Below are 69,602 nucleotides of genomic sequence, written 5' to 3'. Positions count from 1 at the left end.
AGAACAGCTGAACTGCAATGAGGCCAGCTCGCCCATGCTTCTGTGCAGCAAGACCCACATCTCAGTGACAGTAACTGCCCAGCCTACAGAGGACACACAGGCATGGGCCAGCATGGAGCTCATCTTACGCTGACAGTGCAGTTCTGTAACACAAAGCCAATGCTTGACCAGCCCGCAAATGACAAATGCAGGGATTTTAGTGGTACAGCAATCTGATGCTGCCTAAATGGCGGATCAGGTGCAGCTATCGAGGGATGCAGGAGAGGAGGAAATGGGGGGGTTCAGAGTGCAGTAAAGCCAGCATTCATACCAGGGCAGTAGTAACAGAGATCAACCCCTTTACTTTTACCTGTAGCTTCCCAACTACCCACATTTAAACTCATCCGAGTACTATCCGCGCCGGCCCTGCAGCCAATCCGGCAAAGCTAGAATTCAAGGCGTCCCCAGCTTCGTGGCAGAACAACAGGCCAATGTGAAATCGACAGGCACAGTCATGTGCAAAGTGCCAGAGAACAAGGATGGTACTGGCGTGCTAGTAATTCCCGGTTGACAGAGAAAGTTCTAGAGGCGGATCAGATTCGATCTGAGAGAAGCTCAAATACTGAAATACTAATAAATTTTGTTAAGGGTGTGTCAGCATTAGCATCAGAAGTTATTTTCTATCCATGCTGGGCATCCATGAATTTTGACCGAATTCGAGTGAAGCAAAATTTTAAACCAATCAAATACATCTAGTAGTAGCATTACAGTATCTTCAAATCCTGTGCAATTATCGGTCACTCTATACCTCCACTTTTACTGGACTTCCATCAAAAGGAAGGAATATGTACCGATTTTGGCTAGTAAGGAAGCAATGCAGTAAGTAAACACTACATATGGAGATGTGCTGCTTAAATAGAGAAGATAAAAACATTTGAAGCTTTCACTCAAAGATAAAGTTCACACAATGCATTTCCTGTAAGATATGAATATGTATACTCTACTGTGGCTCCTGGCAAAATGAAAACATACTATGCACAGGCATTTTTGCTACAAAATTCAATTCTGAAGTGAGGGTGGTAGAAACCACTTTAGTTTTTTTTTTTCCAACTCAGCGCAATGGAGAGACGATTACTAATAGAAGTACCTAGTGGCAGATTTTGAGGAATCCATCTTCAGTTCCAACCACGAACAATCTTGACAATGGAAGCACAGCAATAGTTGAAAGAACAGAAAGGTTTTTGTGTTTTATTCCTCTGTCAGCCGAATACAAATTCTGAAGTGCAAGCTGCTGATGTCCAATCTGCATAGAAGCATATGAAAATCACTTTCACAAGAGCCAAATAGATTTCCAGCTCATACCACAAGCAAATTGCTAAATAAAGGCACACTGCTATTGGAAGTAGTAAACTTTTTTTCAAGATTAAACAGTGGTACAAGTTGTGAGAAGGATAAAGTCTTACATCACTTGCTGGCCTTGAAAGAGAAGCGAGTGCAATTTTGTTCCTTGAAATTGATATCACATCTTGACCCCAGACAGAAAAGTTGGGGATGCCATCTGAATGACTTCTGAAAATGTTTGACTGCATTGCCAGATTCCTATCACATTTTTCAGCCAAAGACATTTAAGAATTTTTGTGCAAATTCGAAGAGAAAATACATGTAAGCCAGAAGAAATACACGCAATCCAGCAAAGACATTTTAGAGAACAATAACATTTAAGAGAATAATACCCTCTGATGTCCCAAACTCGAAGAGACTTGTCCAGGGAACTTGATACAATTAAGTGGTCATCTGGTGCTGCCAGCTGTAAGCATAAATGGGAAAGAGAAAACAGATCAGAAAATGTCAAAGGAAACAAGGTTCTTGTAACATCTGTGGTAGAGGACTATGGGCGCAGTGACCTTTGTGATGTGTCCGTCATGTGCTCGCCAAACTGCAATGATGTTCCCACTACGCTTATCAAGCAACCGGCAGTAACCAGAACTTAGACCTGCTGCTACCCAGGATGAAGCCATCGGGGTTCCTTTGGTAAGCCTGTCTGAGCCACATGAGCAAATAGCGGACACAAGGGATGAGAAAGATATTTCAGCAGAATCACTCTTCCACAAATGTAGCTTCTGATTCCGAGATATGTCAATAAATCTGCAAAGACTCAACCGATGTGCAACACAATAATTAGCAGACATATTCAAGCTACTCTGATAGAAATTGAGTGACATAATAATGAGATTTGGAGAAAACAGAACATGCTCTCAACTTCTAATCGCTAATCCTTCAAGAAAAAACAAGCATACACGGCTTCCAAACTCATACTGCATGAGTACTACCTAGTTAACTGAAGTAAATTTTCAGCTCTTTGGCTACAGCTTTGCCGGCATATTCATGTGCATAGCTGCATGACCAGTGCTTCTGGCCACAAATGCATTCCCCAAGCAAAGAGTAGGATTCAAGGAAAGATATTTCTCTTCGACATAAAAAAAGAAAGATCATGCAAAACAAATTGATGACATAAAGATCAATACCTGATCGAACCGTTTCCCATACCGGCAACAAGTATACCATCAGATTCCATATAATGCATAGATGTATACAAACTACCACGAAATGCATTTGACAATATTCCACCTGAGAGTGCATCCTGATTGAGCATGTTTGCCTGCTCAATAGATGCAGTTTGGAGTGGGAAGGTAGTAGATGACTCAGCATGAGCTGCAATGAGCTTTCCTGTCTGCCCATTCCATATATGAATAGTGCCATCACAAGAAGCCACTCTGCCAGTAATTGACAGGATGCAGATGGAATTGACAACCTACAAAAAAGAGATATTAAGAGAGAAACATAAAGAATGAACTGTTTGCACATAAAATAATTCATAAAAATATCCCAAAGAGTATGCCAATGAGTTCAAACATATAACACATGAAAGAGAGAGCAAACAATCTATAATATACAATATGTCAAGCAGCAGCACTAATCAAAATATCTACAAAAGAATACTAGTCATAACTTTTATACTGTCTGAATTTAAAAAAAATAAAAGGAAATGTGCAGTTTATTGGAATTTGTAAATTATTGAATATATATGGACAAGAGTTTGATTTATTGAACAGGAATGCTTGGTCAGATCTTTTCTTAAAAGACAATGGATAAGTTAAGAACAAGTAGAAACAATTCAAGTCAAGTACATCTCGCAAATTCTTTGACTTCATCTTTTTTGTTATTTGTCTCCTACATTTTGGTGATTACAAGTGTAAAATCAGATCATGTTCAAGAAGTGTAAAATCATCAGAATCTAACAACAGAGTCTTTAATACCCCAGGGCCTACTTTTATATTTCCTCTCTCTTCTCTCCATGTCTCCTAGTACTGAAGTTACTATTTCTGTTTCTCTTCTGTACAGATATGCTACCTCTTTAACACTTACCAGTACCAAGGTGGGGCGGGAGCCAAGGTTCCCTAACTACATTCAGTAAAGAAACATAAGGCAGCACTGTTTCTTAGCTGATAATGGGCAATGTGCTAACTCAAAATCAAGCACAGACATAAATTTCAAACACTTCGCAACCAGTTAGCAAAATTTGTCCACTAGTTACTACCATGAACCGGAATTTAAAAAAAATCTCGAATGACCAGAATTTAAATTTAAAATCCAATAAACAAGGTGGATTTTTTAATGCCCATTCAACTAGGAATTCTGTGAACCATCAGCAGCCAGTCTGTTTTTTTTTTTTATTTTTGCCAAAGTTCTAATCCTTAGTGGGAGTAAACTATAAATTCGTAGGACACTTGGATGCAGCATGACTGGCCAGGTCAGTTTGTAGGACAGGCATCAAACATTCAAACTCTATGTTCTAGAGTAGACAATAAAAATGTTAAGGAAATAGGTTTATAATCTAAGTAAGATTGAATCATATTTTCTGGCTGTTGGCCAAACACCTGGAGGAAGCCTTTCTGCACCCCAAAAGCTAGCCCTAACAGCAATGAACCTAGACACTAGCTGAACCTGGACATAACCCTTAGTGACAAGATTAATGCTAACAATCACCCCTTAATCCTGTTACCGGTACTTCTTGCCATGTACAGCAGCTTCGTCTTGCATGACGTTTCATTAGTAACAGCTTCTTCTTGTGGCCTCGCACCACCATCGTGCTTATGCAATCCAAAAGCTAGCCCTAATAGCAATGAAGCTAGGCACTAGCTGAACCTGGACAGTGGACACAACTCTCTGGTAACAAGATAAATGCTAACACTGACCTATTCCCATTAACTTTCCTAAAAGAAACACAATCAACTTCCAATTTCACAAGCAGATGTCGATAGCCTATAAGCAAGCCTTCTGATTCATTACGAACTTTTGATGGAAAATATTTTTCAGAAAAATAGCTTCTGCACCATAGCAACATTTGGAATTAGATCACACTCATGATAACATGCCAAAAATATCCACTATGACATTCCCCCAAGACTTCATCAAGGCATCCACAGCTACATGCCGCCATAGCTAAGAAATTCCCCTATGTCACCTGATGGCTCCACAATTATCAGAACAGAATGGCAGCAGATAGATGTTGATCCTGTGCCAGATGCTGGTGAGTATTCTTATTTATCTTGTCCTGTTTTTCTAGGGTCTTTATCTTACTAATATTCCAGTGTCCTTTGTTTTGTTTTTGTGTTTCCTAACATGTAGGAGAACTGCGTCTCAATGCATTGCAAAGATGAAAAAAAGTTGCTTTACACAACAACAGAACGAACACAAACAAAACAGTGCCCTTTGGTTTGGAAACATGTGCCATTATGAACTAAGCTTGCAACCTTTTTCGTAAAAAAAAACTGGTAGTTATTTCATTCAATTATTTCAATCTGTCAAATGTTTGGCTGCAGCAGTCGTTGCCCTAGACCAGCTGGAGCCACTCTTATCTTTATCAGGTTCTACGACCTTGCCAATAACATGATCCATCTTGCTAGTAGACCATTTCCACAGGGAACCGGCTGATTACTAACAAAATGCATCCAAGAAAATACTGGGAATCAGCTAGTTACTGGATGAGAACCGAGACCAAACTGATTACTGTTAGCCGTATCCCCTTTCTGTTGTAATTAGATACTAGTGTAGGGGGCTTCCTGCATATTCTACTTTTGGGGCATTGCAATAGAGTTGAGTTGCACTTTACCACTATGGAACCCACACCAGCTCATATTAAAAGCACAGGCAGGATGCAATAGTTCGCTCCTACTTTTCAAAGTCAAATTTCATTTTTCAAACAATACTACTTATGGGACAGGAAACTGGCCAGTTCCCGAGTGAAAACCATATGCTGGTAGGTTCTGGTTTCTAGTCCAAAACGAAACTCTAAAATGCTGCTTGATGTCCTAATTATTGAATGAAACTACATTGGTGGTTCAACCGGGAAGAACCAAATGGAAGATTCCTGGGTTCATCATCATTCATCACAAACAGCCAGTAACAAGTAATATCAGAGGGCCCAAGCTCCCCTGTAAACCAGCTGGATTTAATGAAGGCCCCACATTCAAATTCGGTCTTTGGAAAAATATCATGTTTGAATACAGTTTTTCATTGCTCATTTTTTAAAAAAAAATTGTTTATAAATTCAAAATAAAATTATCTATTGGGCCATGTGTATAGGGCCCATAGAGGCCCATGTACATCTATAACCTCTCTACCCTGTTTAGGGTTTTGGTATGGGAAAAATATCCTTCTTCATGGTATCTGCCTAGCTTCTCCCTCCTGCGGCCGCCGGCCCGCCGCCGCCGCCGGCCACCATGGCCGGCCGCCGACCGCCGGCACCTCTCCCTCCTCCCCTCTCCTCCTTCCCACCCCTCTCCTCTTCCTCTCCCTCCTCTGTTCCCACTCGCGCCGATCTGGGCGCCTGGGCCGCCGCTGCCCGGTTTCCCCGCCGGCGCGCTGGTCCTCGAGGAGGCGCCGGCCGCGGCCGCCGCCGCGGCACCACTGCTCCAGGCGCCGCTGGACGCCGCCGCGGGCACCGCCGCCCCCCTGCTCCAGACCGCGCCGGGGCCGCCCGCCGCCGCGGGCGCCGCCGCCCCTCTGCACCAGGCGCCGCAGGGGCCGCCGCCGGCGCAGGGGCCGCGGCAGCTCTCTCCTGCCGCCCTGGGCCCCCTGCAGCCCGACGCAGCCGCTGCCAGGGCTACTGCTGGCGCGGGCGCCGGAGCTGCGAGACCCCTGCCGCGCGCCGCCGTCGATCCGGCCGTCCTGCGGGCCGCTGCGCAGCTACTGCAGGCCGCGGGCGCCGATCCGGCCGCCCTGCAGGCCGCAGTGCAGCTGCTGCCGGCCGCAGGCACCGATCCCGCCACCGCCGCTGTGGCCCACGCACGGTCTGACCTCGGGATGGCGCTCGAGGATGCGCCGCTCTCCGCCGCCGCTTTCCGTGGACAGCAGGCCGACGCCGCTCTCGCTGCGGCCCTCCTCGCCGCCAAGTCGGAGGCTTCGGCGGCCCAGGAGCGGGTCCGTGTGGCTGCCCTCACCTGGGACCACGAGCGCGCCACGGCCGACGCCCTTGCTCTTCGGGTCGCTGAGGCGGAGCGCTTCCTCCGCATCTCCTCCGGCCAGCCCGTCGACCCTGAGCACGGCACCTCCTCCTCCTTCCAGGCCCCGCCCGCTGGATCTAGAGCCCGATACGACCCGACCGACCCCATGGTCGCCCAGCTCCACCTCCAGGCTGCCGGCGTCCAGAACATCAGGGCCCTGGTCTCCGTCCTCCTCGACCCTGCGTCCTCCTCCTACAGCCGCTGGCGGGACCAGGTCCTCATCACCCTCCGCCGCTACGCCCTCGACGACCACGTCCTCGTCGACTCGCCGATCGAAGCGCGGGCCGTGGCGTGGCTGCGTCTCGACAGTGTCGCCATGTCCTGGATCTTCGGGACCATCTCCCTAGATCTTCAGGACCTCGTCAGGACCCACGGCGGCACTGCGCGGCAGGCTTGGGTGGCGCTCGAGGGGCAGTTCCTCGGCAACGCCGAGTACCGCGCCCTCCAGCTCGACGCCACTTTCCGCACCTTCATTCAGGGGGACCTCTCCGTCGGTGAGTACTGCCGGCGGATGAAGAGCATGGCTGATGCTCTTCACGACCTCGGGGATCCGGTGTCCGATCGGGTCTTGGTACTCAATGTCCTACGGGGCCTGAGCAGCACCTACGACCACCTGAAGTGCTGGATCGCCCGTCAGAGGCCCTTTCCCACCTTCCTGCAGGTCCGGGACGACCTCGCCCTTGAGGAGGTCACCAGGGGCCTCGCGCCCGGATCCTCCTCGTCCAACCCCGCCGCGCTCGTTGCTACTCCACCGGCCTCCTCCACTGCTCCTGCCACCTCCCTCCTTGGTGCTGCTCCCGCCGGGCAGACCGGAGGTGGGGGGGCCGTGGACGTCGCCGCCGCCGGGGTGCTGGTGGTGGCACTGGTGGCCCTGCTCCTGGGGGTACCGGTACCGGTGGCCCTGCTCCTGGGGGTACCAGTACCGGTGGGGGCCGTCGGGGCGCGCCGACCCAGGCTCCCGCTCCTGCCCCTGCCCCTGGAGGTACGCCCTGGCCATCCTTCAGCAACCCATGGTCAGGGCGCATCTCGATGTGGCCGTTCCAGGGTCCGGCAGTGGGGCTTCATCGTCAGCTCCAGCCGGCGGCCATGTTCACGAGTGTTGCTCCACTCTTAGCGCCGTCCTGGACCCCGCCCGCTCAGCCTAGCCAGCAGCCGACCTGGCCGGGGGGGTGGGACCAGGCCCCTCTAGCTCAGTCCTTTAGCACCATGGGACTGACACCGCCGGCCAGCACCGAGTGGATCGCCGACTCGGGTGCCTCGTTCCATACCACTCCTGATGCCGGTATCCTCTCTTCTGTCCGACCCCCACACCGCTCTACTCCTTCTTCTATCATGGTTGGTGATGGGTCTTGCCTTCCTGTCACCGCCGTGGGTTCTGCCCCTCGTCTTCCTAATGTTCTTGCTGCTCCTCGAATGGTTCACAACCTTCTTTCCATTCGACAGTTTACTGCTGACAACTCCTATTCTATCGAATTTGACTCCTCTGGTCTTACTGTGAAGGATTCGGCTTCCCGGCGTCCACTTCTCCGATGTGACAGCCCGGGGCCCCTTTACACCCTTCGGCTTCCTGCTTCCTCTGCCTTGCCTTCGGCTTCTTTGTCTGCTGCTTTTGCCGTGACACCTTCTTCCACCACCTGGCACCGCCAGCTTGGTCACCCCGGCCACGACGTTTTGGCTCAGCTCAGCCGTAGTACCGATGCTCCTTGTACTAAGGCTCCTGCTGAGCACCTTTGTCATGCGTGCCAGTTAGGTCGTCATGTTAGACTTCCATTTTCTTCTTCTTCTTCGCATGCTGCGCATGTTTTTGATCTGATTCACTGTGACTTGTGGACATCTCCTGTACTCAGCATGTCTGGTTATAAATATTATCTGGTCATTGTTGATGATTTTTCTCATTACTCTTAGACTTTTCCTCTGCGCGCCAAGTCTGAGACCTTCCCCACCCTCATCCACTTCTTTGCCTGGGTGTCCACTCAGTTCGGCCTCACAGTTAAGGCCGTCCAGTGTGACAACGGGCGGGAGTTCGATAACTCCACCTCCCGGTCCTTCTTCCTGTCTCGGGGTGTTCAGCTGCGTATGTCTTGTCCGTATACCTCTCCTCAGAACGGCAAGGCTGAGCGGATGATTCGCACGACGAACGACGTCGTGCGCACCCTTCTGATCCAGGCCTCTCTACCCCCGCGCTTCTGGGCTGAGAGCCTCCACACCGCCACCTACCTGCTCAACCGTCTCCCTTCCACTGCTTCTCCTGCTCCCACTCCACACCACGCTCTCTTCGGTACCCCTCCTCGCTACAACCACCTTCGGGTCTTCGGGTGCGCGTGTTACCCTAACACCTCCGCCACCGCTTCTCACAAGCTGGCGCCCCGCTCGACTCGTTGTGTGTTCCTCGGGTACTCCCCTGACCACAAGGGGTACCGATGCCTTGACCTCACCTCTCGCCACGTTCTGATCTCCCGCCACGTCGTCTTTGACGAGTCGGATTTCCCCTACTCTACCTCTTCTACACCTTCTCTCGACCCCGAGCTGGAGACTCTATTTCCGACTGACCCGGTGGTTCAGCCACCGTTACCTGTCTGTCCTTTTCCTGCAGGTTTCCCCGGCACGCCGGCACCGAGTGCGGCCCCGGTGCCCGCGGTCGTGCCACGCGCGGTCCCCAGACCTCCGGTCGTACCGCGCGTGGACCCGGTGTCTCCCGCTGCGCCACACGCGGCCCCGGTGCCTTCACGTGACCCTGCACGGTACGCCCAGCCGCTGCAGGTGTACCGGCGTCGCTCAGCACCGACCCCGACACCACAGCGGTACGCTGAGCCGGTGCAGGTGTACCGACGTCGTTCAGCGCCGACACTGACGCCGCCTCCGGCTCCGGAGGCTCCGGCGACGCCGACGCCGGAGCCGTCGCCACCGCCACCTCCTCCGGCTCCCTCTCGTGCCGAGCCGGACGTATACCACCTGCCTATCCTCCATCGGGATCCTCGGCATATCCATCCCATGGTGACTCGGCGGATGGCGTCTCAGGCCGCGACTCTCTCCGCCGCCGAGGGAGAGCCGCGGGTCTCTCCGGTACCCTCCTCTGTCCGCGACGCCTTGGCGGATCCTCACTGGCGTCGCGCGATGGAAGAGGAGTACGCGGCTCTTCTTGCCAACCAGACGTGGGACCTCGTGCCGCGTCCGTCTGGTTGCAATGTGGTGACTGGCAAGTGGATCTGGACGCACAAGCGTCGGGCTGATGGCACATTGAAGCGCTACAAGGCTCGCTGGGTTCTCCGGGGGTTCACTCAGCGGCCTGGTGTGGACTATGATGAGACCTTCAGCCCTGTCGTGAAGCCTGCTACGGTGCGCACAGTCCTCTCGCTTGCGCTCTCGCGCTCTTGGCCTGTGCACCAACTGGACGTGAAGAATGCGTTTCTTCACGGAGCCAGCGGGATTTGTGGATTCGAGTCGTCCGGATATGGTTTGCCGGCTCAACAAGTCTCTCTATGGGCTGAAGCAGGCTCCTCGTGCTTGGTACTCTCGGTTCGCCACGTTCTTGCTGACATTGGGGTTCACCGAGGCTAAGTCTGACACGTCTCTCTTCGTCTACTACCATGGGGATCAGACTTCCTATCTGCTGCTCTATGTTGATGACATTGTGCTCACAGCCTCTAGTCAGCAGTTGCTTCAGAGTGTCATCTCCTCTCTGCAGCAGGAGTTTGCTATGAAGGATCTCGGTCAGCTCCACCACTTCTTGGGCGTCACTGTTGAGCCTCGCCCGTCTGGTCTTCTCATGCACCAGCGGCAGTACGCACTCGATATCCTGGAGCGGGCTGGGATGACTGATTGCAAGCCCTGCTCCACTACTGTCGACACTCAGGCGAAGCTATCCGCTGATCTGGGTGATCCGGTGGCTGATCCTACTGCCTACCGGAGTCTGGCTGGTGCTTTGCAGTACCTCACCTTCACCAGGCCGGACCTCACCTACGCTGTCCAGCAAGTCTGTCTCCATATGCATGATCCCCGGGAGTCACACCTTGCTGCGCTGAAGTGTCTCCTCCGCTACGTCCGTGGCACTGTGGACCTCGGCCTGGTACTTCACCGCTCGTCCTCTGTTGAGCTAGTGGTCTACACCGACGCTGACTGGGCTGGCTGCCCGGACACTCGTCGCTCCACTTCCGGCTACGCCGTCTTCCTGGGCGGCAACCTGGTCTCCTGGTCGTCCAAGCGGTAGCCGGTTGTCTCTCGCTCCAGTGCCGAGGCGGTGTACCGGGCTGTCGCTAACGGCGTAGCGGAGGCGTCCTGGCTACGACAGCTCTTGGCGGAGCTCCACAGCCCACTCGCCAAGAGCACGCTCGTCTACTGCGACAACGTCAGCGCCGTGTATCTCTCCACCAACCCCGTCCAGCATCAGCGGACAAAGCACGTGGAGATCGACCTACACTTCGTGCGCGACAGAGTCGCAATCGGCGATGTTCGGGTCTTCCATGTCCCGACTACCTCCCAGTTTGCTAACATCTTCACCAAGGGACTGCCCTCCTCGACCTTCTCGGAGTTTCGATCCAGCCTCAACGTAGCCGGTGGCTAGTTGTGGCTGCGGGGGGGTATTTGCCCTTGTACTCTCTTCTTGTCCAGTCTTGAACACCGCTGCGCCGGTTGTTCAGACTGCGGGGGGTGTTGGAATATATTAGGCCATGTGTATAGGGCCCATAGAGGCCCATGTACATCTATAACCTCTCTACCCTGTTTAGGGTTTTGGTATGGGAAAAATATCCTTCTTCATTATCCATCATAAAAGCAGAGAGAGAATGACTTTATTAAAACGAGTAAAAACTGACCTCTTCATGCCCATAATAACCAGACGTGCAATTCATGTTTGGCAATTCCCACCTCTGGATACTTCCTTTAAAACCAGGACCAACTCCTCCAGTAAAAACTGTGCATTCATCATCATGAACTGCTAATGAACGTAAAGCACCAGGGTGAGCACGTGCTGAGTAAAGAGCAGAAGCTTTAATCTTCCAGGGAAGTTCATCTCTCACACCACCACCACGTCCAAGAAATTCTGGAGCACCCCAACTACTATCAGGGCTGGGGAACCAAAACCATGGCTGGTTTCCAGAACTTGAAGTATACAAATTGTCACTGGAAGTCTCATTCTCAAGCTTAGATCCTGGATTGGAGGATGCAGCCTTCTGACCCATTTTAGTAGTTTCTGATTGTGGCGTGGACCGACCTGCCCCATTGAAAAGCAGATTGGTTGGAACAGACTCTGATGAGAAATAGTTGCCAGGCTGAAACCTTTGAGCTTTCATATTTTCAGCATTCTTAGAACAATCACCGGAAGGCTCCCACTAAACAAAAGCACAGAAGGAAATAAGGAAAACAAGCATGATAAGGATATCATCTCAACAATTGATAGTACAAGAAAGAATGAAGCCTTATGTACCTTCCAATTGTACAACCTTTGAAGAGCTTGCTCCAATAGAAACCATGTTGAACAACACTCCCGGAGCTTCTCTATCCCAACAAGTGATGCAAAGAAAGGATATAGCAGAAACCTACAATTTTTACCTTATATGAAAACAGAAGCATATAAAATTATTTATACAAAAACACATAAAAACTAGTTTTGACTTACACAAGATCAATTCGGGATTCCATTGTAATTGACTCACTTTTGTTTCCTTCAGAAGTTTTTAATCCTTTTGTAAGAAGGCTAAGACCAGATGTCTCATGAGAAAAGGCTAGTTCAGCAAAAAGCTCCTTCAGTTGTGGCAAAACATATATAGAAGTGTTATCTGGTCCAATGCGTCGACAAAGGTCAGCAAGTGCGGTAGCAGCCACCTAATCAACAATGCAGTTTTGATGGCAAAATATTTAAGTTGTATAATAAACACTAATGGAATAAAATAAAGAGAAATACTAAAGGGAAAGCATGTTAAGAACAGTTATTGCCTGAATCACACGAAGATCCAAATGAATCTGCATAAGAACCTTTACATGAAGACAAACATGGTCCTGTAGATGCCAGTAGAAGAATAATGGATGGATGAATACATAAAGAATACACAATTAAGGGTGAAAGTGGATACAATTAAAAATAACATATTTAAAAGAGGAGCCTAGGCACCAACAAATTTCACTTGACTAAATGCCAAATTTTGTAGTAAGATTTTTCCGTCAATATTAGAATTTAAAATTCAAGACGCACTCTAAGCATCTAAATCGGTGATGGAATTTGATAACACTATAGATAATATTAGTAACCACATTTTAAGGACCTATATGCCCACTTTGAGTGGCTGTATATATCCACTAGATGGATATAGACGCCGGTTTATCCCTTATCTAAAAAAAAAGATGCCCACTTTGAGATTTTATGGACCTAGGTGGATAAAGTTACAAGTTACCCCTGGTGCATTTTACTCTTGATTTAAACTGTGACCTAATTTCGTATTGATGTATGTATATAACGAAAGTAGAAATGCTATTAATTGGTCAAAGGTAAGTAAAGTCTTATTGGAATCTGGTAGTCTTTGAATTTGTGCTTAAAGTCATCTGAATTTGATCTCAACTTAAATGTTAAAATAAGGATTCCAGTTTGGTTCAGCTTCAACCCAATATAAAATTCTATCCATTTTCACGCCCTTGTTATGTTTGTCTGCTAAGCCTTGTTTTTGCCAGTGAAGTACCTGAAGAAGCTCTTTAAGAACAGTTTTGATGGGAAGAACTGACACAAGGCCTTCCAAGGCAGATAAGCTATCAACGAGAGCAAAAGAGTTCCAACTATGCTGTGGCTCAGGCTTATCCATCTTTGACGAATCGATACATGAGAGTATAACATTCCTAAGCAACGGAAGAATTTGCTTGACAACAAAAGTTTCTCCAAGTAGTCCACCTATATAATACTAAGGTTAGTGATCACTGAGCAAATCAGTTTGAACATAACGAGAAAGCATTAAGTGGTTACCAATCCTGACCAACGTATCAATTCCATCAGCACATAATCCTTTGCCAAAACAGTGAATTAGCGGTAAAATTGTCTGGAGAAAGTGGAGATATCGATCAGTGATGCATGGATTAGGATGGTATACCAACAAAAGTTTCCACTTAGACTTGCCTGATGAATGGTAATTGGTACTCCCAGTTCCTCACTTGAGACGATCAGAACAGTGGATGCAGCAGAGGCAGTGATCTTGTTAGGTGAATTGTATAAGTTTGAGATCACCAAAGGATGTACCTTCTCAATATAAGTTTGTTTTCCCAATTTCTTCCACAAATCTCGAACAAAAGAGTCTTGAAGAAGGGCAACCTTCAGGTGCGAATATTCTGCCGCCTGTAGCAACCACCATCAGACAAAACTTATCAGTAGGAATAAACTACATGTCCCATAGGCCAAAACTTCGAAATCAAGAAAAAAAAACACATGCGAATATATTTCCTACTGATATATCTTAACTGGCCTGTAAGATCTTCTGAATGATGTGCAGAATGAGGTCCTTAGTTGCTTGGATACTCAAGCTCTTTATAAATTCTTTAAGCAGAGACAAGGCCGATTCAGTGTCAACATCTGACAAAGATGATGAAACAAGCGATAGGCAGTAAGGTGCGCACATTTCGGCAGCAAATTCTCCCATAGCTTTAAGTGCCCCTTCACTTGCAAGCTTAGCAGCATACTTGCTTCGCTCTCTAGATGTACACAAAACTTGAAGTGGAGCAAGAAACATATACGCAGATCGAATTGATGGAGGAAAGTACGGTGACTCCAAAAGGTGCTTTGCTGTTGGCCTCCTGCAAAAGAACAAAAAATCAGTATCGATGTAACAGTTGTCTTTATATTCACCAAAGTGGTGGCATATAAACTATAAACATCTTCATTGCTGAAGTTACCTGTTCCATTCCCTCTGTATGCATGACTCAACAAAAAGTCTGACATGAGAAGGCAATTCTTGAAGTGCTCCTGGTACTATGCCAATTTCTTTGTATGCAGCTAGCAAGGCAGTGTCAAAAAGTGGCCTTTCCAGATAGATTTCTGCCACCATGCACCCAATGGAAAATACATCATTTGCATGATGCTCATTTTCTAAATGAGACTTTTGATTCCACAGTAGCAGTTCTTGATAACCTATAGGGGAACCACCATCAGACTCGAAGCACTCAAGAAAGGAACCAAAATCAAAATCGGCTGCAACTGGCATTGCATAGTCATGTCGCAAGATCTGATCTGCATTTTGACTCTTGGGATATTTGGCTGAAGAGCACCAAGTTGAAGTGTCAGCATAATCATATATTGGATTCAAATGGTGTTCAAACTCTACAAACAAAGTTGCTTTCTCAAAATCCTCCAAACAACCAATTTCTGAAAGCACAATTGGAGAACTGCCATCTAGTGCTGCATCAGTTGTTGCACTACTTCGTTTGCCACAGCATCTAGCACAGGAGTCCATTTTATTGTGGTAGACTGCATGAGGGGTGCTAAAAAGGCGCTTAGGATGAGGCCTTGTAAAAAGCTGATGTCGCCCAATTGATTTAGGTCTAGATGGATCACTAGGAGGCAACATTACATTTTTGGCTTCAACAGATGCCTCTCCAGAAAGTTTATAGCCAAACGTTATGTCGATCCAGTGATGCAGTTGTTGTGATACTCTATCACTCTCTAATGCATCCCTATGCAGACAAATGAAATCCTCTGAGGATGTTGCCCAGGAAGGCAAAGCCAAATCACTCATTTCAGAATGAAGAGAGGAGAAAATCCGAGGATCACTATAAAATTCTGGAATGCATTCATCAGGCGTCCACTGGTAAAGCCTTTGCATACTAGACGGGTATTCATTGGGCTCATAGACGGAACGCACAGCTGACCTTAAGATGGTCTTAGGTAACCTCCTTGCTTTGTAACTGCAGACAGCTAGCTCTGACAGACACTCATCAGAAACATGATGTGGAATCTCTGATGATGAATATGTAAAATCCAACTGCTCATCACCTTTTGCCAACCGCCATTTACTTTTGGTTAGATCCCTCCAACCATTATCAGAACTTTCATCAGGCATCACTGTGAAATCTATTACCCAAGGCATCACAGTATGAAAAGCTGGATCGCCCCACCTTCTACCAGCTAACTTGTTTAAGACAAGCAAGTATTCAAAATTGCTCAGCTCACCTTTCCACCATTGCTTAAAGTAAGATTGCCAGTCCAAGGATGATTGCAGTTTGAAACCAGTATAAATGGCTTTTGAGGAACAGTCCTCCATAAAACAGCATGAGTTAGGTGAGCATTGAGGATCAGAAAAACCCCAACTGTGTTTTACAGAACAGGTATCAGTTATGCTCAGATAAGGCCATAAGGAATCTGACATCAAGATGTTTGATGGCCTTAGATTGCCATGATGAACTCCTGAATCATGAAGGTATGCCAAAGCAGATATTATCTGGTAGATAAGAAATCTAATATGCCAATCTGAGCAGAATGCCTCTGGACTGTAGTGCATGATATTTTCCAAAGTGTATGGAGCCTTTGGATGTAACATGTAGCAATGATCAGATGTTTCTAGAACAGCTAACACTGGTAAGATGTTGGGATGCCTCACACGTCCAGAAGGATGCAAGTCATCAAATGCTGAAAATCCAACAAAACTGAGGAAATCTAATCCAGTAAAACCACTAATTTTGTTTTCAGATAACAGATTTAACGAATTAATCACATCCTCTTCGGTTGAGAAGTTCAGGTAACTCAAGATAAGCTCTTTAACCTCTGAAGTGTGGTCTATGCTGAGATAGCAAACAGGAGTTAATTTGGCAATTGTGCTTATGACCTGTTGCTGCTTACTGAGCCCAGGGGAATTTTCATGATCTTCAATGCATCCTTTGCCACAAGAGGAATCTGATTGCTCAGTAAACTGGTCATCATCATTATATACTGTTTGCTCTGGCTGGGGATCATTATGAATACCATTCTCCAAGGAATTGTTGTCACTGTAGGGAATGAAAAATGTGGAGAATTCCGTATATGTTGATACATCAATTTTGGAGCCTTTTGAAGATAAATATAATCCTTGGAAAAGAAAATTACCATTTTTTACTACCAAAAGGCACTTTAGCACCACATAGGCCCACTAAAACAAAACTGGAGTAATGCTGCCTGCAACATATACAGCACCACTTCTGTGTAAGGATGAGTGGAAAGGAGTGAAAACAAGAAACAGCATTAAGTTGGAGAATATACGGATTTCAATGAACCTGAATGCAACGAACTGTGATAAAGACAACTGCATAGATGTGCAGATGCTTTACCAGCTTTTGCTATGGTTTTGTTTTATGGTGGTAATTTGTTATATAGAAAAGTAAGAAATTGTCCACATGACTAATTTGGCTGCTTTCTATCGATCAGAATTTGTGACATACACTTCGTAGATTTCCAAACTAGGTTGTCTACTAAGCAGCTGTATTCCAAAGGTCCAACATAAATCGCTACGTGCTTACTTATTGCTCCAACATTAAACAAGAATTTCAAGCAGCATTGATAGAGTATCTGTTTTGAAACATACAGCTCACTCTAGTTGGAATTGCACCGAAGCACATTCCAATAACTTGCCTATCCCAGCTGAAGCAGTATGTTGCAAACTTATAACAATGTAAAATTATACACTGCTGCGGTGTCCAAATATCTTAACATGAGAAGCCGAAAACCATGCAAGTCATGAATGTGTAGCCTTACCTCCCGTTACTTTCCTCCGCTCCATCAGACGCTATCTGCACGAGAAGGAAATAAGCATTAAGCGAAGCTACAGCCAGCAGCTCTTCCAAACCAAGCAGGGGTTTATGCATGCGAATAATGGAGGCTTAACAAACTCTGCTGCAAAACAGCAGGCTGGTCGAACCGAGCCGAAGAGAAGGCCCGCAACGAGTTTGGGAGCACGCGTCGGCGAAAAGCGCCCAGAAATCAAAGCACAAATAGAGAAGCCGGGGCGGACCTGGACGACCGCGGAGGCGGCGAAAGGGAGCGGGGAGTCGGAGAGGCCGTGGACGAAGGAGAGGCCGGTGCCGCCGAGGTCGGAGCGGACGAGGCGCTCCAGACAGTCCGGGCACGCCGCGGCGGCCGCCTCCGGCGAGCAGCCCATCGCCGGCGGCTGGATCGGAGGAGCCGCGGCCGAATTCGTGGGACGGATGCCTCTGTGCTGTGGACCCCTCCGAAATGCGGAGTGGACCGGGTGGGCTGGGCTGTGGGCCGAAGTTGGTAAGCTGGTCTGGCTCGACCGACCAACTCCGTCGGGTCGGACTCTGACGGACCCGTAGAGTCCTGGGCCCCCATCTGGCGTGGGGCCTAGGCGGGCGGCCGACCCTGACACTTGGTGGGCCCTGGGAAACACTAACAAACGAGGCCCCTTATTTTGGTTCATCTCAAGATTTGGGACACAACAATTGCTATAACATAAGATTTTCATTGATTTTTCCCCACCAAAGCTATTAGTTATTGCAAGTTTTATTTTACAATAAACTAAATTTATTTACATAGTAAAACTCTGCAGGTATGCAAGCAAGTAATTGTGACCTTTGAAATGCAAGTATTCCTTTTTGAACTCCTTTTATGATTGCTGTATAACTTTAGCTAATTTTTTGTGATCCCAAATTCAAACAAGACCTATAACACACTCTCTTCAAGTAAACATTGAGGAAATTAAAATGTAAAAGAAACAAAACATCTGGTTTTTAAAAGGGAGCTTTCCTCGCATAGCCTTCTTCCTCCTCCGAAATCAATGCCAGAGGTCAGAGCAGCGCCAGCGCCCTCTCTATACGAGTTTTACAACCGGATTTTCAACCTCTATCACAGCACAGCGTGGCTAATCAAAACTGTTGGTTGTTATTACTACAGTCACACCGATGATAAGTACCGTACGACGCCTTTCCATGCACGGCGTGGTCGCCGGCGAGCTAACTGCTCGTCAGTCATCCTCAAAGGCACCAAGGCCCTGACGACTACCAAGATGGCCGATGTGACCACCACATTCCATCCAACCACAAAGCACGCGGCCACGACCTGCTTCAGGATCTGCGCGCCTCCGGCACGGACGCCGTAGATGAGGCCCCTCGAATTGGTGACGGGAAGGAACAAATCGGAGAGCGCTGGGTGCGCGAAGACGCCGGTGAGGACGCCACCAAGGAGGCCGGACACCGCGTGTGTGTGCAGGATGCCCAGTGTGTCGTCAACCTCCTCCTGCAAGAAGCCGCGACGGCACCTATTCATGGTAGGTGTACTAGGGCACCGTCCCCGAGACCCCGACACGATCCCCATCACCACCGCCGCCCAGCCCTGCACCAGCCCCTCGGTGACGCCGGCGAACGCCCACTGGAACACTGCACGAAGCTCAACCACGGCGCCTGCCCCCGTCGATCGGGCGCGCCCGGTGCCCCGCCTTCGCGTGGTGTGCCAGCGCCCGCTCTACATCGACACCGACCTCGACAAGCGCACGCTCTCGGTGGCCTCCGCGGAGCGCCACGGCCGCCGGGACGACCCGCCGCGCGTCGCCGTGCACTCCGCCGCGCCGCCGTCCATCTTATCTTCTTCCCCTGGAGGAATACGAACACCTGCCGCGCCCACCTGCCCATCGCCGACCCAGGCGCCACCGCGGCCGCCGGCGACCACCTGCACATGCACATGGACTGCAGGGAGGGCTACTACGTCCGCTGCCCCCGCAGCCGACGGCCACGCGCACGTATCCTGCAACGGAGTTCCCCGAGGAGGCGGTGGCGTCGGCCGTTTGGGAGCACCGCAGCCTGACGTTGACGTACCGTGATACCGTCTGCCCCAAGTACAAGTGGTACAGGTACCCCGGCGCCGGCCATTTCTGGGGGCATGATAACAATGCCGACCTCTGCTCTGATCGCTTCCACCATCGTCTCCTTTGGTTGGCGGGCTTAGTTTCATCGACGATCGTTTCCTACTGTAAGTGTCAATTACTTGTTATTCTGTCCAAGGTTTATCAGTTTAGTGGTCGATTGTCCCAAGGTTTATCTATCTTGATGTAATTGGCTTTGGCCAAGAACAATGGTTGGCTTTACCAATTTTTTAGTCGTTAATTTCTCTGCATTCCCTTTTCATGGTGCATTTCTCTCTCTTCGTGGGTGCTTACCGAGTTACCTTCTAGATTTTTCTGAGTTCGGATGCAGCAATATACTGCTTACAGTTAGATTGTCATGCTATCCACCATTTCTCTCATGTAAAATTCCCAGAAATTGCATCTCAAAGTTCTCCAAACGCAGGTGAATACCAGTCAGGACCAGTTTGCATGAACATTTGAATGGGTTAGTCTTATGTTCGGCAATCTGCACAGGTTGATTTCGGTCAATTAGTAGTTCTTCTGTTTCAAGATTACAGTCTAGATGTCCATGGTTTATCGTGAGATACTCAAGTCACAATGGTCGGCCTTACCAATCCATTTGGCTGTTAGTTCCTCTACATTCGCTTTTCTTGATGCATTTTTCTCTTCTAGGGTGCTTTACAGTCTAGATTCTTCAGTTTTTTTTCTTTGAACAAAGTGATTCTTCAGATTAGTTCCGATGCAGCAACACCACGTTCAAATCCTAGTGTTCGGTTCTTATCCCCAGTTTCCAGTGAATGACAAAACTTATTGTCAAAATATTAAATAATAAAGTTGTTCGAATTCTGTACTGAAAGCTAAATAGAATTGTACTTCTGAAGTTTCACAAACTGCAAGAAGCAATTTTGCAGCCTGGTCAAAGCTTTGCAAAAACAGTCAAAAAGTTACCACATGATCGATCTTAAGTTTAGAATACGCAAGATAGTTATAAGATAGGCCAAATTGGTTGATTTTTTTAAACAGACACTAACTAGTGTCTCAAATTTGATATATATTACGAAAATTAAGGCACTTTGACAAGAAATGACATAAAAAATAAGATTACAAAGAGATCGGTTGAGGTAATCTTCTTCAACCGAAAACATGCTGCTCGCAAAAGATTGAAAAGCACACCATAAAGGTAGCAGATGTATATTTTCCTTACAATTGATGACTTACAATAACCACTTTCTTCTAGTGACAAGATCTTGCAGCCGCTTTGTTGAAAATAATAATGGACCTTCTAGAAGAATTTGGAAATAGAAAAACGAGTAGAGTTGTCATGCTTCACGGCAAGATAAGAATTCTCTAGAATTAAATATTTCATAAAGAATAGTGTGAAAATTGTCATATGGCAATACCATAACAATCATAACAATCATGAGCAGCAATAAATAGAGGTGTGTAAGTGCAATCAAGCTCTTTGTGGGTTTTGGCGTTGATGACCACCTAATTAGGGAACTAATGAGATTCATCGAGATGATATGCAGGGAATTTAAAAAGGAGGATGATGTACAGGTTGGAGGATCCCCCAAATCTATATGATGGCTATCTTGACTCATGAAGGCTTAATTTATTTTATATTTTGAATATTGAGTTTAAGAAAAACCGTACTATAAAAAGGGATCCAAGAATAACTGTCCAACTATTGAAACAAATGCTCAAATCCTGAAAACCACATCCTCATACTCAACCAAAACAGCGAGCAAAATTTCACATCCAGCAGAGTTGTTTTGATGGGTGCGGCAGTGCCGCACCTTGGTGCGGCAGTGCTGCACTTAATGTACCGTGGGGACCAGAGGGGTATAAATTCCCCAACGGTAACAGACCACGCAACAGGGCTCTCCAACGTTCATATTCGCAGAAGACAGAACCAGTGCTCTTCTCTCTCTCCTCCATCGCTCCCAACTCACCTCTCAAGCGGATCTCCACATCCAACCACCAAATCTTAAGAGAAAAAGCAGCAAACTTCGATTGGAGAGCGGATCTACTGATTAACCCACTCAAAAGAGCATTTGGTTCACGTTTGGCCGGCGGTTTTAGGGTTTGTCACTCTTGGAGCTTGCTCCTAACCGGCTAGGCGTCGCCCTTGTGCTTGCCCCTTCGTGTGGCAGCCTTGGGAGGTCTGTAAACTTCTCTTGCAGCTAGTAATATCACCCCTCATCTCAAGAGTTCACTCTCTTGACTTGAGAACGAGGAAGGGCCAACCTTTGTGGTGAAGCTCAAGCCTTTTGTGGCAGCCTCAACAACGTGGACTTAGGCCAGCCTTTGTGGCGACGCCGAACCACGGGATAAATCTTTATCTCGCGTGCTGATTTGCTTTATTGCTAAGATACTTTCTTGTTCTAAGTTTGAGGCCGATCTATTTATCTACTGTGGTGTTCTCTATTTTAGTTCCATATATGTGTTGCTGACACCTGCAGGAAACCTAGAAATTAACTCGATCTACTTTTGGTTCGTCAGATTTTGAATTCTATAATTTGTGTTCTGTTGAGCGCGGCAGTGCCGCACTCGGCACGGCAGTGCCGCACTCTCCTCTAACGAGAATTTGGAGTTGAGTTTTTGCAGGCCTATTCACCCCCCCTCTAGGCCTCTCTACTGGTCCAGTGATCCTACAAGTGGTATCAGAGCCGCGTTGCTTCATATACGCTTCACCGCGTGAAGTATGGAGACCGGTGGAGGTTCGAGGAAGACCGGTGGCAAGGGAAATGAGATTCTCATGGAGAATGTTGGCAGTAGTAGTGAGTTGTCACTATCTACAGCCAGCAACTCCACTCTCAGGGATACTCCCGAAGGGAACACCACCGATGCTACGAGAAGAAAAGAAAGAAAAGAAAGAAGAGAAGCAAAGCTCAAGAAAAGAGAGGAGCGTGAGCAAGAAAAGAAGCTTCAAGAGAAGCTGAGCCACAAGGAAGCTAGAAGAATCACAAGAGAAGAAAGAGCCAAGAGAAGAGAAGAAAGGGCCAAGTTGGAGAAGGCCAAGAAGGTGTATGAAGCATCATCAAGTGAACTATCATCTAGTTCGGATGATGGTGATGATGATGTATCATATCATATCTCTAAGGACAGCAAGAAGGGTGAGAAGAAGAAGAAGGATGAGAGCAGTGGCAACAAGAACAAATACTCCGCAGTATCCTTCAATTATTCTTCTTGTTTCACTAACCGCGATAAGAAGTCTTTCATTAATGTACCCGCGGGCAAGTTGCCTCATTTCGATGGGACCAACTTTGCCAAGTGGAAACACTTGATGAGAGCCTATCTTATTGGCCTTCACCCCGGTCTTTGGGAGATTGTGTGCAGTGGATTTGAAGGACCGGAGGATCCCGAAGCTCCCACAAATGAAGAACTAGCTGTTGTCCATCTTAACGGCCAAGCCACAAGCATTCTTCTTAGCGCCTTGGATGGAAATGAGTACAATAGAGTGATGAATATTGATGTTGCAAAACAGATTTGGGACACTTTGCATCTAGCACATGAAGGTGTTGATAAAGTGAGAAAAGCAAAGATTGAATTGTTGGTGGCCAAGCTCAACCGCTTTGTCATTGTTGATGGAGAAGGGCCACAAGAGATGTTTGATAGGTCGATGATCTTGGTGGGCAAGATTAGAGGTTATGGTGGTGATGAGCTTGATGACCACAAGGTAGTGAAGATCATGTTAGAAGCCTACTCACCAAGAAATGAGACCGTAGTCACCTTGATTAGAGACAAGAAGAAGTTTGAGCACTTCACTCCCAATGATGTGCTTGGAAGACTTTTGACATTTGATATGCAAAGAGAAGAAGCAAATGAGAGAAGAAAGCTTGGTGAGTTGCAAGCAAGGTTGGATGGCATGAAAATCAAAGATGTAGCTCTCAAGGCCAATAAATCAAGCAAACAAGGCTGTTCAAGCAAAGCAAAGGGCAGCAAGCAAACTTCTACTTCTCAGCCCAATAAAGAGAAGGAAATGCAACAAAACGATGATTCAACTTCCTCCTCAAGTGTAGAAGAAGATCATGGGGCAGATTTCAAGAAGATAAATGATATGGCACTATTCATCAAGAAGTATCACAAAGGGCTGAAATCAAATGGGTACAAGCTCGTGCAAAGAAGGTTCCCAAACAAGAAGAAGCGGACTTGCTATAATTGTGGCAGCACCGAGCATTTCATAGCAAATTGTCCTTATGAGAAGAAAAGCAACAACTACAAGAAGGACAACCATGAAAGCAAGCATGAGCACAAACAAAAGTATAAGAGAAAGAAGAAGCCTATGGGAGAGGCACATATTGGGCATGAATGGGATTCGAGTAAGGAGTCAAGTGAAGAGGATGTAAAGATTGCAACCATAGCCATCCAAAAGCCATCCTCTACACCAAGGCTCTTCAACAACATGTCCGATGATGATGACTACCACTTCTCTCACATTTATCTTATGGCAAAGGGTGAGAAGGTATAACTAAAAGCCACACCTCCTCCCTCACCATCTCCTGGTGATATCTCTAATGAACTTAGTGATAGCTCTAGTGAAGATGATGTCTCTAGTGATGAGGAACTAAATGAGATAACTAGAAAACTAGACCCTTCAACTAAAATCTTTATCACTAAAACTTTGGAGGAGTTAGAGAGTGTACAAGCTGAGCTGGCAACTAGAGATGATGATCTCTTAGCACAAGAAAAGTTGTACATTACTTGCAAGGAAGCTCTTGCATTAGAGAGAAGAGAGGTGTCCTCTTTGCGCAAAGCTTTGGCTAATGAGCAAAGAGAACATGCTCTCACAAAGAAGGCAAATATTGCACTCAATGACAAGTATTGTGTCTTAGATGAAAAGCACAAGGACCTTGAGATGCAATATAACCTTCTTTGGGAGAGCACCTCACATCCTTCTAAAGCAAAGGACACCTCTACTCCCTCCACTAGTCAAGATTGTGGAAAATGTTATAATGTTGATTTGAATGTCTATTCCACTAACCTTGCAAACATGGAGGCAATGAGAAAGGAGATTATTAGGCTCAATGCTATGCTGAACAAAAGTGGCAAAGATGAACAAAAGAGGCCAAAATACAAGGATGGAAGATTACCTCACATCAAAAATGGACTTGGTCATAAAAAGGGTAACAAAACCAATGGTCGCAAGGTGATCAATGGTTTTGAGTGTGTTTAGTTCATCAGCAAAGGGAAGGTAGGTACAGATAGACCTGCACAGAGTGTGACACAAAAGCCAACCCGAGCAGCACAACCTGCCAAGCGTAGCAGTGCCGCTGTGAAGGGCGGCAGTGCCGCAACCCCAAGAAAGGGGAAGGTCACCTACTCTTCCTCTGCTCATGATAAGCCCAAGAAGCAGGTCTACAAAGTGAAGAATGAGCCCCAGAAGCCAAAGAATACCATCTGGGCCACCCCAAATAGATATTCTTATCAACCGAAGGCTCGTGCACATAGAGAAAGCTTGAGTTCATGCTTTGTATTGAAGAACAACAGCAAGGGGGAGGTGTATACCAAATATGTTGGCAAAGACAGAAATATTTATATTAACACCTCTATTTGGGTTTCTAAGATTCTTGTTACTAATATGCAAGGCCCCAAGAATATTTGGGGACCTAAATCAAGGAACTAAATCTGTTTTGTAGGCATACTCCTCCGATGGATCAAGTTGGGTGCTTGACAGCGGATATACAAATCATATGACCGGAGAAAGGAGTATGTTCTCATCATATTCCCCGACTACAGATTCTGGTGAGAACATCATTTTTGGTGATAACTCAAAGGGGGACGTGATTGGTCTTGGTAAAATTGCTATTACACTTGAGCATTCAATTTCTGATGTCTTACATGTTGATTCGTGTAGTTACAATTTGTTGTCAGTTTTGCAACTTTGTGATAAAGACTTCAATTGTCTCTTTACGGATAAGGGTGTGGAAGTCTTTAGTAGGGAGGATTCCTCTATTGTCTTAACAGGTCGCCTCAAGAACAAGCTCTACTTAGTTGATTTCAACAAAAGTAAGCCTAAGCTTGAGACCTGTTTAGTGGTAAAATCTAGCATGGGTTGGTTATGGCATCGCCGACTAGCTCATGTTGGGATGAGGAACTTGGCCAAACTACAAAAGGACAACCACATCCTTGGACTAACCAATGTTGATTTTGACAAAGACAGAATTTGTAGCGCTTGCCAAGCTGGAAAGCAAGTAGGTGTACCTCACCCACCAAAGAGCATCATGACCACCACTCAACCTTTGGAGTTGATTCATATGGATCTCTTTGGACCGGTTGCCTACCTTAGCATCGGGGGTAACAAATATAGATTAGTTATTGTTGATGATTATTCCCGTTTCACTTGGGTATTGTTTGTCTTTGATAAGTGCCAGGTACAAGACAGGGTGAAGACATTTGCAAGAAGGGCACAAAAGGAATTCGGTCTCCCAATCAAGAAAGTAAGAAGCGACAATGGGACCGAATTTAAAAACACCCAAGTTGAAGAATTTCTTGATGATGAGGGCATCAAGCATGAGTTTTCAACCCCATACACCCCTCAACAAAATGGTGTAGTAGAGAGAAAGAATAGGACACTCATTGACATGGCAAGGACGATGCTTAATGAGTACAAGACGTCGGAAATCTTTTGGTGTGAAGCCGTCAACACCGCTTGTCATGCCATCAACCGCCTCTACTTACACAAGAAACTTAAGAAGACTTCATATGAACTTCTCACCGGTAACAAACCAAAGGTATCATACTTTAGGGTGTTTGGGTGCAAATGCTTCATTCTAAACAAAAGGCCCTGAACCTTTAAGTTTGCACCTAAAGTTGATGAAGGCATTCTTCTTGGTTATGGATCAAATGAGCATGCCTATCATGTCTTCAACAAAACCTTGGGTAGAGTTGAAGTCACAATAGATGTGACATTTGATGAATCTAACGGCTCTCAAGTAGAGCAAGTTGATTCAAGTGTTGTAGGAAAGGAGGATCCACCATGTGAGGCAATCAAGCAATTGGCCATCGGCCTCATTAGGCCACAAGAAGTTCAGGCCACAGATGAGAAGGATCCACAAGCTGTTGCTGCACAAGATTCCGCTGACGTACTCGACGACCAAGTGCAGCACACTCCTGCTGGAAATCAGCAGAGCGGCAGTGCCGCACTTAGGAGCGGCAGTGCCACTCCCTCTACCTCGGCAACAGCTTCACCAACTTCTGCACCACCAATTCAGGGGGTCAATCTTGATCCCATATTTGAAGTAGAAGAAGCTGAAGGTGAAGAAGAAGAAGAAGAAGAAGAAGAAGAAGAAGAAGAAGAAGGTGTTAAGCATTCTAAACTCCGCCAAACCATTCAACGGGATCACCCTATTGACAACATCATTGGAAGCATCCGAAGGGGAGTGACAACAAGATCACATTTGGCAAGTTTCTACCAACACTACTCCTTTGTGTCACCCAAGGAACCAACCAAGATTGAAGATGCTCTCAAGGATCCCGATTAGGTCTTGGCAATGCAAGAAGAGCTCAACAACTTTTAGAGAAATCAAGTGTGGAGCTTGGTGGAAAGACCCAAGACCAACATTATCGGCATCAAGTGGGTCTTCCGCAACAAGCAAGATGAGAATGGTGTGGTGACAAGGAACAAGGCAAGATTGGTGGCTCAAGGCTTCACTCAAGTTGAGGGCTTGGACTTTGATGAGACATATGCACCGGTGGCAAGGCTTGAAGCAATCCGGATACTTTTAGCCTTTGCTGCTCATCATGATCTCAAGTTATACCAGATGGATGTCAAAAGTGCATTTCTAAATGGCCCAATTCAAGAATTGGTCTATGTGAGGCAGCCACCGGGTTTTGAAGACCCCAAGTTCCCCGACCACGTCTTCAAGCTCCATAAAGCGCTCTATGGGCTTAAGCAAGCACCAAAAGCATGGTATGAATGACTTAAGGATTTCTTACTCAAACAAGGCTTTGAAATAGGCAAAGCTGATTCTACTCTCTTTACACCAAATGTTGGCAATGATTTGTTTGTGTGCCAAATATATGTCGATGACATAATATTTAGTAGTACTAATCATATTTATGTTGAAGAGTTTAGTAGGACCATGACAAAGAGATTTGAAATGTCAATGATGGGTGAACTTAAGTTCTTCCTTGGATTTCAAGTCAAGCAAATGAAGGAAGGGACTTTCATATGCCAAACCAAGTACACCCAAGATATGTTAAAGAAGTTTGACATGGTGAATGCAAAGCCAATCAAAACTCCCATGCCAAGCAATGGACATCTTGATCTTGATGAAGAAGGAGCACCCGTGGAGACCAAGGTATATCATTCCAAGATAGGCTCTCTATTTTATCTTTGTGCATCTAGGCCCGATATTATGCTTAGTGTGTGCATGTGTGCTAGATTTCAAGCTAACCCGAAAGAGTGCCATTTAACGGCTGTTAAGAGAATCTTGAGATATTTAGTGCACACTCCTAAGCTTGGCTTGTGGTATCCCAAGGGCTCCAAGTTCAATCTATTTGGGTATTCGGATTCCGATTACGCCGGTTGCAAAGTAGATAGAAAAAGCACTTCGGGGACTTGTCAATTCCTTGGACGGTCCCTAGTGTCTTGGAGCTCTAAGAAGAAAAATTGTGTAGCCCTTTCCACAGCCGAGGCCGAGTATGTTGCAGCCGGTGCATGCTGTGCTCAACTACTTTGGATGAGGCAAACCTTAAAGGATTTCGAATGTCAATACTCAAAAATCCCACTCTTGTGTGACAATGAAAGTGCTATCAAACTTGCAAACAATCCTGTAGCACACTCTCGCACCAAACACATTGACATCCGTCATCACTTCTTGAGAGACCATGAACTTAAAGGAGATATCGAAATTCGCCATGTGAGCACCGAAGAGCAACTAGCCGATATCTTCACTAAGCCTCTTGATGAGTCAAGGTTTTGTGCTTTGCGCAGTGAGCTAAATATACTTGATTCTCGTAACGTGGTTTGAATTCCTACACACCTTCTGATTGATCAACTAGTATGTGTAGGAAAAGAATTTTAAAATAAAATATCATATTGGGTTTCAAAACTAATTGCAAAACTAGCTCCAAAGATCCTGACCATAGCTTGTATTGATTATTTGTTTCTGGTCATGAAATTTGGAGAATATATGTCCGTATCTAAAATGAAAAGAGTCACCTAGATAGTAGCTAAAACTGGTCACTCTGGGCAGGTGCGGCAGTGCCGCTCCCTTGTGCGGCAGTGCCGCACTTACAGTTTTCTGTAAAATTCGCCCATGACTCGTCTGCTCTGTGGGGCCCTTATTTATTCGTCCCTATCCACTCTGGCCCCGCGGTAACTCTTCTTCTCTCTCTCTTTTCCCCGTCGCCCGTGACCGTGCGCTCTCCTTTCCTCTCGTGCACGCACGGAGTGACGGCCGCCGCGCCCTGCCCCAGCATTGCCGCGCCGTCCCTAGGTGGCCTCCTACTCGTCAGCACCCAAGGGCTAGGGTTCCTGGCCGGACCCCTTCTCTCCTTCCCTCTCCATTCCACGCGGGCAGTCAAAGTGAAACCCTAACCAAATCTTTTTGTGCCAAATCTTTGCAATGTGATATTTTTGCTCTCGGATTTCTGTTTCTAGATGCAATGTGGGGCATTTAGAATTGATTTTGGTGGTTTAAATCGAATCAATTTGGTTTTCCATGATTTGGAAGAAAAAGGGGGAGGGCGGCAGTGCTGCCCAAGATAGAACATCAATGTTCTTTGTTGATTCAAACAGCACTTAACCCCTCTTTCATCCACGTCGTTGACAACCAAGTAGATTGGATTTACTCTTTACAAAGTCAAATTTCTTTATCTCCCATGGTTATTCTCTCAAATTCGTGAGCAAATATCATAATATTTTTAGACTTTGATTCAGAGATTGTGGTAAAGGAAAGATGGAGCATGATGATGATCAGAGAGGCAAGAGGAAGCCAATTAGGAAGCAGCTTGCTCGCAGAGGCAGGGGGAGGGGATCCAGCAGCAGTGCAGCCCCTCGAGAGTCAATTGACAGGGAAACTCACAGGCAGAACATGCACCAGGAGGATGTGCAGCAGCAGATTGGGTACACCATCCCTCCTGAAGGTGATCAAGGCACCCCTTTTCACCTTGCAGAAGCCAACATAGGATATATGGTCTTGAGGATAGAGGAGTTTAACCTCACAGCTCCAAAGAATGCAGCAAATCACCGTTTTGAAAGCTATTACAGGAAATTCAAGAAAGTGGCAGATGCTAGAGAGATCAATACTTATACAAATCCAAAGAGTCTAGTCGTTGACCATAGATTTTGGGATGGGTTCCATTCCAACTTCTATGCTTCTGTCATCTTCGATAGTAAGAAGGGTAAGATTTGCAAGATGCACTATATTGACTGGGCAGCTATGAGAGACAAAAATGAGCCCGAGTTCAATGCTGCAATTAACACTTGTGAGAGATATGACTTGACTAACATCATGGGTTTCAGGTATAATTGGAATGTGGAGATCCTTGCTCAGTTTCATTCCACATACTTTTGGAACAGGGATTCAGATGAGATCCATTGGATGACTGATGGCAGACACTACCGTGTTAGCTTTATCACTTTCTGCTAGATTCTTGGTTTTGGGGAGCAGCACAGGACTTACTCTAGGATACACCAGGATAATCCTTTCAGGGTTAGTGACATTAGTCACTGTTGGAGAGACCCCAGCCAGGCAGATGGCAAGAGGAGTGGTCTGAAAAGCTACTATTATGTCATGAACAACCTTCTGAGGAACACCATTGATCCTAAGGATGGAGCAACTTCAGATATTTGTGGCTATGTGAGGAACTTGCTTGCTCGTTTTCCTGATGGTGAGAAATTCAATGTTGGTAGGTTTATTTGGGTGCAGCTGGCTTATGCTATGGATGATGCTAGGAGGAGTCTGCCCTATGCTCCCTACCTTATGTTCATGATTGAGAGGGTTTCTGGTTATATATTTCCTAAGGATGGTTTCCACACCGTCTATAATATTGAGAAGACCCAGTCTTATGCAGCAGCCACAGAGACAGTTGGTGGCACCTCCAGAGGTCATGAGGACGTTCCTGAGAGTTCTCACTCTAGGTCTCGCTCTAGGAGCAGTGGCAGAGGACTGAGTAGCACAGTCAAGGCCTGGATGAGAGCTATCTTTGGACATTGCTCTTATGCTTCTCAGATAGCCTACGACACCAGGATGGAGCTCAGAGAGTCAGTCAGAGAGACCAGAGTGCGTGCAGGGCTTGCACCATTTCCACCTGCTCCTGTCCCACCTCAGTTTGAGTTGCCTGACCTTTCTAGGACAGAGCAGAGCAGTGACTCAGGACAGCATTCCAGTGATGGAGGACGTGCAGTAATCTCTTCTGATGATGAGTGATTCCTCTACTTTCTCTTCTCTTTTTGGTACTTGATGCCAAAGGGGGAGAAAATTAGAGGGGTCAAACCTTTTTAAACCTTTTTCGACGCTGTGTCCCTGCTGCAGCTGCGCTTCATGTCAGATCCGATGAGAGTAGATATTAGGTTGTGAGTTTGAGAGTCGATCAAAACTCTATTTGTGTAATATTGCTACCTATTTGACTCTATCTGTATCGGTTTGTGTGCTGTAGCGTACTTCATATTTATGCTAGAGATATTATCTTTCATATATGTCTTGCTGTGAAATTTTCATGTTGATCTGACTGATGCAAATGAGTGCGGCAGTGCTGCACTTTTGTTCAGCAGTGCTGCACCCCATTGCAACAGCCAGATCCTGTTATGCTCTGAACTGTCACATGCATCACGTATTGTTATTTTGACACAGTGTTCAGCACCCCACAGCAGGCATGGATGTAGGGGGAGGCCCCAAATCACATCTAAATATATGAACTTTGACCTTTATGTCAAAATTGGAATTATAATCCAACTCATATATTTAGGGGGAGGCTTCTACATCCATTTCTCGAAAAATTCTCAGTTATAATTTATACCATTTGTAAGCTCTAATTGGGTTGTCATCAATCACCAAAAGGAGGAGATTATAAGTGCAATCAAGCTCTTTGTGGGTTTTGGAATTAGGGAACTAATGACATTCATCGAGATGATATGCAGGGAATTTAAAAAGGAGGATGATGTACAGGTGGAGGATCCCCCAAATCTATATGATGGCTATCTTGACTCATGAAGGCTTAATTTATTTTATATTTTGAATATTGAGTTTAAGAAAAGCCGTACTATAAAGAGGGATCCAAGAATAATTGTCCAACTGTTGAATCAAATGCTCAAATCCTGAAAACCACATCCTCATACTCAACCAAAATAGCCAGCAAAATTTCACATCCAGCAAAGTTGTTTTGATGGGTGCGGCAGTGCTGCACTTAATGTACCGTGGGGACCAGAGGGGTATAAATTCCCCAACGGTAACAGACCACGCAACAGGGCTCTCCTAACGTTCATATTCGCAGAAGACAGAACCAGTGCTCTTCTCTCTCTTCTCCATTGCTCCCAACTCACCTCTCAAGCGGATCTCCACATCCAACCACCAAATCTTAAGAGAAAAAGCAGCAAACTTCGATTGGAGAGCGGATCTACTGATTAACCCACTCAAAAGAGCATTTGGTTCACGTTTGGCCGGCGGTTCTAGGGTTTGTCACTCTTGGAGCTTGCTCCTAGCCGGCTAGGCGTCGCCCTTGTGCTTGCCCCTTCGTGTGGCAGCCTTGGGAGGTCTGTAACCTTCTCTTGCAGCTAGTAATATCACCCCTCATCTCAAGAGTTCACTCTCTTGACTTGAGAACGAGGAAGGGCCGACCTTTGTGGTGAAGCTCAAGCCTTTTGTGGCAGCCTCAACAACGTGGACTTAGGCCAGCCTTTGTGGCGACGCCGAACCTCGAGATAAATTTTTGTCTCGCGTGCTGATTTGCTTTATTGCTAAGATACTTTCTTATTCTAAGTTTGAGGCCGATCTATTTATCTACTGTGGTGTTCTCTATTTTAGTTCCATATATGTGTTGCTGACACCTGCAAGAAAGCTAAAAATTAACTCGATCTACTTTTGGTTCGTCAGATTTTGAATTCTGTAATTTGTGTTCTGTTGAGCGCGGGAGTGCCGCACTCAGCACGGCAGTGCCGCACTCTCCTCTAACGAGAATTTGGAGTTGAGTTTTTGCAGGCCTATTCACCCCCCTCTAGGCCTCTTTACTGGTCCAGTGATCCTACAAGGTGCTCCCTCCCTCTTAACATACCATAGTATAGGAGGTTTCAAGCAGAAGATGATAAGATAGCCATATAGTGTAGGTAGTTGTGTCATGATAGATTATTCACATGAAGAGTATAAGAGTTTTATGTTGTATCAAGTTACAGTGAATAAAAAGTTTAGTTCTCTTGTATAAAGTTTGTCTCCTATGTTGGTGTATAAGTGAATATATCATTGGTGTAGCGTGGGTGTAATATCACGCTACTTTGGTACTATTTCACAAAAGTAGGTGATAAGATTAGGAGCATTGATTTCTCAACACGCTTAAAGAATATCAGCCGGGTATTATCCGCTTCAAACAATGCAGGCATGATTTTCACCATAGCAAAAAACAAGAGTGCGTGGGAGTATCAGATCTTGCCGTAGAAATCGAAAGAAGATGTTGAAAAAGCTGTTGCAATCCTCTACGTTGAACACGGTCAGACAGCTATGGAAGATAACAAAAATTGAAACTTTTACAAAAACCTCAAATTTGCTAAACTATTTTTAAGTTACATTTAATAACTAGTTAATAAAAAGATCATTTGTACATTAGGCACATGTCAAGTTTGTTTTTGCGCTCATTTCCTATCAAAAAGTTTAATTGCATGTTAGCCGTAAAACAACCTTCTTTACACATTGGCATACTTCTTAAATCTTATTCCCGACAACATTCTCTTAGGAAGTTGTATTGTATAAGCAAAAGGCAAGTAAAAATCCGAGGACTCCTTGTGGATCCGTTTACGGAGTGCGCAGCAGCTCGCATCATCTCCATTCCTAGAACAACCAGTAGGATAGAGTCAATGTGTGATGCCTTGTGATGGCATGCTCCACTTCTTTCGACTGGGCAGCCTTATAGACCCACCGACGGTCCGTGTGTAGCGCCTTCTCGATATAGACAATAAGGGGGAGGAGTAGCCTTGGCGTTGGCACCTAGTGTATAACTTCTTAGTTGACATCTAGCCTGTGGACAAGGCACAATGACACTGCTAGATTTGGGCTTGTGGATCCCGAGCATGGCACCGTGATATACCTATGTTTGTGGTGAGTTTCTTGTTGCCATCAACTTACGGTAGGACGACGTACTTCGGTCAGAGAACTTCTTCCCCGGTAACGGTTCGTATTCATCGGCTCGCTGAGTAAGAAGATGGTTAGAAAGCTAAGAAAAAGTTTAAAGTAAGTGGCTAATTACATTATGGAGCATCCTAAACACCAGTGGATCTAAAGGGTGGGTTGGGACCCGATGTAGCACTGATCCTTATAAAACTCTTGGTGGATCTAAAGGGTGGGCTAGGTGGATCTCTACTTGCTTGACAAAACACTGATCCTTGTAAAATCTTTTAGAGCTAGAATCGACACAATTATATATAAAACATCCTATGACAAATATACCAAATACAAGGATCAATCAAAAGTTTAGAGATCTCATATATACCAAACACGCTTATGAAAAAAATGAAATAAAAATTTAGCAAAAAACAATGAAAATGAAAGTTTTAACACTTAGTCTACCACCAGTCTCTTGAATTGATTCAACACTAGCATTGTCTGTGCCTGATTTTTTTTTTTTGCCTATTAGGTCAATAGCTTTGATGATTCGGTATTATTGATCTGACTATAAGAACATGTCCCTCCTATCATACCATAATATTAAAACTAAATAGTAGGTGCAATTGATTTCATATATACATCTATTTAAATATAGGAAAAAGCACTATACACTTTTCCATGCAGAAGTGCTTTGCAACTGTAAATCCTAACTTGTGCAATTAGACCTGCTGTTTGCTATCCCTCATCAGTACGCGTCAGTTCAGTCTTAGGTTATTAATTCGACCGCGCATGTACCGAGAGCGCGACAAATCAATTATAAAAGTATTGATAAAGCCGTCTTCAATGGTTGAGCTAGTGCACTACCCCTAAAGTTGTCCATCTTATGTATGAGATAGCGAAAAGATTATCACTCCATTAGTTTATCTTATAGCACATTGTTCAAAGCATCTTGGGTCCCATAACCTCTTTCTCTCTCGTTAATAAAGTGGTCTGTCCACTTTTTCTCTATGAGAAAACACTTTTTTTACGCCTCTTATCTAGGTACAGATATATGTTCATGTACGTACGCACACACGCCATAACCTTACACACATCACACTCACACCTCACATGCACAACCAAAACTACGCCATAACCTTACACACATCACACTCACACCACACATACACAACCAAAACTACACACCTCGCATATACAACCAAAACTACAACTACACACGGATTAGAAGACTGCGTCACGAGAGATCACCGGAACCGTCCTTAACACCGTATACGATGGGCACGTCGCATTCCCTTTGTGACACCACGTGAGAGAGGCTTGTAACACCACATGACAGAGGCTGCAGAGATTATTAAAGACGTACAACCCCTGGTGCGAAAGCCGTGCTGAGCCAGGCTCGAATAAGGGCGGTGCGCGCAGCATCCAGCAGCCCAACCACCGAGCTATGAGCTCGTTCGCCTATGAGCTAGCTTGCAGAAGGGATACTACATTCTCTATCCTCATCTTCTCTTTCTTCCATGTAAGCAAAATAATAAGTTGGAATTCTATAAGCTAGCTGCGGTGGCCTTGATGGAGAGGCCTAAGGGAGGCGCGCGCGATATCTAACCAGGCGTATGTTCGCCACCGTAAATAAGGTGGCCAAAGCCAAGCACGGCCATGCCGTAGTCGAGTGTGCACAAGAAGAAGCGCATAACCGGTATCACATATTTTTCTGTTTCTTATCTTTAAAGAAATCAGAGTGATTAGTTTCATTCTCAGCCGGGGTTTTTCAATCAGAGTGATATTTTCTGTTTCGAACACCTATAATCAAAAAGAATATGTATAGATAGCTCTCTCTTTATAGTCGCGCAAGCAAAATAGAAATTGGAGGTACACAAAAGGCCTTTCCCTATGCACAAACAAAACACCGCATCTCAGGAACAAACAAAATACACAATAACCAAACTAGCTTCAGGATGAAACAATAAGCATGAAGACTACCATTACGACAACATGAATCAAGCAGGAGTTTCAAACCAGGAAGGCTCAATAGAAATCATCAATGCAACCATGAACAATAAGTGCATTTTCAACATTTTCAACATTTTCAACATTCAATCATGTTATGAAATTCATCAGAAATCAAACAACAATACTTGCTTACTGCTACTGTGTAAGCAATAGCAGTGCAATCAACAATCAGTAAGCTCAACAGGCTTAATACACAACAATGAAAACTACAAAATGTTTAAAGCATCAGCAAAAGAAAATGCAAATGAAATTGTACAAGAGCTAACCCACCCAAATTCTTGCTAATAACACAATTATACAAGTTCAAGACTGTAGATTAAATAAAAAAAGGCAATGCATTTTACTCCGTTCTTTCATTTCCTTCCCAACCGACAAAGAACATATGGTAATAGTGGTATAATCAGAGCAGCAGGTAAAGGGATAGCACCACTAAGTATGAAGTGTATAACAGTTTCGTCAGCCCAGCACATAACTAATTTCCAACTACTCAATGATAAGAAGTAATTTCCACAAAGAACATTAGAGAATAGTGTTATAATTAGAGCAGAGGGTACATGAATTGCACCATAGCAAAGTGTATAACAGTGTTATCAACCCAATATTTGGTGCATAAACTTGGCACAGGTTGTAAAATACAACCAATAACCGCAACTGAAACGTCACTGAACTAATTGTCAACTACCTGATAATAAGAAAAAGAAACACACCACCTGATCATGTAGATTATCACCATCAAGGCTTCACCTTACAACATTTCGTATGCTAGCATAACAGAAAGTGAGCATACCATAACAGACAACTAAAGTGACATGTTATCAGTTCAATTACTCATTGCAATACGCAAAGTACTAAAATCAGGGGTCAAAATCACATCAACATTGAGCACACTAGTATATGATTAACAGAAACATAATTTGAATTCAACAGTGCTTGGTAGGATCCATAACGACATGATATCATCAAAACCAAAAGTACGCATCCTCATAAGAGATGCAGGTGTTCTGTTCCAACAAACTACTTTAACATGCGACAAAAAAGAAGATTTATCATCTAGCAAGACTTTCCATTTTTCTTCCCCCTATCACAACAGCGGAGCATCCTACGCCTGCTGGTTGTAGACGTAGGTGAGGCCGCACTTACCGCAGTAGTGGCGGTCGAAGTGGTTGGCCATGAAGGTCCCCGCGCCGCACTCGGCGTTGGGGCACTCCTTGCGGAGGCGGGTGACCTTGCCGGTGGCGTCGTCGACCTTGTAGAACTGGAGCACGGCGAGCTTCACCTTCTTGTGCTTGTGCTTGATCTTCTTGGGCTTGGTGTACGTCTTCTTCTTGCGCTTCTTGGCTCCTCCGCGGAGGCGGAGCACCAGGTGCAGCGTCGACTCCTTCTGGATGTTGTAGTCGGCGAGGGTGCGGCCGTCCTCGAGCTGCTTGCCGGCGAAGATGAGGCGCTGCTGGTCCGGCGGGATGCCCTCCTTGTCCTGGATCTTGGCCTTCACGTTGTCGATGGTGTCCGAGGACTCCACCTCCAGCGTGATGGTCTTCCCCGTCAGGGTCTTCACGAAGATCTGCATCTTGGCAGGCGCGCCCTTCCCGGCGGCGGCCGCCCTTACCTGAGGTGGAGGAGGAGGCGCTGCTTCTCGCCTGCGGCGGCGGGGTGGAGTGGTGTGGTCGGCTAGGGTTTTGGTGGGGAGAGAGAGATGATGCTTTAATAGCTGGAGCCAGTTTTCCTGCGGCGTTGGATTCGGGAGGGTTTGGATCGGACGGCAGATATATGGGCCCACGTGGAGCCCGAGTTGGGCCGCATGGGCTTTTACCTTTTACTAACGGTGTGCCCCCTTGGCGGTTGGGCTGGGCCTTGTACTTTTCTTCTCCAATTCGCTTTCTCTCCGTGTCTCCTTCCTTTCTCTCCCTCTCCCTCTCTCTCGTTGCGGCGACGCCTCCGCTTCCGCCGCCCGAGCCGAGGAAGCCGAAGCCAACAACCGCCGGGGAGGCGAGGGATTGATTCGGCGATGGCGTCGACTAGCTCCGCCGGCGACGTGGGCGGCTCAGGTACTAAGCCCCCAGACAAATCCTGCGCGCTCGAATGCTCGCCTCGGTTAACATGGGATTGGACTTCCTCGTAAGAAAAGAAGGGGAGATTACTGTTACATGCTGCGCTCTTTGTCGGGTTTGCGCCTCCAATTCCGGCGTTGGTGTCGAGATCCTCCTCTTTCTAGTTCGTGAGATGAATCCGCGCGCGGTTTTTTAGTCGTGTACGATTTTACTGTCCATTCGTTATTTTTCTTGGTGTTGTGGGCGCATTAGGATTAGTTAGTCTACACGCAGCCTTCCCATTAGATTCCGAACAGTTAAGGGAAGCAATAGTTTGTCCTACCATGCATGCGGGAATTCTGAAGTAATCCTGATTTTGCTGCAAACAGAGGATTGTTCATAGGATATGTCTGCAATTTAAAAAATCCTGAATAAGGGAATGCAGACTGTTCATAGGATAAGCCTTGCCATTAGATTCTTACCCGTTTTTGAAAGCAACAGTTTTGTCCTACCATGCATGTGAAAATTCTGAAGTAATCCTGATTTTGACTCTTGAACTGAAGCACAAATAGAGGACTGTGGATAGGCTACCTCTGCAGTTTTACTTTTTCAAATGCGAGGACTAACTTTGATGAATGGCTCTTTAGTAGGATGAGATAACAGCTTGAAATGCTCAACTCAAAAGTGTTCCTGATCCTTTTGGTATGATCTTTGAAGTATCTTGCAAGTGTGGTTTTGTTGGAACAGGTAGTTCCATTTTTTGTTCTGCCCTGTGAAACCTGTTTGTTACTGAAGGCTTCCACAAAGTTGATATTTTTATTTAGAGGAGATCACTGTTTTTGATGTCTTCCCCTGTAATAAATGGATAATATATGCACCGATAGTTGGCACTAGTCCTATTACCTTCATTGTACCTTCTTTTTTTTTCCACAAATGGAGGAGTAAACAGTATTGTAGACATGAGACTAAGAAACCACACATCTCACTCACAGAAAGAACTCCCTACATAGGGCAAGAAAACTATTCAAAAGATTTGATCAGATAACTTTTAATAGAATCAGTTTCAACTTCCAAGCATTTTGAATGTTGTGACCTTTGTAAAATACACTTCTGTTACTCATCAAAATGAGATGAGGGTGTTGGAGTAGCTCTTTGTATGTGTTGGATATAGTTTTTTTTTCTTTCTCCTTTTTAATCTTTTAGTCAAAACTTAGGAGTGTGAATGCATGATATTTAAAGTGTATGTTTGCGAAAAAATTCAACAAACAAGTACAGTTTTATTAAAATCGACAACAACTATAATGCAGCTAGTGCCTGGTAACTTAGTCAGACCCCCACCCGTTTTTCTGGTAACAGTGGGATAAGTTGTTCCTCATTGTTTTTATTAGAGGCTCTGTGAACGTAAAATTTTCCGTTATGTGTTTTGGTTCAGGGGCAAAAGGTGTGGTTCCAGATGAAACTCTTACCAGTTCTGCAAATGCCAGTAGCTCACATCAAGAGTCTCATGATGTTGGTATGTATACGGCTTGTTTCCCCATGCTTGAGTTGCTCCACTGTTTTTTAGAGTAATGTATTTTTGCACAAATGAATCAGAAACTATCCATTTCGATAATTGTGTCAGAAGATTCAAATTGCGATGTGTATATGGGCTGTGGACATAGTCATACTGCAATTGTAATTTTCATTCATGTTTGATAGTAATTCTTCTTGGCGATTCTGTTCTTTTCACTAGATATTATAAATTAGTAGCCACCAGACTCTTGGTTAATGCATATTAGTTTCCCTTCTTTTCCCCAGTGATGCATCTATAATCTATTTATTGAAACCATCAATACTGGATCTTTGTTTTGCTACTGATAAGTGGTCATGGATACAAGGGAACACTTCCTTAAGCATAAGTGGTATAGGACATACATGAGGTGGTATAGGACACCTGTTAACTCAGAAGTTGGCATTATGTGATATATCAATGAACTTGTGTTTTACATGCTCTATAGTTTTTGTCTTAGACAGCACAGTGTAGCATGCCTTTCATGTTTTATCCTTATGCACATGCTGTCACTATTATTTTAACGATTGCTTCTTTAAAATTAAACACATAGCCTCAAGCATTTCTTTTCTCCTACAGGCACAAAATCACGTGTGGAAGATATTTGGAAGAAAATGAACAGTGGGTTACCTAATAAGATGCCCCCACCTACGATGACCAGGCTCAGTAATACAACAAAAGAAAAGAAAAATAAGCCAACAAATGTGAGTAATGTTTGTTGTATCAATCTAAGCGCATTGACTTATCTGGTGTTTTGATTTTCTATACTTGTATTTACCTTTCGGAATTTTCTTTATCCTGTAGAATTGGATGACTGTTCTAGGCCTTTCGCCTAGTAATACTTCTACTGCCAATCAAAGCCCCCCAAATGGGCAGCAACAGGCACAACATGAAACGAGTGAGGATGCGAAAAAACTTGCGGCAGCTGCCCTTGCAGCTGCCAAAAATGCTGCTGCTATGGCATCTGGAAGAGGGAAAGTTGAGGTAAATTGGAACCATCAACATCACTCATCCTTTCTATTTTATTACTGGGTTTAAAAATAGAATTGCTTGATAAAGAAATATATAATGACACATGGCTTGTGTTTAGGCTGTAGCTATATCTTGTTCATATAATGTATCCTATTTCTTGTCCATTTATTTGAATCTTCTTTTAGTCCAAAACTGTATTAAAACCTAAGAATACCCATAATCATGGATTTGCATTGGCTCCACAATTAGGGACGTAGATGAAAAACTTCTGACAGTTTGCACGATTAGTTTGTGTGGTAATCCTCTGCTTTTGAATGATCCAACAGATCACTGAGGTAAGGGACTTTGCTGGCAAGGACATTGAAATCAAGAAATTGGTGGATGCTAATTCCAAGGAGGCAATTGAGAAGGCCAAGGCAGCTGGTGCTGCCCCATCCGCTGTCGACAACATCCTCGAGCAGATACGGAAGAAGCAGAAGCTGAGCGTCCTGGACAAGACGAAGAAAGACTGGGGAGAGTACAAGGAAGAGAACCGGGGCGTGGAGGAGGAGCTTGACGCCTACAAGAAGAGCTCGAACCAGTACCTCGCCAAGCAATCATTCTTGCAGCGAGCCGATTACCGGGAGTTTGAGCGCGAGCGGGATGCTCGGCTGTCCATGATGGCTAAACGGAAAACTGATATGCGTGAGGATGATGCATAGGCTTGGAATGTACCGTCTTTGGAGATCTTTCTCCACTGCCTTTGTTGTAGACATTCTTTTGAGATAATGGTAGAAACCAATTTGTCAATGCCTTCCGGACCATTCAGTCTATTGATTTTATTGTTTCTTTCTTTTTCATTTTTTCTGATTTTCAATTCGTTGATCGTGGATGAACTCATGACTGGAGAAGCTGGGTTTGGCAGCATTTTCAGAAACTGGGAATCTCTGATGAAACGGCACCAAGGAGCTCAGAAACTTGAGGTAAAAAAATGGTTATTTCTCTTTCTGAAACATGTATGTATGATAGATATGATTCCAACCTGTTGATTATTTTGTTTCATTCAACCTGTTGAGCAATCATCAGCGTGCATCCGCCGGCCTGCCCGTGATCATATGAATGCCCATGCTTTCGCTAGCACGCCAAAGCTGCTCGCGTCAGTTTACTGAAACCTGAAAGCTCTGCCTGAGCTACCTACCCCAGGACGCCAAGTGCCGTGTTAGGAACCCATTGAATATTCTTGTGGTCGCCGCGAGACAGTGGCCGCTCAGCCATTCAACTACGCACACGGCACACGCGCACGAGAGGGAGGGAGCAGCCATGGCCGCCTTGTACTTCCACTCGGCCGCCGGGAAGGCGAGCCTGGAGGCCGTGGCCTCGTCCTCGCCGTCACTGGCCCTGCGGCCATCACAGAGCAAGACGCTGTGCATCGGCAGCAGCCGGTGGTGGATGAGGAGGAGATGGGAGGGGAAGGCGGGCGGCATCAGCAGCAGCAGCAGGGCGAGAGCGAGAGCAAGGGCTGTGGCGAGGCCCGCCTTGTTCTCTCCCGTCGCCATGGAGTGGCAGGAGTGCGTGTACGTGTCTCTCCTCCTGAATCTGCCTGATTCCTCGCATCCCTATGTCAATTCTTGGGACGCTTCACCTTTACTTTATGTGGTATCTGTTACTGGGCTTGTGGATTGAATTCATGAAACATTCTGGTTCCCAAGGAGGGGAACTATGATTTTCTTTTTTTCCCTGGGTTCTCAAGTCTTGATTCACCGGGGCTATCATACTATAATTACAGCTTACTTCCCCTTTCCTCTTTCTACTTCTCCCGTTGAGCTCACTCTGCTTACTGACTTTGTATCACGAAAATTCAATGTTTACTTGACGAGGAGCTGGACTTTAGGAAATGTAACTCGGTATTCAATAAATTGGTAATTAGCAGCCATGCACGGTGTTCCATGGAAGCAGCAAAGATGGATAAGGCCCAGTACAAGCTGGCTTGCATTGGATAGGGCTAGATTTTGCTGGCCCCAGGTTCTGGATGCTATTTATCACTTATTGCATATCCAAACTGTATGTCTGACTCAGAAAGCTCTCTCTTGTTGAGGAAGAAACTATTTGTTGGGGCAAAGTTTTTCACTTCGGCTATGACTTGATGCAAGAAATGTTGATGTGTGTACTTTCAGTGGAAAGTCTTCTAGATGTGGCCATGTTAAGTCTAACCACCATTTTTTAAACATATAGAGTTTTAGATTACATCTAATATGGTCATTCTAACTTGTCTCATACTTGGTTTGAAACCAAAAATAAGGTGCCTCATATGTTCCTGCTGATTACTTGATTGGATGATCTTGAGTTTTGGTAAGAACAAAATCCATATAGACATTTTTCCTCCTTCGGAAGAGTAAAATCATGGCATGGTTTCCAGTGCACTTGAAAACTGGTATAAATGTCTACTAGAAAGTTCACTGTGCAATAACAATCTTGCGCAACTTACCTGCTTGACAGCAGTAGTTTTTACATAAATCTGTTCATCAACCTTTGGTAGATTATGAATTTTGACTGAATATTGCCTTGGCAACAGCACTGAACTTGAAGTTGATGTTCCATGTTCCGTTGCCTATCAGTGTTACTCAGAACGTGAGAGCATTCCTCAGTGGATGCCATTCATCTCATCTGTCAAGGTTAGTGTTGTTCATTATATTTGAAACAATACTGATATATGTTAATATCGTTCTTGTGTACATATCCTTTTCACTAGCTTGGCTTTGCATGCATTTTGCTGCTTTTCTTTCAGTTTCAGCACTCATGGTTATGCAAATGATTATTTAAAGGTCCTTGAAGATAAACCAGATCTTTCACGCTGGAGTCTGAAGTACGAGGTATTTGGTCGGAATGTAGAATTCTCTTGGCTTGCTCGAAATATGACGGTGAGTACCAGATATGACAAGCTGCTATAAGTTTGGCTGTTAATGTTCAGTATCAATGACATCACTTCTATGTGTCAGCCTACTAAAAACCAAAAGATCCATTGGCGATCTCTTGAAGGCCTTCCTAACAGGTAACTCTTCGAAAAATAAAAATCCAGCTGTTGCACACATATATTAGTGCTCTTAATGCTTATTTTCTGTACAATATATTTCCCACTTGTTTTGGTTACTACGCACTACAATAATTTGCAAATCATCCATGTTAAACTTGAATGCTAACATAACCAAATCTGCTTGTTGCAGAGGCGCTGTTCGCTTCTTCCCTAAAACCCCATCGTCTTGTAGAGTACAAGTGAGCACTCACTCCTGTGAATTCTTTTGCAAAAAAGTATGTGAACTTAATAAGAAAGTACAATATATATTTCTTTGATTATTGATTGCAGCTAACTGTGGCGTATGAGATTCCTGAAATTTTGGCTCCGGTTGGATCAGTAAGTGGCATATCAACACATCTTATGCTTGTTTCCCTATTCCACCAGCTGTTGCAAATCCTTAGATTGATCAATCAAATCGTCATTCACCAGGCACTGAAACCATTCATGGAAGGCTTACTTCTTAAAGGTCTAGAACGCTTCGCGGCATTTGCGAAGGAGCGTAACAGCAAGATCCCTCAGCCTTGACGATTGTTCCTCCAATGCAAGAACTCAAGAATTTGATCTGTTTCATTTCCATTGAAGCATGATGATCACAACAGATGAAGGTTGCATATTGTCACTGCAGATGTGGGGAAAATAATGTACCTGACAGAGGAATAAAGAGTGAATATTATGGCTAGTATGAAGCTTCGGCTCTTATTGATCATGATTATGCCCCTTGGGTCAGATGCCACTACAAACCAAATGAACCAACCGGCCGCAAGAAAAATGCATCTTCTAAGTGACTGTTTTGAGTCCAATAAAAATATGGTTAATGTTATATGCGTAGCATTAGTGTCTCAACGACACCCGCTGCTTGAAAGCTGGAAGAGGCGCGCAAAGCTGCAAAGATACTATTAACAAGCAACTAAATTTTTTTCTGCAATCATCTCACGTTTATGTAGTTATAACCCCCTACAATCGGCAGCGACCATATCAGTTCGTTCGATTAACAGAATATACAGTGGAGTTCCCCAGCTAAATTGATTATCATTGAAAGCTTCACATAAGAATACGGAAGTATTTCACTCGAGGATGGAAAAAAAAAAGAAATAGAAAAGAGAGGAATGTCAACAGATGAGTCGCAGGTAATAGATATAAGAAATAAATCAAGAATCGTTTCAGAGATACACAGAAGTATCAGGATATTATTATTGGGATGTATATAGCAGATAAGTAAAATGAAACAGACTGCTACAAGATGGCATGGGTCAACTCACAGTATTGCCAACATAATGAAATGTGACAATCAGAGGCCTCTTGGTCCCAAAGATCCAAAATTAACTTCCTGATCCAACATTTGGATGATAAGAAAAAAAAACCCCAGGAAATCATATGTGGATTGCCTTGGAGAAGGTTTGTAAGCAAGCCTCCTTGAGGGCCTCGCTCACAGTGGGATGTGCATGGCAAGTGCGGGCAACGTCCTCGCTCGATGCTCCATACTGCAAGGCAAGCACAGCTTCGTGGATGATTTCACCAGCATTGGGCGCCATTATGTGCACACCGAGAATCTTGTCAGTTTCCTTCTCAGCCACCACCTTGACTAACCCCTCAGCATCGTCAATGGCCTTTGCACGGCTGTTAGCCAACAGTGGGAATTTGCCGACGCGGTAGGCGATTCCTAGAGCCTTCACCTGCTCCTCAGTCTTGCCAACAGAGGCAACTTCTGGATGTGTATAGACTACGCCTGGAACTGTGTCATAGTCAACATGGCCTTCCTTTCCAGCAATGAACTCAACACATGCGACACCATCCTCTTCAGCTTTATGGGCAAGCATGGGCCCAGGGATGGCATCCCCAATTGCATAGACTCCCTTAACATTGGTCATGAAGCGCTTATCAACTAGGATCCTGCCAGCCTTATCTGTCTCAACACCAATGGTTTCCAGTCCGATCCCAGAAGTAAATGGGGTTCTGCCAGCAGAGACAAGGACAACATCTGCTTCAAGGATGGTCTGATCACCACCAGCTGCAGGCTCGAGCGTCAGCTTCACGCCATCTCCACTGGTATCACACCCGACTACCTTTGTCTTCAGCATGAATTTGAACTTCTGCTTCTCCAACATGCGTTGGAACTGCTTCCTGACCTCACCATCCATTGATGGTACTATATCTGGCGCAAATTCAACAACAGTGACCTCTGAACCAAGGCGGTTCCAGACTGAACCCATCTCAAGGCCAATATAACCTGCTCCGATTACCACCAGTTTCTTTGGGATCTCAGACAAGCACAAAGCACCAGTAGATGAAACAATTTTCTTCTCATCAATGGTGATTCCAGGAAGTGATTTTACATCAGACCCAGTTGCAATGATTATGTTTTTCCCCTTGACAACAGTGTTACCGCCATCAATCAAATCAACTGACACTTCTGAGGGGGAAGCCAATTTCCCAAAGCCTTTAACATAGGTCACCTTGTTCTTTTTAAAGAGCCCTTCAATCCCTTTTGTTAGTCCTGCCACAGCCTTGTCTTTCTGAGCCATCATGGCTGGAAGGTCCACTTCCAGATTTGAGATCTTAACTCCATGGTGCGCAAAAGAAGTCTTTGCTTCATGGTACATATGCGATGAGTGCAGAAGGGCCTGAAATACAAAATTGGATGCATGGACAGACTTAGAAGTGTTCCTAATGAAGCATGACGATAAAAACAAATCACCTAAGTAGATAATTCCCTAGGGCAATGATACAGAGAAAAACAACAATTGGATCCAAGATAAAAGTGTATAGAGATACGCTCCATAGTTGATGATCCAAGAGACAACTACAGTGTAAATCTTGAGTTGGACTAGTATGAAGTTATAGGCTAGTTTTTGAAAAACTAAATTATAGGCTAGTAAGGAAGAGGTTTAGATCCCATGTACTGATACTTAGCTATGTATCCATACAAACAAAAAATGTACAGTTGAACAACGATAATGATTTGAACAATAGAGCCTGAATCATACTATGCAGCAACGGATTTACAAGCGATGTGCTTATCTCCCACACAGAGAGAAAATACATCATCTCTTAGCACAAGACGGTACTCTGGCTAAAAGAGGACCCAACACAGAGCCCTTTTCATCATTTATATGCTGCACTACATCGTCAACAAGGTTCAAGCATTACACTCATTTAATTTGGTTGTGAATGACAGCCACCACAAAACAAGTAATAAAATACTGTAATACAGCGCCAATCACACATAAATGGTAAACAAAGAATGTTGCCACTCATTAGGGTCACATTGCGTACTATCAAAGAGTCACAAAGGGTAGTTGAGAAACAATTCATAAGAAAAGGTCAGCTAAACTAAAATTATTGACTAGAAATACTATGACTAAAGCACAAAATATCATGATAGATGAGTCCCAGTTCAACCAACAGTCAGATATTGTATGGACCAAAAACAAACCCAATTACTATCAAAAAGGTCAATTGCAGCAGACTAGCAGAAGCAAACTCAGGGACATAGAATCAAAATAAACATCGTTTAACAAATCTAGATTTGTAAAATCGTATCAGTTGTTTGTATTGATCTAATAGTAAGTGTGTGTAAATCAAATTGAAACAGTTACTCTTCTTGCATCACAATATATGACCACATATTACCCTATTATAAGTGGCATGCTGCAATCGTTTATTCTCTTTCACATTATTAAAGTAAGGTGTAAAGATTGGAACATTGCAATTAATACACCTTCATCTTTGTCAACAAGACCAAATTTCATTAGTCCAACACAAGTTGGAGTAAGCTAGAGATGAAACTCACAAGAGCCACCATCAAGGAGGTTAGAGGACACTAAGGAGAGTATTAAGAACAGTATAGTGCAAATTGCTATTTTTTTGGATGTCTTATAGAAGCAGATCCTAACCAATCAGATTTCAAAATGACAGAACAACTAAGAGACAGCAGAAATAAAGCAGAAGATAGAAAACATCTAATCATGAGCATGACAATAAAAGGTTGTGGATTTGGAACACTGATCTGTCTACCAAACATGCATGTATTATTGCAATACTAAAGAGAATTAAGATGATACTTGGAGCAATACTGTCCTATTTTTTAAAATTTGTCATTAACCAAGGAGATGCCAAACCAGCTAGATTTGAAAGAGACAGAATTCCAAATGGACAGCAGAAACAGGGATATTTAATTTTTTTGCCATCGTTACGAACGGCTAGCATTTAAATGCCAGTTTTACAAATACCCCAACATATTTGCCATTGGAGAGAGAAGATTTCCTCATCTTTTGCCAAAATCATGGACGTGGCACGACACATCGGCCGGCCAGCGTGGAGGCCCCACTCGAAATCTCTCTTCTACCCCCGCCTTATCCTTCACGGGTGCCGCGTGAGAGAGAGAGGAGAGCAACAACCGAGAGCCAGCTCTTCAGCACGATGATGTGGAGCTCGGACTCCGACTGCGATGAGCTCGTCGCCGCCGCGACCGCCACCACCTCGGCACCTCCTACCCCTCCTCGTCCGCCGTGCAGTAGCAGCAGCCGCCTTCGATGCCACCGCAGCCTCCTCGCCGGCGTCACCACCAGCGCACCCGGCACCGGGCCAACCGCCATGCCAGGAACAACGACGGCGTGGCGGCGACGGAGGAGGAAGAGCAACGCCCGCCCGCAGAGGTGGAGGCGGAGGACGTATGGCGCGGGCTGCAGCGGCAGCGGGGGGCATAGTCGTGGCTGCGGCGGGCTTCGCGGCCCGTGGTGGTGGCCGGCAGCGCGTGGGCGGGTGGGCCGCTAGCTGTGAATCAAACCGAGGTCAAGTGGTGTTAATTGATTGATCTTGTGCTCATCGATTGGTTGTGCCTCTTGCTTGTGCGATGGTCATGTGAGAGGAAAGTGCTCATTTTCTTATTGCTTGTGGCATGCGGATGACCTCCGATGGTTTCTTGTTTCTCGAACAGCACGGGGAAAAGTTTGTCCTGCTTGTGCGGGCGAGAGGAAGATCTGCTCAGAATCGGCACCCTGCTCTCCTGCATCTCAAGACTCGGCGCGACGCTGTAGCACCCTCAGCACACGCGGATGCCTGTTTATCGACCTTTGCCGGCCAGCCAGCCAACGATGACCAGCAGCGAGGTAGGCGCAGAACACGCATGGCATGAGAAGAGATGTTAGGGATGAAAAGTGGGGTCTGGCTGTCATAGAGAGAGGGAGGTGGAAGGCAGTGGGATGGTGTGGGCAGATAGGTCATTTCAGGTGATCTGTCCAAGCTGGACATCCTATGTGGCCTGCCACGTCTGCGAATTTGGCAAACATACAAGAATTCTTCTCTCTCTTATGGCAAATATGTAAGAGCATTTATAAAATTGGCATTTGAATGCTGACCGTTTGTAAAGATGGCAAAAAATTAAATATCCCGCAGAAACAAAGCAGAACACGCTCACCCTGCGTCAACAATACACATTGGATTTTTGAACCCACCAAACAGGCATGTAATATTGCAACACAACTCAAACCCTAACCGCACATTGCAAAATTAGTCACCAAATCGGAAACTCCGTCCCTTGCAGAACCAAGGTGCAGGCACTTTAACACCAACGCACCCACATCAAAACGCGCAACCAACATCATCTACGATATTACAACAGCAAGAGCCGCACAGCCATCGCAGGCGACCTGGTTTACCCTAGACCCCCACAGCAACAGATCTATGGCCACGAATCATACCGCAGCGCAATGCATCGGAAAGCAGTAACAATAAATCTAGAGGACACGGCAATTGGGGAAGCAAAAGGGGGAGCGAGAGAGGCAGGCCGGGCGCAGAACCTTGGACGGGATGCACCCGACGTTGAGGCAGGTCCCGCCGAGGGTGCCCCTCTTCTCGATGCAGGTGGTCTTGAGCCCAAGCTGCGCGGCCTTGATCGCCGCGACGTACCCGCCGGGCCCGCCGCCCACCACGACGACGTCGCTCTCCTCCCCTGCCGCCGCGTACGCCCTCCACGCGGACACGGCCGCCGCCTGCGGCCGCCGCAGCACGGCCTCCGCCGCGCGCCGCCTCGCGAGGATCGCCAGCGACATCTCTCTCCCTCTCCGGTTAGGGCTTCGCTGTGGTCTGCTTCGGAATAATCCTCGCGTGCTCTGGAAGGAGAGAAGAGGAGGAAGGGGAGCCGGCGGCCAGGAGAGGAGGACGGGGAGGAAGCGAAATGGAAAGCGCATATAGCGGCCGCCGGTGGGCCCCCATCAGAGGGAGGGCATCTGTCGCTTCTGGCCGTAGGATTCCTCCTTTTTTATTCCAAAAAAAAGAACTCCAACGGAAAAATATACTTTTAAGCAAGAAAGAGAAATATTTCTCAACATCAAAAAATGCCATTTCTCTTTTTTTTCTTTTGCTGGTTATTGTTTGAAATGAAAATTATGGTCAGCTGAGATATCTCTGCACAATGGAAATGGGATTAGGTGAGACTAGCCTACCTTTTCCACGACTCCCATTAAGTTTATATTGCAATTAAACATTGTTAATTTTGGTATAGACGTCACGTCATGTTAGCCGCTAACCCTGACTTGGCTATCACCTCTGTTTCTTTCTTGAGATTCTTTTTCGTGAAAAATATGGAGTCAGGCCACCAACTACCTTTTTTTTTTATAACAAACTACCTTTTAAGTTTAGCTTGGACATCGCATGAACGTCCGTTTCCGCGCAGATGGAGCTTTCAGCATCTGAGATGAACATCGCATGAACGTCCGTATGCTCGAAGATGGAGCTTTCAGCAACTGAGATAGACGAGAGTGAAGTTGCTGCTACCCTCTGCATTGCCTCACGTCTCCTCGACAGCCATCAGAAAACAAAGGCTTCCTGTCGTATCTCGTCAGCATTTTGCATGAACTTGGATCAGAGTCACAGCTTCGCGGTGCTGAAAACTTCAGCAAGAATAATGTCAATTATTGGACTCTTATGGCCATTCCTACTAACACGACACAGTGCAAAAGAGAACGGCACTTGTACACATTGCAGAGTAGCTATTTAAGTTCTTGTCTTTAGCATGGCAAGATCAGCAGCAGATGGAAAACTCTCTCAAGTATATGCTTTACAACTCTATTTCAACAGCACCTGTAATACGAAAAACTGAAGAATCCTCAGTGCTACCTTCCCACCTGAAAAACCGAGAGCAAGGACGTATAACATAGGAGTTACCTAATGTTACAACTTACAAGTGTTAAGCGCCTGGTTCCAACAATTTTCCACTGAGCGTCAAAAAATCTCGGTGATGTGTTGTACAAGAAGGCTAATCTATCGCTCTTCCTACTTGCAAATGTTGATGCAGATGCTATTCACAGCATACAGCTTGATAATCCGTCTTAAGCTTCTCCCACAAGCACATCATAAGCCTTGGGGTCTGGTAGTGGGCAAGGACATAGTCCGACTCGCATCCTTCACTGTAGAATCGATCATCAGTCACGATGTTTACTTGCTGACCGCTGCTCTTGTACTGTTGGATCCAAATCCCCATTGCCACATCTTCGAGTTTGAATAGCTGAGGCAGCAACAAGATAAATCAAGACCTGCATCGACGCACACCAAAATAACACAATAGGAATTCCATGGATATGTTTTGAGTTCATTTCTTACCTGAAGAGTCAGTTCCTGATGCCCTCGGACTACAAACTTAGCAATGTCACGTGAGATTATGTAACCGGGACCATGTGCCCATGGTGGATACATGTCGAAAGGCCATTCCTGCATTTCTCACGAGTATGAAAAAGCAACCAAACAAATGAAATCTTCTTGCATAATAAATGGTGCAGGCAATACCTTCCGACTGATGAACCATTTGCTATCTTTATCTCTGTGTGGTGAAGATTGGAAAGAAATAAGACCATACAGAAGGCCATGGGAGTTGCTCTTCTTCAGGCTTGAGATCACTTCATCGATCCGAACAAAAGCATCATCATCTGTTTTCATGATGTACTTTGCAGGAACAATTTTGGTCTGCAAAATTGCAACAAAAAAACACTTATATAAATGTATGCTAATAGGATGTGCATGCATTTATTTTAACTCTGCTTATATGTGCAATTTGAAAAGTTATTAAATCAATACAACACAACGTCACCATAACACAACAGGCAAATAAAAAACCATGACAAATTAAATTTCAATTCTTTCCCTCAATCAAGTAGCAAGGCAACAATGCCTTGTGCCCCAACTTTCTCATTTCAATTTTTGTCAAAATGTGTAACTACACAACAAATGGTGAAGCTTACAAGCTATACCTCAAGTATTCCATTTGATTAGTACACAAACTATATGATTAGGCTGCAGGTATAATAGCAAGTAAAAACAACATAAACTGCAAAGGTATAGATATCTTTTACACTTCATGGAAACTATTAACAGTTTGTAGAGGTCTAGAGGACCCTGTCTGCGAGCAATAAAAGAAGCATGTGGGATTCAAGGGGCTGGAAAAATCCAACTTTTAAGCAGCCAGTGCGCAGCCTTGTAAGTTTTTTTAAGGGTACCATATGATAGGAATGAGCCAAGAAATCTATGAAACACATAAGTACTAGGAAACAGAAAACAATCCAACCTAGTTTTAATAGACTGCTGATTCTGATTGCACCAAGCTGTAGTATACCGAAATTGTAAAACTACAGGTCAGATAAGACTCTAAGTCTCATCATCTGAATTATCCTCAAGTCAGACTAACAAAATAAAAGGATATGGAGAAATGCCATAAATAAAGGTCAATTGTTATTTTGAAATCATGCAAATAAAATATTAGAATTCAATGCGTACTTTCAAGATTAAGATGGTCCATAGTCCAAACAAATGAAGTTTTTTTTTGAACACGCAGGAGAGCTGCTTGACATTTCATTAAGAGAGAAAAAAAGACTCAAAATAACAAGGTAAAGCCTAAAAAAGAGAACATACCCCAAACATGCAAATTGATATGGTCTTGAAAGTGATCAAACTATAGTAGTCAACAAAGGGCATCAATTGGATGTCACCATACAATTGAGCTTCTCTCCATAATTCCATATTGACCTGCTCACTCTTGTGCTGCATTTTGGGCATAAAGAAAGATGATGTAAGAATGGAAGTAGAATTGATTACCATTGAGAATAACTGAATATTGAAAGTAGCTTAGACAACAGGCACAATTGTATGCAAGAGAGAAGTTTCACTATTAAAGAATACAAATGGACATGATTCACGTTGTCAATAATATTCGTAATGCAAGCAGATGTTCTTGCATACTTAGGAGCTAGATTAGAGGTGAAACAATACTTTTGACGAATGCAAAATGGAGCCTATAAAATACGTCCTTCCAGTTTATCCTTTATAGGTAATTTTTTGTAAAAGTTTCATCTTGATCGTCACTCTTGCATATTCAACTAAGGAAGAAAGAAGTGCTATAATATCGGTTTGACATGGTGTTCTCTACTCTTTTATAGAACAACAGTGCCTTGTCCAGTGGAGATGAAAATTTAAGTTCTTATATGATAAAGCTAGTGGGAAAATGGGAGCATAATTAGGCTATGAAGATGTGAGAATAAGCAAGTGGTTCTTTGTCCACTAGGATGTCTCAACTAAACAGAGACACTGGTTCAAAAGAAAGAATTAGAAATATTGTAACAGTACTCAAGGCGCATAAAGTGAACTTACAAGACCAGAGAAAAATCGGACTACTACATCGCCTGAACGGACAGCCTCATATTGCATCCATGTTCGCCTCAGAGCCATCCGGCGCTTGAAGTTGTTTCCAGTAGAGAAAACACCAACCAGTAGAAAAGTTCGCTTCTTTGGCAGAGGTGGGGCCTTCAGAAGCGCGACACTAGCCATGTCTATTTCTTCTGAAACTGGCAATCCATTAGCCAAGAATGACAAGAGCTCCAAATCACCAGAAACCTTGACTTCTGCTATCAACCATGGCTCTGACCTCTATCAAAAACCTAAACGCTTTCACAATTATGCAACACTCACAAAATCGAATTATGAAGTCTTATTGCTTTGAAAAATCTCACCTCTCTATAGGCAAATGATGTTTCATGCCAGCCATTTAGTGTCATATGGAACCCCTCGACACCAGCCCACACTGTTACCGTAAAAGGCTCTCCTTCAACAATTGAGAAGCTGCCACTTAACTGTCTGCGCTCTTTTGGCCTCTGCCCATCTTCAGGTTGGTTCCCAGTGACGTTTACCATGGTATTGTTATTCTCCTGGATGATGCTGGCCCCCACTTTCTCATTGCAACGAACAAGCCCATCGACTAGACTGGTCAAACATATAGCAAAGAGAAATTTTCTTTTATCAGTACCAGCAGAGACTATAAATAACAAGATGAATGTTTAGTAACTAAAATCCTAAAGATGAAAAATTATTTTCCAACAGTAAGATACTAAGATGCACGATAAAGGATGCTAACAGAAGCATACAATCAAGTGATTGAATGGGGGCAACTTATTATAACTGGACTTTCCAGTCAGGAGTTGGCATTACTAGAACTGCTAAATTAATAGATCAAAGTTTGAATTGCAAATTTAAGGAACTCATTATGTAAATATACTACAGAACACCATAAGAAACAAATACAACAAAAACAACAACAACAACAACTTAGCCTTTTGTCCCAAGCAAGTTGGGATAGGCTAGAGATGAAACCCACAGAAAATAAGAATAAGAAACACAAAAAGGGCACAAGCCAAAGGAAGAGTTAGGGGTTAAACAAAAAGTAACAAAGGTCACGGTTCAGATACGTTAATTGCTAATCTCCAAGCGCTCCTATCCATAGCTAATTCCTTAGCGATATTCCACTCCTTAAGGTCTCTCTTAACCGTCTCGTCCCAAGTTAGTCTAGGTCTACCTCTACCTCTCTTTACATTATCGCGCCGCTTTAAAACTCCACTACGCACCGATGCCTCGGGAGGCCTCCGTTGTACATGTCCAAACCATCTCAACCGATGTTGAATCAACTTCTCCTCGATAGGTGCCACCCCGACCCTATCTCGAATCTCTTCGTTCCGGACTCTATCCCTTCTTGTATGCCCGCAGAACCAATGCAGCATACGCATCTCCGCTACACTCAGTTGCTGGACATGTCGCCTTTTTGTAGGCCAACATTCAGCACCGTATAGTATCGCCGGGCGAATCGCCGTCCTATAGAACTTACCTTTTAGCCTCTGTGGCACCTTCTTGTCACAGAGGACGCCCGAAGCCTGCCGCCACTTCAACCAACCGGCTGAAATTCTATGTCTAACATCTTCATCAATGTCTCCATCTTTCTGAAGCATTGATCCTAGATACCGGAAAGTATCCTTCTTGGCCACCACTTGACCTTCGAGGCTAACGTCCCCATCCTCATGCCTAGTCGGGCTAAAGTCGCACATCATATACTCGGTCTTGGTCCTACTCAGTCTGAACCCCCTCGACTCTAACGTGTGTCTCCACAGCTCTAACTTCATATTAACCCCTACCCTACTCTCGTCGACTAGCACCACATCATCAACAAAGAGCATACACCAAGGGATATCACCCTGTATGTCCCTTGTGACCTCATCCATCACCAAAGCAAATAGATAAGGGTTCAATGCTGAACCCTGATGTAGTCCTATTTTGATTGGAAAGTCACTGGTATCGCCATCACATGTTCGAACACAAGTCATCGCATCCTTGTACATATCCTTGATGAGGGTAATATACTTAGTTGGGACTTTGTGTTTTTCCAAGACCCACCACATGACGTCTCTCGGTACTTTGTCATACGCCTTCTCTAGGTCAATAAAGACCATGTGTAAGTTCTTCTCCTCTCTATATCTCTCCATCAACTGTCGTACTAAGAAAATCGCCTCCATGGTCGACCTCCCAGACATGAACCCAAACTGGTTTTGAGTCACCCTTGTCAATCTTCTTAGGCGATGCTCGATAACCCTCTCCCAAAGCTTCATCGTATGGCTCATCAGCTTAATCCCCCGGTAGTTAGTACAACTTTGAACATCTCCCTTGTTCTTGAAGATTGGTACTAATATACTTCTTCTCCATTCCTCCGGCATCTTGTTTGACCGGAAAATTAGGTTAAAAAGCTTAGTTAACCATACTACCGCCCTCTCGCCCAGGCATCTCCACACCTCAATGGGGATGCCATCGGGACCCATCGCTTTACCTCCCTTCATCCTCTTCAGAGCCTCCCCGATCTCTGTCTCCTGAATCCTCCTCACAAAGCGTCTGTTGGTATCATCAAATGAGTTGTCCAACTCGAAGGTAGGACCCTCATTTTCCCCATTAAACAACTTGTCGAAGTATTCTCTCCATCTGTCCTTGATCTCCTCATCCTTCACCAGAAGTCGATCTGTCCCATCTTTGATGCATTTGATTTGGTTTATGTCCCTTATCTTCCTCTCGCGGGTACTAGCTATCCTATAAATGTCCTTCTCTCCTTCCTTCGTACCTAGCCGTTGATGAAGGTCATCAAAAGCATAACCTTTCGCTACACTTACAGCTCGCTTTGCAGACCTCTTCGCTAATCTATAGCCCTTGATGTTGGTTGCGCTCTTGTCGAGGTGAAGGCGTTTGAAACACTCCTTCTTCTCCTTAATAGCCCTTTGCACCTCATCATTCCACCACCAAGTCTCTTTCACTTCCTGCTTGCCTCCCCTGCTCACACCAAACACTTCTGAGGCCACGTTCCGAACACATGTCGCCATCTTTAGCCACATATCATCTACATCTGCTCCTTCTTCCCAAGACCCCTCGCCTAGCATCCTCTCTTTAAACGTTTGTGCCTCTTCCCCTCTAAGCTTCCACCACTTCGTTCTCGCAATCTTGGCACGTTTATCCCGGTGGGCACGTACCCGAAAACGAAAATCCGCTACCACAAACTTGTGTTGGGGGACCACACACTCCCCAGGTATCACCTTACAATCTAAGCAGGCACGTCTATCCTCTCTCCTAGCAAGGATAAAATCGATTTGGCTCGAGTATTGTCCACTATGGAAGGTCACTAGATGAGACTCCCTCTTTCTAAAGAGGGTATTCGCTAACAGCAGGTCGTAGGCCAACGCAAAATTCAAAACATCCTCCCCCCCTCGTTCCTACTACCATACCCGAAACCCCCGTGTACTTGCTCATATCCTACATTAGTCGCACCCACATGGCCATTGAGGTCTCCTCCTATGAAGAGCTTCTCACTGATAGGCACGGTACTAACCATGCTATCGAGGTCTTACCAGAACTGACTCTTGAAACTCTCACTAAGACCTACCTGAGGGGCATAGGCACTGATCACATTCAGAACCAAACCTCCAATGACCAACCGCACTAGGATAATCCGATCGCCTTGCCTCCTAACATCTACAACTCCATCCTTAAGGCTCTTATCGATCAAGATGCCTGCACCATTCCTACCCGAAGTTGTCCCCGTGTACCAAAGCTTGAAGCCAGAACCCTCCACCTCCTTCGCCTTCTGGCCCTTCCATTTAGTCTCCTGCACGCATAGAATATTTACACGCCTCCTAATTGCTACATCGACTAGTTCTCTTAACTTACCTGTTAGAGACCCTACGTTCCAACTACCATAAGAAACAAATAAAAAGTATAAAAGAGTAAATCTTCATGAATGCTTACTCTTTCTATAAATACTCCAAAAAATTGATAAACACATCCATATGTTCAAGTTTGTAGTTAATCACTTCTTGTCTTGTAGGATTCCCTATAGACTATTTTAGATCTCTAGTCCTTTACCGTGGCAGGTCACCGTGTTAGTCAATTGTCATTAGAGTACTGCGTGCTTGTAATAGACATGGTAAGCTGGTACATGAACAATCTAATAACACCTTGATCTTGGTCACAGATACAGTGGTGTACATAAAATTACTCACAAGTACTGTTTCATTATTCATTAAGTTTTTTTAACTGTAGTCAGCAATCAACAGAGGGCATGTGCAATGCAGGACGATATCACTGAAAAGGTCCACATATCACCTTGTCTACTAAAACTTTAATCACTAGCAAATGTACCTTAAATAAACCTGATATTTCATTCATTAAAAAATGCAATACAACTATCTCAACCATGACAAAACCAGAATCATTACTAAATACTAATTCAAGAATAAGATCATATGGCAATTTCTTCAGGCTTCACTGGCACCTCAAATGAAACACCCACCCATGCTGATCTACACTCAGCATGTTTTTTATGGCAATGTGATTATAGGCAAGGAACAATCTTATCAGCTGTAATTTGCATGTTTATAAATATTTCCTTGATTATAGCAGTTTACTGTGATTTATAAACTAGATTCCTGTAAGTTTCTTATTGTTTGGATCTGTTGATAAAAAGCTCTTAAATAAAAATCAGTTCTCAGCTACCCCCCAGAATTTGTGTTTATGTCCACAACACATTTAAGCTATGTAGACTCTTAAACCCTGAAGCAAACCTGATAAGTCCTGAACTAAGTACGAACCATGACACAGTGATAGCCTGATAGGAATCAAAGCCTCAACCACGACGCAAGGAAACTACTGCTTGTTGGACTATCAAGCGATTACTTTCCTTCTAGCCAAAATACTAATCCTTTGCATATTCTTTCACATCAAATGTGTGACAATCAATGAGATGAGATGGAGGAGGCACATCAGTATCTTAGAGCATCTCAAGCAATAGCCCCTAAATCAGACCCTCGATATGCTAAATGGGGACTGCCTCTATTTCGGGCTTCCAAATTTGTTTCAACTCCAGCAATAACTCTCAATTCTAACTTATAATAGAGGGCGCCCTAGAGACCCCTAGAAATGGAGGGCGAAGGAGAGTATTTTGAGGCCTCCCCAAAATAGAGGGCCTAGTAGAGGGTCTGCTGAGTGCATCTTTTTGTTTAACCCTCCAAACTTAAGATAGGAGGTTGTTTAGAGGATCTGCTGGAGCTGCTCTTACATTCCTACCAGTAAGTAGAGAGCAGCACAGGCATAAGCAAGTTTCAAGACTTGAAATCGTAGATAAAACTAACTAGTGAACTAGATTTTAAAATCATTTCATTCACTAGACATGCAGATCAAGATAAAATTAGGAAGTTAACCTTCGCTGCAAGCTGCCATTGCTACTGCCGACATCACCAACTGGCGGGCATCGCTCCCACTTACCCCACCCTTCCTCGGGCGTCCAGGAATTCTGCTCCACCACCATCCCCGCTGCTCCCAGGCTCACATTGACCTGCATAAGCACCTGGCCGCCCGCACCCACCATCTCCACCTGGAACCGGGCCGCCCCCTCTCTGGGCACCCCGATCACCGTCACCGCGGCGCCCTCCGCGAGCCCGCACGGGATCCTGGCACGCCCCGCGCCCAGATCCCCTTCCACTGACGCCGGGCAGCTGGGCCCTCCGGTGCGCCCCTCCTCGCCTGCCGCGGCGGCGTCGGCCACAGCCAGGGTGAGGTTCCGCCAGGCATCGGCGGCCTCGAGGACGCCCGCGGCGGTGCCCGGGAGCGCGTCGGAGCGGCAGAGGAGCGGGCGGAGGAGGGCCCAGGAGAGCTGGGCGGTGGAGTTGGCGGGGGGAGGGTAGAGGTCGGAGAGGCCGGGGAGGGAGGGGAGGAGGTGGGCGACCGGGCCGGTGGCGGCGGTCGTGGGAGGTGGGACTGGGGAGGGCGAGGGCGAGAGGAGGAGCACGACGGCGAGCGTGAGGATGAGGAGCACGCCGGAGCATTTCCTCATGGCAGCGAGCGAGGGAGCGAGCCGGCGAGGGCAGCGGAACGGGCGGGGCACGGCCTCACGCCGTCACGCGTGCCGGTTGTCTGGACTGTTGTTGACTGACCAGCCTCCATGAGTCCAAATTCTCTTTTCAAGAACGGAAAAACTATTACTCCATTCGTTCAGAGTGCAATTCTATTCTTTTATTGAAATAGATTATAGGTGGTATGAAATAACCTCCATGCTATCATAGATAAATGCAAATCAAATGTCGAATGTGACCACTGAAATAGTTATTGTCCAATTTCTACAATTCCACTCTTTTATAGGATTTTTTAAAAGTTAGAATTGCAACTTTCATAGGATGGAGAGAGTGTTTTTAGAAAAGCTGGAAAACTACTATTAACCGAGTATTTTTTTACAATTCTAACCGATTGTTTTTGGACCATATTTTGAGACTTGCTTGCTGATCCACGCGGAGAAGAAATTTTGTTATTTGACACTCAATTCGCGCACCTCACTAGATTCGCATGTTTTTTAAAATTTGACACCACAAACACGAATATTTTCAATTTAGGTGTATCTCTCCTCTTTTCTTCAATTTTCTTACTTTTCTTTTCTTTTTCCCCGCCTAAGTACGGTCAATTTTACCCCTCCCTCTAATTCATCTCTCTCTACCTCGGCTGACCATCTCTCTTGTGCCTCTCTCGGCTGGCCGTTACTGTGCCACCGCCATCCACTGTTGTGCCCGCTCGCATAGAACCCACAACCAGCGGCGATGTAGCCAGCGCTAGTGAGAGTTCCACACCTAGTGTCAGTATTTTGGATCACCGACTAATAAATTTGTGTTTGCGCGTCTAGCTTGGATGGTGTGCAAAAAAGACACACATGTTTATACTGGTTTGAGCAGAACGTCCCTATATCCAGTTCGAGCTGCTCGTGTACTTGCACTTATTTGCAGTAGAGATTACAAATGGTCGAGAGAGGAAACGAGCTCCCAAGTCTCTAGTGGCAAAGTGTATGTGTGAGTGTGTCTAGAGTCCCCCTCTTGCCGCGGGGGGGGGGGGGGGGGGGGGGCTTCCCTTTTATAGATCAAGGGGAAGAGGTCGGATACACAAGAGAGAGATAACAAGAAGAAAAGGAGGGTCCTCGGGATCCCGCTGCTCCCCTTTGGCCCTGTAGATGACGACGAGGGTGTCCCTGCGCCGCCCCCGGTGCGATGGGCAACGTGCGCTCCAACACGATATGCGGCGCGGCCCCCCGTGTGTCTGGTGGCGCGAGCCCCCGTCGTGGTGGACGACGTGCGCCCCAACAAGACGGGTGGCTTGAGCCCCCGGCGTGTTTTGCGGCTTAAGCCCCGGCATGACGGGCAGCGGGAGCGCGCCGTTATGGCCTGTCACCTCTGAGGGTCACATCGAGGCATGCCCTCGCTTGTCCCGCGCTAGAGGTTTGACCTCCAACAAGACCCTTCACTCCCATGGGACCCCGAGGGCCCCACATCCCTGAGGCGGGTACGGCCGAGCCCGTGCCCTCGGGGTCGGGCGAATCGGGGCTACCCCTCCGGTGTCGAGCGAAGCGAGGCTCCCCCTCCGGGGTCGGGTGAGGCCAAGCCTGTGCCTTCGGGGTCGGGCGAGGCGGAGTCCTCCCCGTATGGGTCGGGCGAGACCGGGTCCACACCCTTAGGGTCGGGTGAGGTGGAACCTAACTCCCGGCGGCTGGGCGAGGTGGCTCGTGTCCCGGGTCTAGGCCTGTTATTGGGCAGTCGATGTTCCTTCAACCGTCGGGCCATCCGTAGTCGTGTGACGGCCCGGTTAGGCCAAGCTGCATGGTTAGAAGAGCTAATCCGCGGTTAGTCCCCTAGGACCACACTTTGGGGTACTCTTGATATTCTCCCCCATCACCTAGGTTCAGAGGGCGGAGAAGAGGCGTAGCTCCCCATACTGCAGGGTGGGGCAGCTGCCCCAGCTATCGTTTAAGTAGAGACTCTCTTCCCATGGCGTTCAAGGTGGCCGGGAGTGGCAACTTGGGGTCTGTCCGGCGTGTTTGGCATCAGATGGCCAGAGAAGGAAGAAGAAGAGCGTCTTGGGCTGGTGTATGCGCCTAAGTCAGTTAATGGACCAATTCATTTTAGGCCCAACGTAGTACATGAAGAACTCAAAAATATCATCTCGCCCATGTCTCTGCATCTGATCGAGACAACCTGGCGCCGATTCGGCGAACAGCGGGCACGAAACCCTGGCCGCGTCGTCGCCTGGTCACCACTCGCCCATGCCAGCTACCCGCCACGGTGCCACCAGTTGCCGAGGACTCGCTGGGAAGATTTAGCCGATGGCCTGCTCCTCCTCCATTGCGGTGAATGAAGGGGCTGGTGTTGTCATGCGGTGAATGGTGCACGGCTCTCGGCGCCGCCGGTCGGCGGTGATGCTGCGGTCGAAAGGAATCGGTACTCGGAGCCTAAGAGGGGGAGGGGAAGGGGTGAATTAGGCAAATTTAAAACCTTAACCTATGGCTCTTTGCACAAAATATAAACTAGATCATGCTATCTAGATGTGCAACTATGGTTCATTTAGTATAAAACTCCCATCCCAAAAGAGTTTTGTAGCGTGTAGCCAATTCTAGCAAGATACTACTCTAAGAAAGTAAAGGCACTCAAGTTGCAACTATGAAATGCGGAAACGTAAAGAGGGGATGAGAGAAAGCAAACTCTTGACACGTGATTTATCCTGTGGTATCGGTAGGCATTAAGCCACCCCTAGTCCACGTTGTTGAAGCACTCACAAAGAGTATTGCTTCCAGGTCACCAAGTTTCTTCCAGGATTCCTCTTGACTTGCCACAAAGACTCGGCCACTAAGGCTCATGCCAAGTCCCCCGGTCATCTTGACGCCGCCTTCACTATGAAGCTTCCCATGAAGGAGGGGTCTCCTCATCCCCCGCATAAAGCCATCATCACCGCTCCATACCAAGCCGGAGGGTCGAAGACTTGCTGGCGAGTCACCAAGACTTTAAGGAGCCGGCACACCGAGGTACAAGCTTAAGATTCACTCAAGAATCAGCACAAGATCACAACACCTTGCTCTCACACTCTCTCTAGAGCTAGCCTAGCACTACACCTCACAAAGCTTGTGCTAAACCTAAGGATTTGATCAATGAGCTCTTTGATTGGCTTGGAGAACTTCAACAGAGTTTTTGTAACTTCTCACGAACTCCAACAGCCTCAAATAATCTGGGGTGAGGCTTTATATAGGCTAGAGATCCACTCCTAGCTGTTACATGCTTTTACCCAGAAAAGTATAAAGCGTCGGTTAAACCGGTCGCAACCATTAGTTTAACTAATCACACTAATCTTGCCTACTAGCCATTAAACTCTAAATGCTATCTTCTGCTGACGTCATTGCATCGACGCCTTACACCGACGGGTGCCTGTCCAACCGGTCCTAAAGGGTTTGTGCCTTGAAGCCTTCTGCTGCTTGAAATGCTTACTAAGTAATCAATTGACCAATGCACCGATGCCTTTGCAGGTAGCATCGATTCAACCAGTGCTGAAGGCACTTTTGACCAAAACTCTCTGGAGCTTCTGTTCACATCACCATACCAATTTGGAATTGCACCGACGCCACCGTTGGCTCAACTGGTGATACTGAGTTTTCCTACACTCGATCACTGTTGCAATTTCCAATGCACCGCTCAGTTCAAATATGATGCGTCAGCTTAACTGGTGCATGCATTCATCCTGAACCTTGTCCAATTCGTCGCTACGAACAATTGGACACCCTAAAAATATTCTATGTAGTTTTTCACTTCAACTTGGGCACCTTGTCAGCGGTTTGAACCATCTTGTATATGAATTGGACTCCATCCATAGGACCTAAAAATCCTACAAACTTGAGCTCACAAACTTATTAGTCCCCTTGACTATGTTGTCAAACAATCACCAAAATTACAATTATGGCCTAATGGGGCCACGTTCCTTATAGTGGTGCTTGGTCCTCTTACTGTTCATGCGCAGGCAGTCGGTGAGTCGACCAGTGCGGAGGTGCTGCTGGCTACTGCTGCAATTGGTGTCGTGGAATGTTGGTGGCCTTAGCTTTGCCCTACGGGGCTCAACCTGGGCAGCGTTTTGTTTCAAAAAAAAACTGGCAGCGCGACGGCGCGTGTGCGCGGAGGTCATCTCCGGCCATTGCCCAGGTGACAAGTAACGGCTGGCTGCCGACATACCAGGTAAGCTCTGCCCCAGCTAAAAGTTTGAGCGAGCTATGTGTGACGGAACCGGCAAATTAAAACTCTAATTAGGGCGCTTTAGCTTAACGGCTTAATTTGGCGATCCTTTCTCAACCCACGGCCCAATCGAAACAACACCGGTAGTCCCACGCGAAGTTGGGCGCAAATGGTACAGCATGACATAACTTGAAAATACACAAGAGTGACAAAATGATAACAACAAGAGTTTTACAAACCGAGTTCGAAATACATAATATTATACCAGAGTATTTGCCTTTTATACAAAGTTGGATAACATGGAATCTACCCACTACCACATCCAATAACGGATAAGAATTTCATAGTCAGCCCACGAGTGTGCAATCCCATGCACATCTAAAGTTACGCGCCTGGATCCTCGACATCCCACCCCTCCGCGTCCAGCCGAACAAACTTGGCGCAACACAGATAGAAGTCCACGTGTGCGGGTCCTGAAAACAGTTTTCCAACAAAACCCTGAGTATACTAATACTCAGCAAGTCTTACCCAACCAGTGGGTATAACTTAGCCCACGTATCTACACATGCAAAGCATTTGGCTGGTGGTTATTTTGCAGAAAAAGCGACTAAAGTAATCCCTTACTTTCATTATTTTAGCTCCAGCTTCTATTTAACTTAACTATAATCTAATCATTGGCATAACCTATCTATAGCACACATGTGAAGCATTAACCTTAATTCAAAGTATGGATCCTCATCTTTATTTCTTATCGTCCCCAACATAATACTACGCTGCAACGCAGTGACCAAGGTGCTCATATCCGAGAGCGACTGACGGCGAATCGATTCGATTTAACCTTGCAAGGTGGACCTAACCATCACGGCACGCGTATGCCCCGTCGGACCACACGCACCATCATTCCCCTCCTCGCATCGAACTACAGGACCGCCCCACCTGCATATAGTTAGCCGAGCCCTACGAGAGACCACCAAAAGTAAACTCATGCATCCCAATTCTCTGCGGCCACTCGACTCGCCCTAAGGGGTGGGTAGAAGTTCTGTACTTCCGAAGCAAGGCAGTACTCGGCTTACCGGTTTCGACTACCTCCTACTCCCGGCGTGCGGTTAGTACAATTCAAACATGATCAGCAGGGCCAACAACGGCTCGGTCCTTAACCGACACAGGCGGAACTACACCTCTCCCGCCCGGTCTCAGATTCTATTCTTTCTTTCTTTTCAAGACTTTCATCCATAAATTAGTAACTCATATATGGAAACATAAAGCTATCCTATATCTCGCGAGTAACCAAGAATTACTCGACTTCTACCGAGTTCTATTAAGCATAGCATTTCTATCATCCTATACATACTAGTGCAACTCAAGGACACCTAGGGTTCATGCAACTAGGGTTTCAAACAACTCCTAAACGTAATGCATAAGCAATAACTACATATATAGGTGTCATAATTTAAAAATTAATAGGATGTGCACCGGGGCTTGCCTTCGGGCTGCTGCTCAGAGCTAGGGGCAGACGGGCCTTGGGCCGGATCCTTGCGAACCCCCTGTTGGACTTGCTCCGGGTGCTCTTTCGCCTCCGCGATCACTTCATATACGACTCCTTCGGCAGCGGCGTCTACATGTATGCACATGACATGAGAATGTATGCAAATACAATATGCAACAACAATCTTTGAAATGCCCAAGTAGAAACACTACAAATTTACCCCAAATTTACCTAATTCTATATCCAATAGTTCTAATAAAACCCGGAATATCCGGATTCATATCCGGAGTATCCGGACTCCGAAGTCCGGAGTTTCCGGGCCTATACCTGGAGTTTCCCACGGAGTATCCCAAACCTGGAGTATCCGGGCTTATACCTGGAGTTTCCCCCGGAGTATCCCAAACCCGGAGTATCTGGGCTTATTCCCAGAGTTTCCGGGCTTGACAGCATTTTCGCCCCAAAAACTGAAATCTTGATTTTTGGCAAAACCACCACACCAAATTTGAAACCCTCTTGAATCCTAGTTGAAGGATGCATATAGAGATAATTGACCAAAGGAAATCACCTAGAACATCCTAAAACAACCAAATCGGCGAGCCCTAGCTTCTAGTACCTTGAGCTAGTTCCTCTCGCAAGAAAACTCGAGAACGATGTCGCCCCAAGGTGTAATACTTGTAGAAGATGATCCTCCACGCCGAGTGAAGCTCCCTTAGCCTTGGAATCAAGTTGAAATGAAAGATTTCGGAATCTAGAGCTTAGGGGAGAGGGAGAGCTCGTGAGGGAGGCGAGGGAGAGAGAGGTAACGGGAGAGAGTGAGAGTGAGGGAGAGAGAGAGAGAGTGATATTTTCTATTTAAAAGATTGTGGGGTCCAGATGACCACATTATGGAAATAGAAACTCCACGCCCGGAGTATCCGGGTGTTACACTATGCCACTGGGGTGGAGGATGAACCTAGCTCAGCGATGGTTTTCCTTTCTCTCTTAGCTCCATGTCAGCTAGCAAATTGGAATGGTTGTTGGAGGTGGTCTTTGGGTTCTAGGATGGGGTTGGAGTTGGGAAATGTGGTTCACTAAATTCGACGAATTTAGAGAGAGCTGCGCTAGCATAGTGGTGGCATCAGTTCACAAGCAAGGTGGTAAGGGACACCTCCAACCTAGAATGGGCCAGACAATAAGGATGGCTGGTAGGTAGAGTTGGGATGATGCGAAGGTAACCACAATATCGATGGCGGGACATTGTAGTAAAACATGATAAGTTCAAATGGTAAACTAGAGACCACACAATCTGTATTAACCAACGCTATTCTAACATGGTTGGTGAGCTTAGATTCGAATGGAGCTAACAAAGCCCTAGTGGTAACTCGAGGGAAACACTTATCACAACACATGCATCTGTTGTTCTTGATTGGGTTGGATAGCCGTATGAATAAAATTTTCGTAGAGTTCAATATCACCTAAATCAGACTTTGGAGTAAGAAATTATGGCCATTTTGAATTGGTATTGTGCTGGCAACTTGGCTCAGCCGGTCCAGCAGGCTCAGTTGAGATTAGTCTATATGGTTACTTTAAAACCAGCTAAGCTGGATTGAAAGCCGGTTTTCAACCCAGCTTAACTTAGGGTCCCCAGGTTAACCGTTCTATCTCTAGTTCAAACTTGACTCAGCCGATTTTCACCTATGCTGCACTATTTTTGAGGGTGGAATATTATTCCACCCTCAACCCCTCCTTCTTGCATAGCTATTCTAACACGAAAAACACACTTCTGGAGACCATTTAAGCTCTCCCCACCCCCTCTTTGTGAGATCTCTTGAGAAATCTTGTGAGTTGGGTTGAGCGAGTGAAAGATTGGGTGATTGGAGGCAAGAGTGAGCCATTCCCATTCGTGAGCACATGTGAACTTTGTTAAGGAATTTATGAAATATTTGTTACTTTTGGTGGTGAAGCCTTATAAATGGCTAGGCGTTGCACGGTGAGCTTCCAAGCTTGTGGTGAGCCGTGGGAAGTTTGTGAAGGCATGATCTTGCCTTTGCAAGGGAAGAGATCAAAGATAGTGTAGCAAGGAAAATAGTTGAAAGAGAGCCAGCTCAAGTGCGACCGAGCCCCTCAACAGAGATAAAGGTGCTTCCTTGGATGTAGCCAAACTTCGGTAAACAAATCTATGTGTCTCCACTCTCGGTTTGTTTGTTTCAATTATGTGTTCTTCATGTTCATATCCTTATTTTAGTTGATTTTTAGAGTTCATTGCCCGATCCCTTGTTGAGTGTTATTTGAGTGTAGGTCCTTCTCAAATCTATAAGGATACATTCTCACAAGGCTGTGGTAACTCATAGATCTAAATTTCGTTGGCTAAATGTGTATAACTCAACTGAGCCGAGCTGAACTGGCTTAGCTGACTTTGTACTGTTTGCTGCAAGTTTAGTTTCATTTTGCAGGATATTGAATATTCACCCTCCCCCCTCAAGGTGACATCTAAGGACGTTTCACATCTTCATACCAAGCCCCCTGCTTAAGCAGCGCAATTCCGCTAATGGCTCCCACTACCACCGCTGACGCTAACTTGTTGGGCTCCTACACCCTCGCTGTCTTCGTTGCCTGGCTCCAGCGGCACCTTTACTACCTCTATTTGTTGGTGTTTTACCGCCAAGCCTACCAAGGGATACCCTCGAGGTGGTAGATTATAGGTAGGGTATCACCGAGATCAGTAACTCGGAGGTGCAGGCAACACAAGGTTTAGACAGGTTCAGACCACGATGTGCGTAATACCCTACGTCCTGTACGGTGGTTTGTATTGCCTTGGATTTGTTATTGGTGGTTGTGCTTTGGAGGGGGTCCCTGCCCGCCCTTATATACTCCGAGGTGACAGGGTTACATGGAATCCTAGCCTGATACTAGCTTAGGAGTCTTACCCAAGTACTACTCAAGTAGTTTCCTTCTGTATCGACTAGTCCTACTGGTATCTGAGTACATTACAACTGATATAAGGTATGGGACATGCCCCATCCCTTATTCTGGAATATTCTATAGCACGTGAGCAGTCCTATGGTCCCGGTCTGACAAGCCCTGAGCTCTTCGTAGCCGAGTATTGCAGGCTTCCGAGTACTTTTGAAGTCATCCTTGAGTTCTTATAAAAACTTCATCTTGGAGGTGTCTTCCGAGTACTTCTTTGGCTACTTCGAGGCTGTGAGGTTCTCATACCCTGCGTAGTCTTTGAGCCTTCAGAAATAATCTTTTATATGGATGCGATGAAAATCGCACTCCATATGGAGTAGCTCCCGAGACTTAGGTTGAATCGAAGAATCAATTAGTCTTGAATCTTCTGAACTTTATCTTCCAAAAATTTGAAAAATAAGCCATTGATGACACGTGTCCCGTAGCCCCCAAACCTTGAATCCAAATCCTAGATATTTGGAAAAAAAGGATCCAAAAGATCGTGGCATACAATGTAGTATAAATGAAAAAATTAAATTGATGGTTAAATGGGCAAATTGGTTTAGAAATTCAAAACCCCCTTTTTCAGGATGGATTCCTTGAAAAAATGGTCAATCAAATAACTTCTCTATCGGTGTTTTACCGCCACGCCCACCGAGGGATACCCCCGAGGTGGTGAGTTTTTAGGTAGGGTATCGCCGAGATCAGGAACTCGAAGGTGCAAGGAACGCAAAGTTTAGACAGGTTCGGGTTACTGAGAGCGTAATACCCTACATTCTGTGTGGTTTGTATTGCCTTAGGTTGTCGGTACTTTACCGCCACGCCCACCGAGGGATACCCCCAAGGTGGTGAGTTTGTAGGTAGGGTGTCGCCGAGTTCAGAAACTCGAAGGTGCAAGGAACACAAGGTTTAGACAGGTTCGGGCCGCCGAGAGCATAATACCCTACATCCTGTGTGGTTTGTATTACCTTAGGTGGTGATCGGGTGATCTCCTCTGTTTAGAGGGGGTCCCTATTCGCCCTTATATAGTTCGGGGGACAGGTTTACATGATCGGGTACAAGCTCAGGAGTCCTACGTGAGTACTTCTCGGGTAGTTTCCTACCGTGTCCGACTAGTTTCACTACTGTATGAGTAGTCTTACTGCACTACGAGTAGTTACAACAGATGTAGGGCGTGGGCCATATCCCAACCCGTATCCTAAGAAAAGTACACCACGTGCACAGTCCCATGTGCCCGGGTCTGACAAGCCCCCGAGCTCTTTGTAGTCGAGTACTGCAGGCGTCCGAGTATTTCGGGAGGCGTCTTCGAGTTCTCCCAAATTTCATCTTGAAGGTGTCCTCCGAGTATTTTCTTGGCTGCGTCGAGGCTATGAGGTGCTCAAGCCCCGAGTAGTTGTCAAGTCTTCTTTTATATGGGCTGCGATTAAACTCGCACTCCATATGGAGTAGCCCCCAACCCTTAGGTTGACTCGTAGAATCAGGCTCAGGTCAATTTAATCTTGAGTCTTCTGTCCTTATTGTCCAATAGATTTAAAAAATAAGTCGTTGATGACATGTGTCCCGCAGTTCCGCGAGCCTTGAATCCAAATCTCTAAGGTTTGGAATAAAGGATCCAAAAAATCATGGCATGCAATATATGATGGTAAAGATTTGATGGTGAAGATGGGCAAATAGGTTCAATAAATTCGAAAACCTCTTTTCTCGGGATGAATTCCCTGAAAAAATGGTTAAACAAATAACTTCTCCAACAAACGCCCGAAATTATCTCTCAAAACAGTCTTTGTTCCTAGAGTCAATGATTGAATAAGACCTCTGGGTAATAATTTGAAAAAACCCGTTATTTTGGAATAAAATCTATGAAATAATGGTTAACAATGATCTACTCAAGATAAATCTTAAAAAGCCTCTTGAATCGAGTATATTCGAGTAGTTTCACAACGTCCAGTGATAAGCATGAGAGCTGTCCTTGGAAGCACGTTGAGTGCCTTGTCACATCTAGCCCCTGATCCAAGGAGCCAGATGAGTAGCATAGAACATAGCAGTCGGGGGCGCCAGCCCCCGAATCTAGGTATCGGCCAAGTAGCCGCTGGATCTTGAACAGTCAATGAAGCCATCT

At 45.6% G+C, this 69,602-nt stretch overlaps 7 protein-coding genes and 1 pseudogene across 7 annotated transcripts in view; 2 read left to right on the top strand and 6 right to left on the bottom strand.

Annotated features, from left to right (window-relative positions):
* The window catches only part of LOC112892271 (elastin-like), a 1,484-nt gene extending 717 nt beyond the window's left edge, over positions 1-767 (bottom strand). The window contains exon 1 of the mRNA XM_025959423.1: positions 1-767. This exon is cut by the window's left edge and continues 717 nt beyond it. The gene's annotated coding sequence lies outside the window, so the exon portion shown is untranslated.
* A 153-nt stretch (positions 768-920) lies between these two features.
* On the bottom strand, positions 921-17,695 carry LOC112892270 (protein GFS12). Its single transcript, XM_025959422.1, has 17 exons — positions 17,495-17,695; positions 17,239-17,273; positions 16,594-16,662; positions 14,412-16,496; positions 13,985-14,312; positions 13,642-13,857; positions 13,492-13,564; positions 13,214-13,419; positions 12,477-12,539; positions 12,160-12,365; positions 11,968-12,079; positions 11,357-11,872; positions 2,505-2,791; positions 1,884-2,124; positions 1,713-1,786; positions 1,443-1,578; positions 921-1,282 (listed from the first exon to the last, which is right to left on the bottom strand). The coding sequence occupies exons 1-17, from the start codon at positions 17,639-17,641 to the stop codon at positions 1,127-1,129; spliced, it is 4,950 nt and encodes a 1,649-aa protein (XP_025815207.1). The 5' UTR covers positions 17,642-17,695; the 3' UTR covers positions 921-1,126.
* Positions 17,696-18,287: 592 nt separating this feature from the next.
* On the bottom strand, positions 18,288-19,415 carry LOC112892680 (annotated as a pseudogene).
* A 17,070-nt stretch (positions 19,416-36,485) lies between these two features.
* On the bottom strand, positions 36,486-37,292 carry LOC112894119 (ubiquitin-40S ribosomal protein S27a-1). The gene has a single exon (XM_025961731.1). The coding sequence runs from the start codon at positions 37,172-37,174 to the stop codon at positions 36,707-36,709; it is 468 nt and encodes a 155-aa protein (XP_025817516.1). The 5' UTR covers positions 37,175-37,292; the 3' UTR covers positions 36,486-36,706.
* Positions 37,293-37,492: 200 nt separating this feature from the next.
* On the top strand, positions 37,493-41,066 carry LOC112894118 (craniofacial development protein 1). Its single transcript, XM_025961729.1, has 5 exons — positions 37,493-37,652; positions 39,067-39,147; positions 39,763-39,887; positions 39,988-40,167; positions 40,482-41,066. Exons 1-5 carry the CDS (start codon positions 37,613-37,615, stop codon positions 40,854-40,856), a joined length of 801 nt encoding a protein of 266 aa, XP_025817514.1. The 5' UTR covers positions 37,493-37,612; the 3' UTR covers positions 40,857-41,066.
* Positions 41,034-43,919, top strand: LOC112892679. The gene is made up of 8 exons (XM_025959811.1): positions 41,034-41,117; positions 41,338-41,708; positions 42,707-42,806; positions 42,957-43,052; positions 43,131-43,183; positions 43,356-43,404; positions 43,496-43,543; positions 43,637-43,919. The coding sequence occupies exons 1-8, from the start codon at positions 41,034-41,036 to the stop codon at positions 43,730-43,732; spliced, it is 897 nt and encodes a 298-aa protein (XP_025815596.1). The 3' UTR covers positions 43,733-43,919.
* Positions 43,920-44,328: 409 nt separating this feature from the next.
* On the bottom strand, positions 44,329-49,396 carry LOC112894117 (dihydrolipoyl dehydrogenase, mitochondrial-like). Its single transcript, XM_025961728.1, has 2 exons — positions 49,006-49,396; positions 44,329-45,828 (listed from the first exon to the last, which is right to left on the bottom strand). The coding sequence occupies exons 1-2, from the start codon at positions 49,393-49,395 to the stop codon at positions 44,578-44,580; spliced, it is 1,641 nt and encodes a 546-aa protein (XP_025817513.1). The 5' UTR covers position 49,396; the 3' UTR covers positions 44,329-44,577.
* Positions 49,397-50,109: 713 nt separating this feature from the next.
* Positions 50,110-58,965, bottom strand: LOC112895463 (hydroxyproline O-galactosyltransferase GALT3). The gene is made up of 7 exons (XM_025963416.1): positions 58,249-58,965; positions 53,203-53,452; positions 52,844-53,119; positions 52,109-52,237; positions 50,990-51,166; positions 50,807-50,914; positions 50,110-50,711 (listed from the first exon to the last, which is right to left on the bottom strand). Exons 1-7 carry the CDS (start codon positions 58,878-58,880, stop codon positions 50,505-50,507), a joined length of 1,779 nt encoding a protein of 592 aa, XP_025819201.1. The 5' UTR covers positions 58,881-58,965; the 3' UTR covers positions 50,110-50,504.
* Positions 58,966-69,602: the final 10,637 nt, after the last annotated feature.

Source organism: Panicum hallii, chromosome 5 (genome assembly GCF_002211085.1).
Source record: "Panicum hallii strain FIL2 chromosome 5, PHallii_v3.1, whole genome shotgun sequence".
Classification (NCBI taxonomy): domain Eukaryota; kingdom Viridiplantae; phylum Streptophyta; class Magnoliopsida; order Poales; family Poaceae; genus Panicum; species Panicum hallii.
This window is presented reverse-complemented; position numbering and strand designations above follow the sequence as displayed.

Coding starts and splice junctions, on each gene's coding strand:
- LOC112892270 (XM_025959422.1), bottom strand. CDS start 17,641: ATGGGCTGCTCGCCGGAGGCGGCCGCCGCGGCGTGCCCGGACTGTCTG. Junction 12,540..13,213: donor TTCTTAAAGAGCTTCTTCAG/GTACTTCACTGG, acceptor TGGCATCTACAG/GACCATGTTTGTCTTCATGT. Junction 1,579..1,712: donor CGAGTTTGGGACATCAGAGG/GTATTATTCTCT, acceptor AAAATGTGATAG/GAATCTGGCAATGCAGTCAA.
- LOC112894119 (XM_025961731.1), bottom strand. CDS start 37,174: ATGCAGATCTTCGTGAAGACCCTGACGGGGAAGACCATCACGCTGGAG.
- LOC112894118 (XM_025961729.1), top strand. CDS start 37,613: ATGGCGTCGACTAGCTCCGCCGGCGACGTGGGCGGCTCAG. Junction 37,653..39,066: donor CGGCGACGTGGGCGGCTCAG/GTACTAAGCCCC, acceptor GTTTTGGTTCAG/GGGCAAAAGGTGTGGTTCCA. Junction 39,148..39,762: donor TCAAGAGTCTCATGATGTTG/GTATGTATACGG, acceptor TTTCTCCTACAG/GCACAAAATCACGTGTGGAA.
- LOC112892679 (XM_025959811.1), top strand. CDS start 41,034: ATGACTGGAGAAGCTGGGTTTGGCAGCATTTTCAGAAACTGGGAATCT. Junction 42,807..42,956: donor CATTCATCTCATCTGTCAAG/GTTAGTGTTGTT, acceptor GATTATTTAAAG/GTCCTTGAAGATAAACCAGA. Junction 43,544..43,636: donor TTTTGGCTCCGGTTGGATCA/GTAAGTGGCATA, acceptor GTCATTCACCAG/GCACTGAAACCATTCATGGA.
- LOC112894117 (XM_025961728.1), bottom strand. CDS start 49,395: ATGCGCTTTCCATTTCGCTTCCTCCCCGTCCTCCTCTCCTGGCCGCCG. Junction 45,829..49,005: donor TCGGGTGCATCCCGTCCAAG/GTTCTGCGCCCG, acceptor TTTGTATTTCAG/GCCCTTCTGCACTCATCGCA.
- LOC112895463 (XM_025963416.1), bottom strand. CDS start 58,880: ATGAGGAAATGCTCCGGCGTGCTCCTCATCCTCACGCTCGCCGTCGTG. Junction 51,167..52,108: donor TATCAATTTGCATGTTTGGG/GTATGTTCTCTT, acceptor GCAATTTTGCAG/ACCAAAATTGTTCCTGCAAA. Junction 50,915..50,989: donor AATGGTTCATCAGTCGGAAG/GTATTGCCTGCA, acceptor TGAGAAATGCAG/GAATGGCCTTTCGACATGTA.